This window comes from Peromyscus eremicus, chromosome 9 (assembly GCF_949786415.1).
Source record: "Peromyscus eremicus chromosome 9, PerEre_H2_v1, whole genome shotgun sequence".
Taxonomy (NCBI): domain Eukaryota; kingdom Metazoa; phylum Chordata; class Mammalia; order Rodentia; family Cricetidae; genus Peromyscus; species Peromyscus eremicus.
The window spans coordinates 102,576,975-102,649,063 of record NC_081425.1 but is presented as its reverse complement, the minus strand read 5'-3'; the positions used below and the strand labels follow the sequence as shown (position 1 = coordinate 102,649,063).

The window sequence follows — 72,089 nt, the reverse complement described above, 5'->3', positions numbered from 1 at the left end:
ACGACAGTTAGGGTGTTTGGTCATCCGATCACCAGAGTACAAATAGCCAAACTAGTAGAAACACATGAAATATGAACCAATAGCTGAGGAGCCCCAACTGGATCAGGCACTCTGGATAAGTGAGACAGTTGATTAACTTGAACTGTTTGGGAGGTGCCCAGGCAGTGGGACCAGGATGTGTCTTTAGTGCATGAGCTGGCTATTTGGAACCTGGGGCCTATGCAGGGACACTTTGCTCAGCCTGGGTGAAGGGAGAAAGGGACTAGACCTGCCTCGACTGAATCTACCAGGCTGAGCTGAATCCCCAGGGGAGTCCTTGCCCTGGAGGAGATGGGAATGGGGCGTGGGCTGGGGGAAGGGGAGGGGGGCGGGAGGAGGGAGGACAGGGGAATCCATGGCTGATATGTAAAATTAAATTAAACTATAAAATAAAAAAATAAAAAATTTTAAAAAAAAAATTTAAAAAAAGAAGAAAGAAAGGCTTCTCCCTCTTGTTAATCTCGTTCTGCATTCCCTGCTCAAATTAATGTTTTTGTTGTTTTTTTGCTGTCCCTGGGGGTGAAGCCCAGGGCCTCAGAAATGCTGCCCATGTACTCTCCCACCAAACTTCTCCCCAGGGTTCCTAGGGAATTTTGTGTATTAGACTTCCCCTGTTCAGATTGCTGTGTGCATTCTCTCTCTTGGTTAGACACAGACCAAGTCATGACTCAATCATATGTCTTAGCATATCATTATCTAAAACAATTCATTGGGGTCTGGCAAGTTGGATCAGTAGAAAGAGGCACTTATTTGTCCTGTAAGCCTGATGACATGAGTTCAATCACCAGAACCCATGTAAGGGTGGAAGGAGAGAACCAACTCTGAAATGTGGCCATTTGCTTCCATACACTTACCCTGATATGCTACCACACAAATACATCGTGCACACACATTGACTGTTCCTATTGGTGTTGGTTTACTTTTGTTTTTATCTGTTTTTGTCAACTCAATACAAACTATAATCTGGGAAGAGAAACCTCTGTTTCTATTATAGAGAAAAATGCCTCTGTAAGATTCTCTGTGAGCAAGTCTGTGAAGGCTTTTCTCGGTTGATGATCTATGGGAGAGGCCCCATCCCACTGTGGGTGGTGCAATCACTGGACAGGTGGTCCTGGGTTCTATAAGAAAGCAGGCTGAGCAAGCCATGAGGAGCAAGCCAGTAAGCAGCACCCCTTTATGGCCTCTGCTTCAGTTCCTGCCTCCAGGTTCCTGCCTTGAGTTCCTGTCCTGACTTTCCTTGGTGATAGGTTGTGACCTGAGAGCTGTAAAATGAAATAAACTCTTTCAGCCTCAAGTTTCTTTTGGTCATGATATTCTATTACAGCAATAGAAACTTCAAGACAGAAATTGATACCAAGTCATGGAGTATTGCTGTAACAGACCTGAACATGTGTTTTTGAGAGGATTGTGATAGCATTTGAACTTTGGTCTGGAAAAACCCTTGAGTGCTCAGAACTTAGTGGTCTGGTCTGTGGGAACTTGGAAGATAAGAACATTGAGAACAAGCTAGGCATGGTAGTGAACACCTTTGATCCCAGGACTTGGGAAGCAGAGGCAGGCAGATTTGAATGAGTTTGAGATCTACATGGCAAGTTCCAGACTACATATAGAATTCTGTCTCAAAAAGAAAACCTCAAAAAAAGATAGAAAAAAATGCTGAGAGTAATGTAAGCAATGTAGGCATGGATTGTGAAGTTTCAGAGGGAAGATTCTATCAAAGTCATTCATTTAATATTTTGAATTAAGAGCCTGTGGTGGTTGGCTGGAGCTTAAGAATCAACTGTGGGGCTGGAGAGATGGCTCAGCGGTTAAGAGCACTGGCTGTTCTTCCAGAGGTCCTGAGTTCAATTCCCAGCACCCACATGGTGGCTCACAACCATCTGTAATGAGATCTGGTGCCCTCTTCTGGCCTGCAGGGATATATGCAGACAGAACACTGTATACATAATAAATAAATCTTTAAAAAAAAAAAAAAAGAATCAACTGTGATTAAAGAGAGACCAGCATAGTGGAGGCCAAGTCTTCTGGGAAATATTTCCTCAAGGTCAACACATAGAAGCCATTCCAGAGGGGGCCAAGGCTATACCCCATGCTGGCAGCTGGACTTGCTGGTGTATAAGAGATTCCTAGGTAGTACTAAATTTAAAGGCATGAAGGGATCGTGGAGAGCAACTGAGGCTTGGCACCAGGAAAGACCAGGGGAGGCCCTTCGTAAAGGGGCAGTCTGAGTGGCAGCAGAAGCCCTGGGATTGAAGGGTTCATGGCGATAAGTTGAGGTCTGTAGCCATGTGGTAGGGTCAGTTTGAAGAGGGCCAGGAGAGACTGCTGGTGAAGGCGCAGCCCAGTTGCAGAAGAGACCCCAGTGTTTGTGGGGTGACACCCAAGGACTGCAGCAGCTGTGGAGTAGAGTCAGGCTAAGCCTACAAGATGCACTGTGTGACGTGGATGGTGGGGCCAGAGAGGTGGGGCTATTCAAGCCCTTTTAGAGCTCAGAAGATGGCTGATGAGTCCTAGGTGTCTGACCCTGAGCTTTACATTACTGGACCTTGGTTTTGCTTTGATTTGGTTGGGATTACGCCCCAGTTCTTCCCTCTTGGATCAAGAAAGTACTTGATTTTCTTTATGGGAACCACGGTGTCTTGGTTAGCTTTCTATTACTATGATAAAACACCATGACCAAAAAGCAATTTGAGGAGGAAAGAGTTTGTTTCCACTTACAACTCCACATCATAGTCCATCATCAAAGGAAATCAGAGAAGGAACTCAAGGCAGGAACTTGGAGGCAGGAGTTGATGCAGAGGCCATGGAGGGGTGCTACTTACTGGCTTGTTCCACATGGCTTACTCATGCTCCACATGGCTTACTCAAACTGCTTTCTTATAGCACTCAGGACCACCAGCCCAAGGATGGCACTTCCCACAGTAATGGTGGGTTCTTCCACATCAATCACTGTCTTATTTTTAGTTAAGTAACTTTTTAGTTACTATTCCATCACCATGACAAAACATCGTGACCAAGACAATTTATAAAAGAGAGCACTTGGGGAATCATGGTGGCACACACCTTTAATCTCAGCACTGGGAATGCAGGAGCTGGTAGGTGTCTGTGAGTTCAAGGCCATTCTGGTCTACATAGTGAGTTCCAGGACAGTCAGAGCTATATAATAGAGAGACCTTGTCTCAGAAAAAAAAAATAGAGAAAAGAAAAAGAAAAAATAAATTTACTTTGGAGTTCATGATTCCAGAGGTTAGTCCATGACCGTCATGGCAGGGAGCATGGCAGCAGGCAGGCAGTCATGGCACCGGAGCAGTAGCTGAGAGCTTACATCTGATCCACAAGTACCAGGCAAAGAAGAGAGAGGGGGGATAGGGAGAGAGAGAGGGGAGAGAGAGAGAGAGAGAGAGAGAGAGAGAGAGAGAGAGAGAGAGAGAGAGAACACTAAATGGATGTGGTGTGGGCTTTCAAAACCTCAAACCCTGCCCCCAGTGACACACTTCCTCCAACAAGGTCACACCTCTTAATCCTTCCCAAACAGTTCCACCAACTAGGAACCAAGCATTCAAACATTGAGCCTATGGGGACCATTCTTATTCAAACCACCACAATCACTGATTAAGTGATTAAACATTAATAATGCCCCACAGGCTTGTCTACAGACCAATCTGGTAAGAGCGTTTTCTCAATTGAGATTTCCTCTTCTCTAGCTTGTGTCAAGTTGACAAGACACTGTCCAACACACAATCATGAGACCTTGGGTAGTTTAGAGAGACTTTGAACTTTTAAAGAAACTTTTGCTATTTTTTATTTATTTATTTTTACTTTACGTGCACTGATGTTTTGCTTGCATATATGTCTGTGTGAGAGTGTCAGATGCCCTGGAATTGGAGTTATGGGTGGTTGTGAGTAGTCATGCAGGTGCTGGGAATTGAACCCAGGTCTTCTGAAAGAGCAGTCTGTGCTCTTAACCACTGAGCCATCCCTCCAGCCCCAGAAATTTTTGCTGTTTTAAAGAGACTGAACTTTTAAAATGTTGGGATTTCTGAAGGTGGGTATTTTTAAAAGTTGAAATGTTTTACATTGTGATATTAACATTAATATGAGATCTTGAGGATAAACAAGAAAGAAAAGGTTATAGTTTAATAGTAATGTATTGGTATGTCAATTGTCCTGGATGGGTTTTGTTGTTGTTTTTTGGTTTCGGTTTCAGTTTTTTCTATTTTGAGAGACCAAAGCAGGATGATTGTGAATTTGAGACCATCCTGGACTACATAATGAGTTCCTGTCTCAGAACTCAAGAAAGAAAAAAATCCACTCTTAAGCTAAAACATTGTGTTCTCTGCTCTCCCTCAGGTCAAGTGTCACCAAGGAATGACAGAGTGAGTGTGGTATTGGCTAGCTCTGGCCACTTCCTTCTCTCCCTCCTTTGTGCTAGGACGGTGTCCTAGTCAGGGTTATTGCTGTGAGGAAACATTGTGACTAAAAGCAAGCTTGCATATACTGAGTCACACTCCATTAAGGGAAGTCAAGGTAGGAACCTGGAGACAGGAGCTGATGCAGAGGCCTTGGAGGGGTGCTGCTTACTGGCTTGCTCTTCATCAATTGCTCAGCCTACTTTCTTACAGAACCCAAAACTACAGGCCCAGAGACAGCCCCACCCACAATGAACTACCCCACTCCCACCCCACCCCCATCCATCACTAATTAGGAATGTCCCCTGCAGGCTTGCCTACAGCCCAGTCTTCGGGAGGCATCTTCTCAGTTGCGGCTCCCTCCTCTCAGAGGACTCCAGTTGTGTCAAGCTGATGTGAACCAGCACAGGAAGGAAGAGGACAGAGAGCAGGATCTCTTAAAACTGACCCATCCTCTCTTGTGAGGCATATGGTACATCCCGTGGGGTCTGCGAGGATGTCTGTGCTGTGGATTTCTCCCATAGAAGAACTAGTTCCAGCTCAGCCTCTGTCCTTCGCCCTCTGGTTTCTGCCCTTGGCTGAGTCTGCTCAGCAGCTTCTGCACCAGCCCTTGACCTAGAAGGTGTTTTTTTTTTTTCCACTTTGATCCTAGCAAGCTATTTTAAACCTACACCACCTTCTCTCTCCCTCTAGCTCCCCTTTGCCCTCTCAGGTAGGCTCAGAACTCTCCAGAAAATCCGACAACTGGTTAGCACCTCTCCCTCCAAAGAATGAGATTCCAGGGTTTTGCACAAACCCCCAGGCCTGAGTCTTTCTCTACTGAGTTGCACCCTTCTCTCTAGAAAAGAGGTCAGCAGCCACTAGAAAGGGTGAGAGAAGCCACAGCTCTACCCACCAGGCTGACAACCTGCCCTTCCAAGCAGGAACTGTCTATCCTCCCCAGTCTATATCTGAAATATGAAAAGGTTCTTAGCAGCGGCATGTATGAGTTAGCTTCACCCAGTAAGCCCTGGCATACCTATGAGCTTAATTGTTGGCAGATCTCCTGGCATAAGGAGATTTAGAGAGAGCCTTAGCATCCCTTTCAGGCCCAGACTAATTGCTCTATATAGTTCCAGGCAGGAACTGCCTCTCAGCTTCTTGTCCCACTAGTAAATAACCTATTCAAACACAGCAAGGCTCCACTGGAGAGTTGACTCAACAGTTAAGAGGACCTGCTGTTCTTACAGAGGACCAGAGTTCAGTTCCCAACACTCACACTGGCAGCTCACAACTGTCTAACTCCAGCTCCAGGGGATCCAACACCATCTTCTGGCCTCTGAGGACACACACACACACATACACATACAAACATGGGCACAGCTGTAATTCCAGCTCCAAGGGAAGTAAAGATGAGATGATCACTGAGGCTTTCTGGCTTCCAACTAGACATGGAAACAAGAACCCCAAGTTCAGGGAGAGATGCTGCTTCAAAGGAATCAATTGAAGAGTGATAGATCTCTGTGAGTTCAAGGCCACACTGGGCTACATGAGATTGATCTAGTATGGAAGAGAAAATAGCCAGGCAGTGGAAGCGCGCGCACACACACACACACACATTTAATCCCAGGAAGTAATATTGCAGGGCAGAGAAAGGTATATAAGACATGAGGAAACAGGAACGCTTTCTCTTTAGGCTGAGGATTTCATAGAGGTAAGAACTAGCGGCTGGTTGCTCTGCTTCTCTGATCTTTCAGCTTTTACCCTGAAAAAAAAAGTGATAGAAAAGGACACCTGATACCCCCTTCTTGCCTCTGCTCCAACACAAGTGCACAGGCTTGCACACACACACACACACACACACACACACACACACACACACAGATAGATGGGGATAGATGAGAGAGAGGGGTAAAGATAGATAGATAGATAGATAGATAGATAGATAGATAGATAGATAGATAGATAGATAGATGGTAGATAGATGGCAGTTTTTAAATCTTAAGTATCTAATAGGCACTAAGGCACTAGTCACCATAAAATGCCCTATTATAATCTAAGCAAATCTGTATAATATATGTAGCAACAAAGGGGATTTTGAAACAACAGGAAAAAGATCAGTACTAACACTGAATAAAAGGATGGTGAGGGATGTGGAAAGATCTAAGAAAGGACACACAAATGGACCTAATTAAACATGTTTAAAATGTTTCGCCTCTAACAACAGAACAGCATGACACAGGCGCTCTTTCTCAGCAGACTGTACAGAGCCTCTTAGAACCTTGTAATAAGCCACATGCTCCAGATTTTCCTCTGACAAATTGCAACCAAACTAGGTGGGTGTGATTGCTCTTTCAAAACTAATTTTCAGGACCTACATTTATTTCTACTATATTAAAGCTTCAAAACGGCCTTAATCGGTCTGAGTTCTCTGAACTAAATCATCAAAGTTTCCTATCTGTTATGCCAGCTTTTAATTCTAGGTTGTCTTCATTCCCAATCATTTTTCTTAGTCGCTCATGTCAGGACAAGGATAGAAAACAGATGCCACAAAACCAAAGGTTGTCCCAGCACAATACATGCATGGAAGAGAGTGTCTATGCCCATGAGAGTGAAGGAAGCAAAAATGATGAGCACAGTAGAGTAGGATGGGCTGGAACAACTGACCAAACATTTGGTAACCGGTGCCAGCCACCAGACACTGCCCAGCCCAAGCAGTGTGAAGGGGAAGCACAGGCTGAGATGGGAGGGACTTGCAGCACATGGGCAGCTCGAAGGACCCAGAAGAAGCATGTATCCACAATTAGGTCCCTGGCTGGGCACCAGCATCCCACCATCATTAGCAGCAGTATGACAGAACCAAATAACAGTCTTCACAGATGGGCAGATAGGAAAGGTGAGCCATACAGCTGAGTTCAAAAGCAGTAATGCTCCGACATTCCCCGGAAGCTGTCAGGACAAGACAACAAAGAGAACTACTGCCCAAAGAGAAATGCTGATGCTCCAACAGAAAGTTTGGAAGAAGGATTGGAAAAGAATCGATTGGAGATGGGGGGGGGCATAAATGGAACAATGGATGCAGCTGGGGAACTATTAATAGAAGGAAAAGGTTTCCTTAGAATGCAACATAAGGGAATGAAGAGATTTAAAATATGGAGCAAAAGTCATGATGTCATCTCTACTGTATTCTGTCAGCAAGAAACGTGTGACAGACCCAACGGGGTTCAAAGGAAAGAGAAGACACAAGACTGCACAGGAAGCTTAATTCTCTATGTGACAGAGCACCACACACTGTGTCTCCATGCCCACTTCCCTCGCAGGCACCTCTTTATTATATTTCATGCAGTGTTACCATTTGCTGACCTTTCAGTCTCCCCCAGTAGACTGAGTCTCATGAGGTCAAGAGCTCACTTGGGCACAGCCCTCAATGGGACATCTCTACCACACTCTTTCTCCCACCCCAGGCTCAGAAGAGGAGGCAGGAAGATTGTACAAAGCCGAGGTTATGGCAGACTGCTGTGACGTGACACCTTCTGGCCACGGCAGGGCCACTTTGCTCGAGAACCACGGCAGCTGTGGTTGCCTGCACGAGACCAAGCTGGACAACACTGCAGCGTGGACAGGGGCGTGGCCCACAGGTCTCACCCCCAACTGAGGAGCTGTTGGCAGTTGGTGGCTGCTGGAGGGGGTGGTCACTTTTCTTTGATGGAGTGGCTGCTGCTAAGTTTGCCTGTGCTCTGGTGGATGGCCACATGTCCATGCACTCACATGCAGCACTTATTGGATTCAGTGGGTTATTTAAAAAAAAAAAAAAAAAAAGATAATGACATGAAGTTGGGAGAGGGATATGAGGAGGGGTGCTGTGAGGCGTGGCAGAAGGAGTGTGGGGTGGATATCGCTTATCAAAATGCGTTGTATAAGCGTAGGATATTTTCAGACTGTTTTGTTTTAAAGAACAGGCTCCCACACTCAGGTCTACAGAGACTGCCTCAAGCCCAGCATAAGCAGGTGCCCACGGAGGCCTCTGGGCCCCATCACCGCTACTGAGTCACTCAGAATACACACAAGCAGAGTGTCCAACTCCAAAGATAAGTCTGAATCATCTGGGAAATACTCCCAAAAACCATAATGACACGAATTCCTTTAGACAGAAAGGTAGTCACCATGACAACCGGAAGAGTCACCTACAAGGCATTAGGAGGGAGGGAAATGAAAGAAGCGAGTGATTCAGCAAAAGCCTCACATACCTCACCCCAAAGTCTACACACAATTAAGAATATATCTGTACTAAAGAAATAAAAACAGGGCCAGTGAGGTGGCTCGGTGGGTAGAGGCACTGCCCTGCAAGCCTGACAGTCCTCAGGACCACGGACGGAAGAGCAAACTCCTCCAACCTCCACGTACGTGCCATGGCACCGGTGCCCCTACACACACACACACACACACACACACACACACACACACACACACACCAACAACAACAACAATAATAACACATAATTTTAAACTAAAGAAAACAATTGACTTTGCTGCTGACTGCAACTCAAGCACGTGTCATATGTATAAAGGCTGGGTACTGTGACACAAAGACCTCAGATATTCCAAAAAGAAAAAAAAAGTAGGTCATACTGCAACACAATTTAAAACTCTCCGAACAATATTTTAAATTAATGTTTTGGGGTTATCAATATGGCTCAGTGGTTAAAAACATTTATAGAGGACCTGGGTTTGATTCCCAACATCCACATGGCAGCTCGCAATCGCCTGCAAGTTCAGTACCGGGGATCTGACGCCCTCTTCTGGCCCCCACATGCACTGCAAGAATGTGAATACTTGCCATCACTTAAGAGAATTGGTTAAAAATCATTATTGGTTAAGATAAGGGAAAAAAACTGTATCAAATTCCAAGTAGAGGATTGCTTGATAAATTAAATAGAAAAAAAGATGTTTCAGGATGTAATATTTTTATAAAAATATAAAGGCTTAAGAGATATAAGGATGAAAGTTTGAATAAATGATTTTTTGGTTTGAGGAAGCAATTTAAGATATAAAAATATGAAGGCCTGAATATGTCATGAGGGTTTAAATAAACATGGTTTTGGGTCTGAAGAAATAATTTGAGAAATAAAATATGGAGCTTTAAAGTTTAAATAAGTTATGAGGTTTGAATGTAAGTGAACTTTATAAGGGGTCTAAGATGTAAAGGCTTAAGGTATGGGGATATAAAAAGAAAGTTTTGGGAAGAAGGAAAGTAACTTAAGATATATGAAATGCAAGGTACTGGGGTGTGTAAAAGCAAGTTATGAAGGTCTGAGGATGAAAAGGCTTAAGTAATGATAAAAGGAAGTAATTTGAGGTGTATAAAAGAATGAAATATGTTTCAGATTTCTTGCTCTTGCTATTCTACTGTTACATTGAGACTCCAAAGGTTTATAGTTTTAAAAATGTCTGTCTACTCTGTAGGTATGGATGAAGACATGGCCACGTGTATGTTTGGTTTTGAGTGTCTGAGTTCGCATGTCCTCTGTGTTAAGGAATACAAGTTAATACTAGTCATCCAGCTATCCAGATACTATATAAGCATAAACCATTAACTCTTATTTAATTATAAGCTATTTAAAGAAGAAAAAACAGAACCTGAGAGGTCCATTTGACTAATACATCTACAGGATAACAAATTGGCCTGGTTATTGTTACCAAACTTAGAAACATTTTCAAGATTAGGCCTAGATTTGTTTGGCTCAGATGTATTTAATAGATAATGGTCCTCAAACCCATCAAAGATCTGATGAATATGGCATTTAAATTATTTAATAAAAAGCTTACTCTAGCAAACAGAGACTCAGCTCCTAGCAATGACTCCCAAGGTCTCCAAAGAAGATAATGAACAACAACATGATGACATCACCTGAATTGTTGACAACACTGACCACTGGGCAAGATGCCCTGACTCAACACCTGCTGCCAGGGATCCGGCCCAGAATGGACAATGTTATGGGCCCAGCAGCCAAGACTGGTGTCCTGACACTTGTCCTGCCAACTCTATGAAGACTACAGGAGCCTGGGATGATGATGGTCTGGGTAATGGATAGTCTATGTCATTTTTTAATAGATTTGGAAGTCTGCACTCAGATAAAATTTATCCTCAGATCTCTGATGGCATTGATGACTGGGCTAGCTATAGCTTTGTCAGCTTAGCAACATCAGACAACCAGAGTCTTCTACAAGGTTGCAGCCACCTTATTAATTCATTGATCAATGCATTAATTAATTAAAGCTACTAATTCTCTTTCAAAAGAGAGAGAGAGAGAGAGAGACAAACAGGTTCTGAATATAGACTTAGAGATGTTTTTCATCAGGCCAAAGACATTTCAGTCCAATCTATACCTGGCTCTCTAGATAGAAAAGAATGTACATGCTTTTTAACCCAAATCTGTAGCCTTTGTTAGGACTAAAAAATATGAGTCTACTCCTGCTGTTTTACATATACCTGTTACCTGCTTTTTCTACAGTATGGATTTCAATGCAAATTGATAAATCTCCTGAGAATGATATTTTTCTCTCTCCTGGACTTGGGACTCCTTCCCTTCCTCAATTACTGAAGTTCATAAATTTTAAGTCCTGTTCCTACTTTATCTGTCTCAACAGGTTTCCACTTGACTGACAGACACATCCAAGCATCATCTGCTGATGAGCCCTGAACTTGCTAAAAACTGATATGGACCAATCCAGCCGATATAAATGCCATGGCTTCAGCTGGTCAATAAACCAGATGCTTCTACATTCCCTCCTTGCCTTTGACTAGCATTCTGGCTTTCCAGGGCCCTGACAACAACGTTCCAATGTCAGCAGGAAGCAATTACACCCCCTTGTAATGTTAGATCAAAAGGGAATTTCTTGTCATAGGGAAACTGAGATAAAATAATAACTGGTCCCCATTCTCATTTCCAAGTTCCTTCAGGATAAGGAACTCTGTCAGCCATCACAGGGCTTTTGGACCTTCTGCTTCTGCTAATTGCTGTTGGCTGTTATGTCATTGATGCCTCAATTGAATGATAATTCTCATCTGGGTACCACTAAACTGATGATGCTAGAATCCCAATATCAGCCCCTGGACCAAACCCATGACACACTTGCAGATGGCAACAACCGAGTAAGGGGAGGCTCACTTTGCCATTGATAATGGGAAATGGTCTCTGTTTGAAACAACCTCTACATGGCTATCCCCACCTCTGTAATCTCACTCAGAATCCAATGGGAGCTGGCTTCCTAATCCCACTGGAGAATACCTAATGGACATATACTTCTGGCTTGACCCCCTATATTCAAGTTTTAGATTAAAAAAAAAAAAACTCTTATGTTCTGGTCCAATTAGTCTCCAAAGTAATCTACTACCCTGATGATAAAGTCTTTAACCAAATAGAAACATCTCTAAGATGATATATTACTCAAGGGGGAAATGAAAGGACCAAGAAGATGCCATAACAGGCTGCTCAGTCTTCTCTCAGAGACCAGGCATCAATTTCAGTTTCTTGAAAGTAAGCAGATTCTGGGAGAGTCATGAACAGAAAATATAGTCCTTGCAGTAGCTCCCTTTCTGCACATACTCTGACCACTCAAGGTTCAGCCAGTTGTTTACTGTCTGGGACTCCTCACCAACTTAGAGCTATATGCATGAGTCAAAGACAGAGCCTGGGCCACTGAGTCAGACCCCACAGTCAGTACGTGCTAGGACAGCCAGTCTCCATGGCAGCTTAAGGAAAAAGCTTGGGATTTGTCCAGGCCTGACCAAAAATGGTAACTGTAACCCCCAACTAACCCTAGCCAATTAAAAGTTACTAATATGATTGTCACTTGCATAAACCAATCCTGAGTCTGTTCCTATGTAGTCTGTAGACCCCAAGCTCCCTTGCTTTAAAAATCCTGCCCCATTGCTACTTAAGGTCTCTTCTGCTCTGTTGCTGCTTCAGACAGATGGAGAGTCCTGAGTTAACTCATAACAATATAAAGACTCTTTGCTTTTGCATAGGATTTGGTCTCTTGGTAGTCTTTGGGGGACTCTGGGCACAACACTAGTCAAAATCCATGGATGAAGCAGTCATAGACCCTGGAAGAACCTACTAAATATTTGTGTTTATATCCATACACTAGTTCTGATCTTAGCCTTGGTCAGCAATGCTTATGTTTGCAGTGAGTGATGGTTAATGAGAATATTCATAATTCATTGAAGTACAGAGAATAAGTAATAAGTGACTGTTAAAGATGCTCAGACCTAAACAGGACATCTATAATCATCCCCACAAAAGTTAAGAGGCCACTGTGGGAAAGATACGGAAAGAATTTAAGAGCTGGAAAACAGGAAGGAGGTAAAGTATGCTGTGAAATACCATAGTCTGGACATGGCACTGGCTTTGTACTTGTGAACCCACAGCAACTGTAGTTGCCTACATAAGACGTAAATAAAATCAAGCTACTCAAAATTTCAGCATGGATTGGGAAGGTCCTCGCCCTAAGAAGCTACTGACTGGTGGCTGCTGGGAGGAGTCAGTTTTCTTTGGCAGTGTGGCCACTAGTAGGTTGCCCATGTTCCAGTGGAAGGTGCAGCATTAACTGGATTCAGTGGGTAATAAAGAGGAGGGGGAGGAGGAGGTGATAAAGGGAGATAGGAGGCATATTGGGGGATTCCTGGGAAAGCTGAAAGATGGTCTGGGGTGGATGTGATTATAATCCATTGGATGCATGTATAAAATTCTCAATGCATAAATACAGCAGTAAGGATCTACAGCGATAGAGTAGCTAATCAGCCTGGCTTGATTGTCACGCATTGTATGCACATGTCTAATTATCACAGTGGTCCCTATAAGTATAGTTTTGTGTGTTCTTTGTCTTTTTCTTCTTCTCCTCCTCCTCTTCCTCCTCCTCCTCCTCCTCCTCCTCCTCCTCCTTTTTCTTCTTCTTCTCTTTTGCCTTTGTATGTGGGAATAGAGTCTTGCTCTGTAGCCTGGGATATCCTAGAACCTTTTATGTAGCTGGAGTTTTCTCCAGTCCTACCTGGCCCACAGTCAGGATAAATCTCTCTCACCCACCAGTCCCGCATCCACTTAGACCCAACTGAGTAAACACACAGAGACTTATATTGCTTACAAACTTTATGGCTGCAGCAGACTTCTTGTTTTCTAGTTCTTATATCTTAAATTAATCAATTCCTATTAATCTATAAATTGCCACATGTTTCGTGGTTTACCAGTATCTTAACATCTTCTCATGGCAGCGGCTGGCAGCGTCTCTGTGCCTCAGCCTTCCACTTCCCAGAATTCTCTTCTCTCCTTGTCCCGCCTATACTTCCTGCCTGGCTATTGGCCAATCAGTGTTTTATTTATTAACCAATCAGAGCAACACATTTAACATACAGAACATCCCACAGCAGACATGTCTCATTGTCCAGAAAGTCTAAATTTTTAAAACATTTTAAATGCCATATTCTGTAGGTCTTTGAAGTGTTTGAAGATTACCTACCTAATTATATCTATGTATACCTAGAAAACAACATGACTATAAGTTTGACTATCATAGAAGACTAATTATTAATCTGTATTTCTTAATTATCCACTACAATTTAAATGAGCTACATAAATATAATACCTCAAATGAGAATAGAAATATATATACAGTATAACAAAACTAAGTTTAAACTTGTATCAATAAACTAAAATCCATAGCAATGTTAAACATTTCTAAACAAATTGTTACTTTTTAAAAGTAGGTTCATTAATCTACCCTTTCATCCTATCATATCTATATCATATTCCCTTTTCTTCTTTAAAAAGAGATCATATTTATAATCAACCTGATCTAAATAAAAATATTGGTTTTTCTCTGTCCCACACCAGAGGGCTCTTCTGATATGGTACAAAAGAATCTCTTAACCTTTTTTTTTTTTTAGCAATATGCTTGGGTTTAGAGAAGGAGTGAGCCAATTCCATCTCCAAAGCCAGGTTGGTATATTTGGGAATTTGGGTGTAGTTTCTCTTACTACTTCCTGCTGGAGGGGGGTGCTGTATCTTATGGGGACACAAAGAAAATTTTAAGATTATAGAGTAGTCCATGAGGGTGTATCATCTGAGCCAGTTGCCTTGAAACTGTTCTGGATGTTGGATCATCTGGACCATGGTGTCATCGGAGAATTTTCAGGGGGTCTTGGCTGGTCAAACCTGATGTATCTTAATCTGGAACAAATCCATAGCCTCTGGCTTTCTGTGGAAACAAAAGCAGAGCCTCCTTTCCAAAGCAACATATCCTTACATCCAAATTTTGAAGTCAAGGTATCTTTAAAATATACATATTGGCATAACTCAACAGCTTTCACAATCAAATATTTTTCTGCAGTTAAAAGTCCCAAAGACAACACAATCCAGGTTCTCTGTGTGATATCCATCTTTATGTGGCTTATTTTTTATATTAATTTTACTCTCTCTTTAAAGACTTTATTTTTTTTAAAACTATGTATTTCTTTATATAACTGTATATATTCCTTTTTTTTTTTTTTTTTTTTTTTTTTTTTTTTTAGCAATTGGTTAGGTCTGAGCAGCTGCAGGGCTGGCAAGTGAAAGAGATTTGTCCTGACCATGGGCCAGGCAGAAAAACTCTAGCAACACTGTTATATATCCCAGGCTGGCCTCATGTGGCTCAGTCCACCTGTCTTTGTTTCCTGGATTCTGGGATTATGGGCATACACTATTGTACTCTGTTTCCCTGTAAATATATGCCAGTATATGTGTCAAATATTTTTTTTAAAAATAGACACAATCACAAGAGACATTGTCTCACCTATAAACTGAAGGCAAATAGCTATTTTCAACAAAGAAAAAGATGAGCTCTGCTGGATGTGGTGGAACACGCCTTTAATCATAGTATTCAGGAGGCAGAGGCAGGCAGAACTCTGTGAGTTCGAGGCCAGCCTGATCTACAAATGAGTTCCAGAACAGCTAGAGTTGTTACACAGAGAAACCCTGTCTCAAAAAAAAAAAAAAAAGGAAAGAAAGAAAGAAAGATGAGCTCTTTTTGTTGTTATTGTATTTGTTTGAGACAAGGTCAGTGTGTGTGTGTGTTTGTGTGTGTGTGTGTGTGTGTGTGTGTGTATTCCTGGCTGTCCTGCCTCTGCCTCCCAAGTGCTGGTATTGAAGGCATGCACCACCATACCCAGCTAACAAAGATGAGCTCTTAAGAACTAAAACTATGGTATCAAGATTCAAACCTCATTAAGAGATTAATAAAAGTAAATCAAAGCAAACATGGTCTCACATGCCCATAATCCCAGCACTCAGGAGTCAGAGGAAGAAGGATCATGAGAAATTGACAAGCCTGGGCTACATAACAACACCCAGTCTCTAAATAAAGTAAATCAAGGTGATATCCCTAGAGAGAAATAGAAGACAAAGACAATAATAAAGAGAGGTATTGTGGGAAAGTTGTACATTATGTGAGGATGTATTGCTGTGATTGGTTTAATAGAGCTGAATGGACAATACCTAAGCAGGAGGTATAGGTGGGAATTGCGGGCAAAGAGAAAGGAAGTAGGAAATGAATCTAGGCATGTGAGAAATGCCAAGAGACGTGGAAGAAGCAGGATGGGTGGTACATAACAACATAGATTAATAAAAAATATGGGTTAATTTAAGTTATAAGAGCTAGTGAGACAAGCCTAAGCTAAGGCTGAGCTTTCATAATTAATAATAAGTCTCTGTGTCATTATTCGTGAGCTGGAGGCCCAAAGGAAAGTCCAATTACATATGGCACCCAACTTCTGGACACATATTTTCACATAAGGCCTGAGAAATCTTAAAAAACAAAATCCAACACAGCTTTCTAGTAACCCAGTGCTTGCGGCTTGCAGAGGCATCACTGCTGTACAGCAAACACTTGGGCAGCAGGCACACTAAGTAGAAACAGTGCAAGCTCAGCAAATCCCCAGAGCTGGGGCAAATAAAAGCTGCTCCCAGGCTGTGCCGTGGGCATAAGGCTGGGCTCTCAGAGACCAGAGCAGGGTGGAGCCAGCCACCAGCATCAGTCCGAGAGGGTTGCAGGTATGCAGTAAAGCAGTCCAGACCGAGAAAACCTCTAAACAGATACAGTATGTTCAAAAATGTGCTTAGATGCTAAAGAAAGAAAAAAATGAGTATAGTCACAGAAAAATAAGTAAATAGCTTTAAAATAATAAAGTCTTTAAAGAGAGAGTAAAGTAATATAAAAAGAATAAGCCATGTAGAGATGGGAAATACACAGGGTGTCCAGATCCTATATGATGCTTTGTTGACTTTAAAATTTTTAAATGCTAATGAACAAAAAACAATAGCTGCTGAGAGACACTGGATTATGGAAACTGCTAAATTAAACCAACCCATATATTTTTTAAATGTCTTAGTTTCAAAATGAAAGTCAGAAAATGTGTTGATTTGGGGGAGAGGTTATGCCTTTGTTTCCATAGGAAACAAGAAGTTATGGTTATCTTCAAAATTAATAAAGATCAGATTTGATTGGGGGAGACTTCCTGAATATCTTGGCTACAGAAATGAAGAAAAAAACAAGAAAGACTACAGAACAGGTGACATATATGCTGATCCCTCTACTATGGGAACAACTCTGAGACTGGATGAAACATGATACATCTTGTTGGGTACAGAGTCCTCATGACTTATTATTACATGCCATCTTTTCATTTGGCATGAATAGAGGTTTGGCTATACAGTCTAAATGAACTTATAAAGTTGGCAGATGCCTTTTATCTGCTCAAACATAGAACAAAAAAAATCTTTAACTGATTTGAGCACACTGCACACTCTATACTTGTGTTAATACAGATATATATGTTACCTTTTAAAGTTTTTGTTTTTTCGGAACCAAAAGGACTAGATGCCAATGAAAACAAGTAGCCCAGATGATCCAGTCTCTTAGAATGCCTCTGTTGCAGTTTCCTCAAAATTCTGCATCTAGAACAACTTCAAAGCTGCTAGCTGAGATAGTCCAGCCTCACAGACTATCCAGCCAGAATTTCAGATAAGCCCTGTACTTTCCAACATGCTGAGACTGGACAACAGCTAGCTCTCCGAGAATTTGACCATAATCTCAATTTTCTCAGGGTCTCCTAAGATGACAGCACCCCCAGACAACAGGAAGCAGTCTAGATAACACAATGCCTGCATTCCCAAGAGGTGGAGTGGATGATTTTTGGTCATTCAATGATTACAGATTTTTATCATAATTTAGGGGGGGTTGGTTACAAGTTGTTATTGGTAATAGTCAGGAAAAAAGTAAACAAAGGAGATTAGATTCAGGGATCTCTTTCTGAAGGGAAAAGGGAGGGCTATAGTATAGAAATGATGGGATAAAAGTGTGGATTGTTGGGTCTGCTTTTGAACAACCACTAGTCTCAAATATTTTACATTGCTATGAATTTTTGTATATGGATACAAATTTAAGACTATACTGTATATATGTTTCTAGTCTTGTTTAAGGTATTATACCTATGCAGCTTATTTAAAAATGTAATATAAAGGTCTGGTCCTTAAAAGCAATTTAGAATAAAGAAATACAGGTTAGTAACTAGTCATCTATAATAATCAAACATGTAATCATGTTAGATATGTTTTCGGGGTCAAACAGGGATATATTTTAGATAGACAAATGGTCTTCAAACACTCTAGAGACCTACAGAATATGGCATTTAAACCGGGTGGTGATGGTGCACGCCTGTAATGCCAGCATTCGGGAAGCAGAGGCAGGCAGATCTCTGTGAGTTCGAGGCCAGCCTGGTCTATCAGAGCTAGTCCAGGACAGGCTCCAAAGCTACAGAGAAACCCTGTCTCAAAAAAAAAAAGAATATGGTATTTAAGATGTTTTAATAATCTAAGGCTCTTCATGACGATGAAACACATCTGCTCCTAGCAGCACCAATTTACTTCAAAAAAGGATGATGGGTACTGAAGAACCTCCATATGGAGTTTGCTTTCAATGTAGCAAAGTTAGTCACTGGGAAAAGAAACTGTGCTTACCTCAACTGCTGACAGAACACTGTCCAAACTGGACAAGCGGGACACAAAAGAAGGCAACTGTCAAACTTTTCCAAGACAAGGCTGGACAGTCCTTCAAAAGTCCTACTTCACAGAAAAGTCTGTCAGATATTCTAGTCCTATAGGCTGAAGATGGATGTCCCAATGTTGCAAAGGAACCTTGGGTGACTGTCTAGGCATCCAGCTGTCTCTCTCATTTTTATAGTTTTGGAAATTGTTTGCTCTGCACTTCCTGTTTACTCAGGTAATATTTTATCTTCTTGAGTCTCTGATGGGAATTAAAGACTAGATAGTTATACTGTTTCTTTGTTATCAAATTCAGAAAAGAAACTTTCAAATGAGATATAAAGTTTATAAGATTGAGAAACATAAAAGCTTAAGTTACCTATCTAAGGAAATGTTTTAAGGTCTAAAAAGATAGTTTTGGGTTGGTAATACAAGTTAGGTTAGAAAGTAAATTAGGTACAAAACTTTTGACTGACCAATATAGGATAGATATTAAAATATTTTCTCTGAATTTGCCAAATACAGATAGATTGGACATTGTAAATGTAAGTCTTACCTGATAATTGTTATTGTATATAGTGGTACTATATTAAAGTTAAAACTTTTCCTTTTTATTTAGACAAAAAGGGGGAAGTTGTGGGATATTTGTACACTGTGTGAAGATATATTGTTGTGATTGGCTTAATAAAGAGCTGAGTGGCCAATAGCTAGGCAGGAAGTATAGGCAGGACTTCTGGGCAGAGAGAGAGAGGAAATAGGCAATGAAGTTGCATCTTATTTCAGCCATTTCTTTGGACTTCACTTTCCTCTGAAGTTCCACATATATATGTGTGTGTGTGTGTGTGTGTGTGTGTGTGTGTGTGTGTGTGTATTCTTTTTCTTGCTTTCTTTTATTGATCTGATATGTTAATTTAGTTCTCAGGTTCAGCTAAAGACCATACATAAAAACTAAGAGGAACTTGGCCTGATGGCACAGATTCATAGTCCTAGAACTCAGAAGGTACAGGCAAAAGATTCAGAAGACCAAGGTTATCCTTGACTGCATAGTGATTTTGAGGCCACCCTATGCTACATGAGACTATCCTAAAATAATCACAATATTTAAGAGGCATAATCAGAATCATATAAAATAAATATTACTGTAACCAAAAACATTAATAGATGATACTTGAGAGACTCAGGTCATAGAAGAGAGGTCACTGGTCATTGGCCAGAACCAAAATCAGTAAGCCAATGAAAACTGCCTAAGGCATAATGACATAGGTTATACTGTAACCCTTGGGAAACAGAGATGGGAAGATGGTGAATTAGTGGTCACCTGGGAAATAGGAAGACTATCTCTAGAAAGCAGGGAAAAAAGGAAAAAGTGTGTCTCAAGAAACAAAGCTAGCGAGTATATTCTGAATATCAGAAACCCCACCTGGAAACCAAGAGCTTGTGTCACCAAGATTGGGGCAGGGGGCCTCTGTCTTAAGATGGAGTCCTATTTGACTTTTTCAGCTTCAGTAATGAAATAAATTTAGTTTTTGATATTAAATTAAAAGGAAGAGTTTTGCTGGGTTTGGTGGTACACACCTTTAATGCCAGCACTCAGGAGGCAGAGACAGATGGATTTCTGTGAGTTCAAGGTCAGTCTGGTCTACAGAGTGAGTTCCAAGACAACTAGGGCTATACAGAGAAAACCTGTTTCAGGAGAGAGAGAAAGAGAGATTGAAAGAGAGAGAGAACTTTTCATAGCACCCTGTCCACTCCACTGAAATCTGTCCAATTCAGTCTGAACTGGCCCTTTCCTAGACTGACTTGAAAACCAACACCTCCCCTTACAAAGTTAGCAGTCACATGGACAGCTTTGGCAATCACATGCATTCAAGTGGCTCCTTAAGGGTTATTCTCAAACCAGTTAATGACTCTTTCCTTTTATTAGGAGTGTGTGTGTGTGTGTGTGTGTGTGTGTGTGTGTGTGTGTGTGTGTGTTACCATCTATGGAGATCAAGAGACTGGTCAGAGCAAGTATGCACATGGAAAGTATGAGGGGCAAACAGAAACAAAGAACAATGATATTTTTGTATGAAAATGTGACTGAAACATTTTGTACACCAACTGTCTTAGCTAGGGTCACTATTGCTATGATAAACCATGACCAAAAGCAACTTGGAGACCAAAGTGTTTGTTAGCATCCAGGCATCTGCACTGGCCTGCCCTTAGGACCTGGCAGGATATGTCATCATCTATAGCCACTCCCTGTGTGCATGTGCTTGCTAGCATTCAGGCATTACACGGTTCTGTCCTCAGGGTCCTCAGCTGCAGCCACTAAGAGCTCCCGTGTGCACATGCACTTGTCAGTACTCAGGCAGTTACACTGGCCTGCTCAGGGTCCTGACAGAATATGTCATCAGTCACAGCTACTAAGTCACTACAAAGTCCCTGTGCGTATGTGCTATGTCCCCTCATAAAAGGTCAGCCCCTCCCGTCTTTCACCCCTTCTCTCCTCAGCTCTCGACCCCAGAGGCCGCCTCTGTGCCTCTTCTCTTCCCTTCCCTCCAATAAACTTCCTACATGTGGTGTGGCTTTCTGGGGCCCCTTGGCTCTAACCTGCCAGTGCCACCCTTCCGCCATTTTTAACTAAACTACATTGGTGCCTTGAGACTTGACAGGCTCTCCTGGTGGTTGCTCCACCCACCAGCAGTCTGAGGCACACTGAGACCCTGGAACCAGTCCACCTGCGACAGACTCACTTTTCCAACTAACCAGTCACTGGGCTTTTCATCCACCACCAGCAGAATTGGTGAGTTCTCCTTCTCCCAGTCAGTGTAAATGCTTCCCTGGACCTGTGGGAGTGACCATTGAGTATCCAGCACCCCTCTGGTGTCCTTGGAGGCTGGGGAACCCCCAACCAGAGCCTTCAAGGCTACAGTTGACACCCCCCCTTCACTGACAACCACCCCTGGCCACTTCCCACAAGTGAGCCTTTGTCTCTCAAGGGTGGTTTCTCACCTTTTAGCCCCACCGGCAAGCCCTGGTACCAGGCGACCACGTGTCTCTCTGGCTCAGAGGCACCGGCCCCGGTTCTTGCGTGATGAAGCACTGGGCAGCCTGTGCCCACTCAATCCGGTCCTCCCTGAATTCCTGGGATGCTGGAAATTCCAGACCTTTGGATCTTATTTTTCTGCCTCACTCATGGGAACTGCGCCTAGCACCATAAGTCCAAGCTCTCCCCTGGGATGTCTCTTGGAAAACCTCAGACCTCTACACTTAGCACCCGACTCAAAGTCTTCTAAACTTATCTGCCTTTGCAGTCAAATCTGGCCCTAATGCCCCTTAGATATCAATCCAAATGGTCACTTACTGGCACTCTATATTCCGATATTTTATGGGACCTTTGCAACTTCTGCCAGGGATCAAGTAGATGGAAGGGGGTACCCTACATCCAAGCTTTCTTGTATCTTCACTCCAAGCCCTCCCTCTGTTCTTTCTTCCTGTTTCTCTACTCAACTCCTGCTAGCTATGAAGCCTGTTACGGTGCATGTGTCCTTTTCATTAAGTGAGCTCTCTCAAGTAGAAAAAACTGGGGTCTTACAGTCCAACTCTGCCTATTTCATTAAAGAAGTCCAGTGTTAGTTTCTGTACCAGCAGCAGCCTGACTCTGCAGCCAAAGCAGTTACGTCATCGCCTGTTTCCAGATCCCTTTCCACCTCCAGCATGTGATGTGTGCACCCTTCGAAAGTGCATGCCAGGCAGAACTCTCTCTCTCTGCCTCTTCTGTTGCTTCTTACGCCTCTGTCTCCGATTTCCTCTCTTGCCTCTCCTCTCCTCTCTTACCTCTCTTTGTCTCGTCTGCCTGCCTCTCTCAAGTCTCCACTCTTTCACTCTTCTGCTCTCCCCCTCCCAATAAGCCTCTTGCACTAACTCTGTTGCATGTGGCGTGTTGGCTTAGTGGCATACCTTGGCAGGGCCCCCCAAAGGTACCCGCTTCACACAGGAGCTCTACCTGCCTGTTCCACCTGAAGCACCTCCACTCTCTTCTGCAACAAATCTGCTCTCTTGTTCACTGATGGCTCTACCTTCATTCCAATACCGTCAACTGGGTCTCTGGTGGGGCTTCTCACTCTGACCACGCCCCTGGATTGAGGTGGGGCTTCTCACTCTGACCACTCCCCTGGATGTGAGGTGGGGCTTCTCACTCTGACCACGCCCCGGATGTGAGGTGGGGCTTCTCACTCTGACCACGCCCCTGGATGTGAGGTGGGGCTTCTCACTCTGGCCACGCCCCTGGATGTGAGGTGGGGCTTCTCACTCTGGCCACGCCCCTGGATGTGAGACTTCATTTCTTGAGCACAATCCTCTGCTTGCCTTCTAGTTTTTCTCGAAATCAAATCTGGCCTTGGACCAGGCAGTCAGGGAACCAAGAGAGAATTCTCCAGTTTCTTTCTCTTTCATTGCTCCAAGACCTGCTCATGTCTGTCTGCTCTCCCTCTTGAAATGTCCTGTCTGTGTTTGGTGCAATGTGGGAGTCAGAGATGGAGAAGCCAGCTTCATCTTGCTCAGCACACACCGGTTCACCCTTTCGTTTTCTTTAACTCCTGTTTAAGATACGTGTGTGTGTGTGTGTGTGTGCGCGTGTGCGTGTGTGTGTGTGTGTACACGTATATGACTCAGATTTAACTCTATATGTGTGAATGTAAGCTGGATTTAACTCTGCGTGTATGTGTATGTAACTTGGATTCAACTCTGTGAGTGTATGTGCATGTAATTATTCTTTTTTTTTTTCTTTAGAAAAACATTTTAAACAGCAACCACATGGCTCTCCCCCATCTTGGCTGGTGACTTCATCACGGTGTAGGCAGCCATGTGGCTGGCAGCCATCTTTTACTAAGGATAAAGAGTACATATCACATGACACCTCTTAGTCCTAACGAACTCTCTGTTCATTGTATCTCCTTTTAGACTAAGAAAGCAAAAAGTCTCAAATGGTATGGACTTTTGTATGATGATAAAAATATATGGTTAGACTTGTTACAACATACTATATATATTATTCAACTCTGGTTTAGAATATACTCTATATGGTGATAAAAACTTAAGATTGTAAAGGCCTATTCAGATTAACAAAAGCTGACTTAGAGAGTTACACCCAAGTACTTGTGTCTTTGCCAAATGTTCAACCTAGGTTTCTAAGGAACTTAGATAAGTGGCTACATATGTTCGATAAATAAGGTATTTGATAAGTAAGGTATATATCCCATAACGGAATGCCTGGTTCCCCGAGAGTGTCCTTTTCCAGGGTTGGGCATTTGGGCAGAGGCTTGTCAAGGGCAGTGCTGGCCTTCAGATTCCCTCAGTCCCTGCCCATGGGCCACATGCCAACCCACAAACTCCTCTTCTCCTGTTCCCATTTCACCCTGGGGATCTTTCCCCTGTCCTTATTCCTTGCCTTCTCAGGAGATAGCCTTAGTTTGGTACAGACTTGTTCTGTTTTTACCCATAGAGTGGCTATTTTGGTTTCTTTACTGAACCCATTATCTATGATTAAAAGTTTTATTTTGATACTAGAAGAACTTCAATTCGAAATCATTATTTTTAAGGCTAAACCTGACAGGAAGGTAATATAAAGTCCTAGTCTTATGAAAGCTGCTAGCTTATTGTAGACTGTTAAGGAACACAAGTTAATAGTCAGTTATTTTATAAATGATCAAATTGTTTAATTATAGTCATGCTAAGTACTAATATAATTAATTACAGGGATAAGCCTTATTTAGTCCCCTGTACATGTTTTCAAAGTTAAGCTTAAAACAAGTAAGTAGAAATGAAGTTTATCTGTTCAGATATACCTAATAGACAGTCCTCAAATGCTTCAGAGATCTGAGAATATGACATTTTAAATGTTTAATTTAAAAAAGGCTTTTCACGATAGAGAAACAATGCCAGCTCCTGGCAGCATTCCTGTTTCCTCCAAAGAATATGGATGGGCACAGAAAAACTTCCACCCAGAGCTTGCTGTAAATATGGTAACATCAGCCATTGAGAAAAAAAAAAAAAAAAAACTGCCTTTCAGCTCAGCTGCTGCCAAGCTGTCTCCAGACTGTAGAAAACAGGACACTGGGAAATCAACTACTTCACTTTGCCTAGACAAAGGAGGCTTGTCCCCCCAAGTTCCTCCACAGGAAAATCTGTCAGATCTTCTGGGCCTGGTAGCCAAAGACTGATGCTGCCCTGAGACCACTGTCTCCAACAACCATGGAGGACGCTGGGGTGTTTGTCTAGGTAGCCAGCAAGTACGTCTCTGTCATTTTTAATCGCTAACTCAGGTAAAATTTCCTTCTCAGGACTCTGATGATATTTGACGACTAGGCTACTGGTGGCTTTGTCAGTTTAACAGCAGCAACCAAGGCTTCAGCTGCCTTCTCGGTTCTCTTTGTGTGTAAAATTCAGGCCACAGACCTCTCTCCTGGAACTAATACTAAGTCTAGACACAATTTACCTCGTTACCAGACTCAGAAAAGAGATAAATCCACAGAACAGATTTCAATGTAACTTTTTATTATTCCTTTATTTAAAATATACTCTTGCCGGGCGGTGGTGGCGCACGCCTTTAATCTCAGCACTCGGGAGGCAGAGCCAGGCGGATCTCTGTGGGTTTGAGGCCAGCCTGGTCTACAGAGTGAGATCCAGGACAGGCACAAAGCTACACAGAGAAACCCTGTCTCGAAAAACCAAAATAAATAAATAAATAAAATAAAGTAAAAAGTACTCTCTACAACCAACCACCTGTGTGTCCTGGTGAATGGGATAGAAAGAGGGCGTCAAGGTGATGCTGTGGTGATGGGAAAGGACCAGGTGCTTTAGGGTTTGTTTATGTGAAGACAGGAAAGCTTAAGTGCTGATAAGGAGAAAGTGATTTGAGATGTATAAAAGAATGAAGCATATTCCAGACTTCTCTCTCTCACTATGCTACTGTTACATTAAGATTCCAACAGTTTATAGTGTTAACATTAATCAGTGGAGTTCTGATAAGCTATTACTCTAGCTCTGGCAGAGTACAAAACTACCACTATACGATCACAGTCACAAGCTCAGGATTTTAAATTCTCTTCGGTTGCTGTCTAATGACTCAAAGGCATGAATATACTGCCATCTCCACAATGTAAATTTCAGTACAGATTATAAACAGTGGGAATGCTAGTGTGTCTAAAACTTATCTTTTTGCAAAGTCACAAAATCCTTGCAAGCTCCAGGGAGTCGACTTGGATCCACCTAGAACAACAGGTCAGATGCACTCCAGATAAGCACCGTCACTTTTCTCTGGTCTTTGGGGCTCTCCTCCCTCAATTAACGGGACCTAAGAAAAAATTTCCCCTAAACTTAACTTTGTTATCTTCTGCCCTGCCAGTATCTTGCCAGGTCCAAGAGGCGTCAGACGGTTCCACAGAGCCTGGACAGTGAAATGAAACAGCCCCCCAGGATGTGGCCAGCATCCCAGCTTTCTCAGGTCCCCCAAAGATGACCAATACCACCCAGGTCAGCAAGAAGGAATCTCGAGAACACGGTGCCCTCATCCCACCTCACCTGCTACCCCTTTCTAACTCGTCACCTTTTTATAATAAACAGAAGGGAGGAATGTCAGCATTCAGGCATCTACACCGGCCTGCCCTTAGGACCTGGCAGATATATCCTCAGCTATAGCCACTCCCTGTGTGCATGTGCTTGCTAGCATTCAGGCATTACACGGGCCTGCCCTCAGGGTCCTCAGCTGCAGCCACTAAGAGCTCCCGAGTGCACATGCACTTGTCAGTACTCAGGCAGTTACACTGGCCTGCTCAGGGTCCTGACAGAATATGTCATCAGCTACAGCCACTACATCACTACAAAGTCCCTGTGCGTATGTGCTATGTCCCCTCATAAAAGATCAGCCCCTCCCGTCTTTCACCCCTTTCTCTCCTCAGCTCTCGACCCCAGAGGCCGCCTCTGTGCCTCTTCTCTTTCCTTCCCTCCAATAAACCTCCCACATGTGGTGTGGCTTTCTGGGGCCCCTTGGCTCTAACCCACCAAGGTAGCCTTTCCTTTCTGCCACTGCTAAACTACAACAGGGTTTCCTTTGCTTACACTCCCACATCACTTACATCACTGAAGGAAGTCAGGGAAGGAACTCAAACATGTCAGGAGCCCGGAGGCAGGAGCTGATGCAGAGGCCATGGAGGGGTGCTGTTTACTGGCTTGCTCAGCCTGCTTTCTTGTAGAACCCAGAACCACCATCCCAGGAGTTGGCATCACCCACAATGGACTGGCTCCAATCAGTAATTAAGAAGATGCGCTATAGGCCTGCCTAGAGCCAGCTCTTAGGGAGGCATTTGCTCATTTTAGGGTCCCTCCACTTAGATGACTTTTAGCTTGTATCAAGTTGATATAAAACTGGCCAGGACACCAACTAATAAAATGAAAGAAGAAATTTAGTTCCACCCTGAAACCCATCCAGAGGGAAGTGGCTTGTCGCAGGCCTGTCTGACCACAAGCCCTTGGGCTAGAGTGGGCCTGTGAGCAGCCATGTCTTCTGCTCTTCACCTTCAGAGCAAATGTCACTCACAAACGGGAAGCATAATGTCAAAAACAGGAGGTAGATGCTAGGTGGGGTCAGTGACCAGAAACCTCTTCTCCCATACCAAAGTTGGATACCTTCCTCATCTCAGATCTTCCCAGGCTCACCTCAGAATGCTAGCAGCTCACCTCGAGAGCAACTCCACTCCCAGGGGTTTCATTGAGCTCTGACAGCAGGTGCACTATACAGAGAAGATGAAAGAAAACTGTTTAAGTGTTTTACACACATACACATGTGAGTTCCAGGCCAGCCAGGCCCACATAGTCAGACCCTGTCTCAAACAAACAACAATTAATTGCAACATAGTAACTCTAGTTAATAAAATAGGTTGCCTTTCTGAATATTGCTAGAAGAGTACATTTTTATAAGGTAATGAATAAGATAATTAGCATTATTTGGCCATTTCACAATTTAGTCATTTTTTAAAACAACATGTTGTATGCATATATTCAATGTGTATACATAGATATAATTTTGTAATTTAAATAAATGAATAAAATGCTTTAAATTGGATAAAATGGCAAAGTGAGCATATGTGCTACAGTCTGTCGCCCCCAAATGCCTTGGAAGTGACAGAAGAAATATTTTTAAATAATTAAATCTATAACAATGTTGGCAAAAACAAGAAGTACCCTTACCAGAATTTTCAATGAATTCCTGGAAATTAGGGAGGACTGTTATCAGGTTTGTGGTGGAGCGGAAAGAACAGGGACCCAACGTCCAAAACAGTGACGAGAAACAAGCTTGACGAGACGTCCACAGAGCGCTGGACACTTGACAACCTACAAGGTGAAAAACGCATAAGGAATACCTCAGAATCAAAAGAAGGCTGACCACATGCCTTTGACCGGCTCCCGGGAGGCAGAGGCAGGAGAATCCCAGGCCAGCCAGGGCTACACTTGGAGAATCTATCTGAGAAAAATAAAATCAGCAATGATTTTTATCCGTGTTTGCAAAAATTGTACTTTTAATTATGTGTGTGTGTTGGTATGGGGGTGTGTGTGTGTGTGTGTGTGTGTGTGTGTGTGTGTGTGTGTATGTGTGTGTGTGTTGGTGAGTGACCATGGATGCCAGAAGAGGGTGTCAGATTCCTTGGAGGTGGAATTGCTGGAGGTTGTGAGCTGTCCTATATGGGTGTAGGGAACTGAACACTGGTCCTCTGCCAGTTCAGTACTCAGTCTTAACCACTGAGTCATCTCTCCAGCCCTAAAATGAATACACACACACACACACACACACACACACACACACACACACATACTTGGCTTTTTTGAGACAGGGTTTCTCTGTGTATCACTGGCTGTCCTGGAACTCCCTCTGTAGACCAGGCTGGCCTCGAACTCACAGAGATTATACATGTCTCTGCCTCTCAAGGACTAGGATTAAATGAGTGTGCCACAGCCACCCAGCTCAATAAATATTTTTAGAGTACCAAAAAAAGAAAGAGGCAACAAACACACATAGATGTCTCTGAGAGAAAACACAAATGCCTAATACACATGCTAAAATGCACAACCTCAGTGGAGGCTGGAAAATCAACAATTAAAACTTCAATGCCAGTGCTTCCTGCTTCTCAGTTCAGCTCAGGGGTGGAGGCAAGGAGGTGAGTGTCAATGCTACCCTTCTTCACTTCAGAGCAAGTACGAGACCAGCCTGGGAAACAGGAGACTGTAGCTTGAGTTTTTCTGTGCCCTGCCTGGCCCACAGTCAGGACAAATCTCTCACCCATAGTCCCGCAGCCTTTTATAAAATAATCACACAGAGGCTTATAGTAATTATAACTGCCTGGCCATTAGCTCAGGCCTACTACTGACTAGCTCTTACACTCAAACTGACCCATTTCTGTTCATCTCTATGTCGCCACTTTGTTCCATGGCTTTACCTGTGTGCCATTACATGCTGCTCCCTGGACAGCAGGCTGGCATCTCCTGACTCAGCCTTCCTCTTCCCAGAATTCTCCTTGTCTGCTTATCCTGCCTATACTTGCTGCCTGGCTACTGGCCAATCAGCATTTTATTTATCAACCAATCAAAGCAACACATTCACAGCACACAGAGCAACATCACCCATCAGGAGACCTTGTCTCAAAAGACAAAAATGAAAATGTGGTATTTCCATAAATGAGTTAGACTGAGGAAGTGTGCCCCTGTCACACTGGACCACCCAGAACTCCACACTGCAGCAGGAGTAGTAATGGGTACAGCTTTCTAGGAAATGGCTGGAAATTCATTAATAAGATCAAAGACGTGTGTGCCCATAGCCTTTAAGTTCACCACAGTTATTGTGTGTAGTAATCACAACCACCTGTAACTCCAGCTCCAGGAGATCCAGCACCCTCTTCTGGCCTCCACAGGCATTGCACTCACATGCACTTCCCCACACACAGACACAGACCTGTAATTAAAGGTAAAGAGAGGGTGTTAGTAGCAGCAGTGTTGATGATAGTGTCTTAGTTCGTTTTCCACTGCTATAATGAAACATGAACAAAAGCAACTTTAGGGGGAAAGGGTTTATTTATCTTGCAGTTTACAGTCCATCGTGAAGGAGGCCAGGACAAGAGCTCGGGCAGGAACCCGGAGGTGGGCACAGAGACCACAGAGGAACACTGCTGACTGGCTTACTCTATTAGGCTCACTCAGCCTGCTTATTTAGATAACCCAGGACCCACAGTGGGCTGTGAGCATCCCACATCAATCATTAATTAAGAAAATGTCCTCCCAGGCTTACCTAAAAGACAATCTTAGGAAGTGTTTTCTTAATTGAGGTTCCTTTTCCCAAATGAACTGAACTTTTGTCAGACTTCAAAAATATCTAACTAACATATCTGCCTAAGAGAAGAGAGGTTAAAAAAAAAAAGGAAAGAAAGAAGAAAGAATGGAAGGAAAGAAGGAAGGAAGGAAGAGGGAGGGAGGAAAGGAGGGAGGGAGGGAGGGAGGGAGGGAGGGAGGGAGGGAGGGAGGGAGGGAGGGAGGAAGGGAGAGAAATCAAGAATCCAGAATATGGTCAGACTCAGTAGAACAGCCCTGATCCCAGCATTCTGGAGACTGCTAGGCCATTTCTCCAGGTGTCTGTCCAGAACTTGCCCATATTCTTCTATTTAGAGCAGAAATGGTTGGATTTGGGGAGTGCTATTTGTGTTGGCCTGTTGAGGGTTATGGTGATGTCCCCAAAGGCAGGTCAGTAGTGCAGATTGCTCTTTCCAAGGACCCAAGTTGGATTCCTAGCACTGACTTTGGGTGACTCACAAGAGCTTACAATTCCATCTCCAGGGGATCTGACCCCTTCTGGCCTCCCAGAGCACCTGCACTCAACTGTACATTCCCACACAGAGATACACATATGCACTTGTAATTAAAAATAAAATGAATCTTTTTTTTAGTAGATACATTCTGAAGAAAGGCTATTTAACAGCCAAGTGAAGCCTGCCTTTGGGGACATCACCATAACCCTCAACAGGCCAACACAAATAGCACTCCCCAAATCCAATCTTTTCTGCTCTAAATAATTTCGCTGTTTCGAACCCACCCCTTTAACTAAAATCCCAATTCATCAGTCTCAGTCTGCTAACTTGGCTTGCAGGCAATACCAGGGCTATTTCTATCCCTGCAGGCACTGAGGAGATGCAGGCCTGGAAAGACTGAGTTTCCAGGATCTCAAGTTCAGCCAGCCAGGAGTCAGACCTAGTGGCTTGCGCAGCCACACATGGGACAGGACAGGCAACCTGCATGCCCAGCAAGGTCAACCTCTTTCCGGATGCATTGCCCACGTCTCTCTCACTGCTCCGGGCTCCACCCAGGCCTGCGGACAGTCTCTGTGATCCTCCGTTTCCCTCATCTTCCCTCTGATTTCCAACGTTTTGTTTTTCTTCCTCCTCTCGAGTTTTGGTGGATTTTGTTTTGGGTGTTTTTTTAAATCATGTTTACAGGCGGCTCAGCATTTACTCGTGCAGGGACATTTTTTTCCTGTCCTTGAAGCGACAGCTTGTCTTTCCCCTCAAACGTCGTTGTCGCAATGCCTGATAAACTGTTTATTTTTTCTAACAGCTTTCCTTTTTAGCCTGAAAAACAAACATTAACCAAAACCGGCCTCAAGTCTCTGAATTGTAACTTGCGATTAAATCTCTGGTGCTGGAGCGCCGCCTGCTGGGAAACTGAAAATAAGCAGGTAACGCTGTCTTTGCCTTAGCGGCCCATAGGTGATACAGGTCCTCCTGATACTGTAGCCCAGGCCTTGAGCTGATCTCCTGCCTCAATATGCAGAGTTTAGCAAGTGTGTTGTGCTCAAGGATGGCCATGAACTCAAGCCTTTCCTCCTTGTTGCTAGGATTAGCAAGCATGAGTGGGGGCGAATATGTGTATAAATGCTCATGTCTGCATGCAAAGCCCGAGGTTGATATCAGGATTCTTCTTCAATCTCTCTCCTACTTTATTATTTGAGGCAGGGTCTCTCCAGAAAACCCAGAGCTCACCAGGTGTCTTGCTAGCAAGCTTTTCTGGAGAAATCCCGTCTTTGCCTTCTGAGTCTCAAGTTACAGGTGAGCCTCCATGCCTACCTGGCATTTGTGTGGGTTCTGGGGACCTGAACCCCGTCCTCAAACTTGCATGGCAAGCGCTGGGGTGAGACTCCTTTTTGATTGAACTTTTTAAGAATTGCTTTTGAGTGTTATGCCTGTATGTATACATGTGTGCTGTGTGTGTTCAGTGCCTGTACATTCCCACTAGAGTACAGGTGGTCCTGAGGAGCCCTGTGGATACTAAGTTCTGTTCTCTGCAAGAACAGCAAGTGCTCTTATCCACTGATCCATCCCTCCAACCCTGGTGTGTCAGTCTTGATGCCATATCTTTTGATGTCACATCTTCACATACCAATCGGAATTTGAATGTTTTCCTTTCTGTGACGGTGCCTCATGAATATATCTCTGCATCAGGCTGGCCTTTAATGGTTCTTACATAGTAATATGTATTGTTTGTACATTATGTGGTGTTCTCTGGCTGGTCTGGTCTGCATGTTACTGGAAAGATGCATTAAGAATACAGTTCTGGGGTTGGGGATTTAGCTCAGTGGTAGAGTGCTTGCTTAGCAAGCGCAAGGCCCTGGGTTTGGCCCTCAGCTCTACAAAAAAAAAAAAAAAAAAAAAAAAAAAAAAAAAAAAAAAAAAAAAAAAATCCATTTCTGGATTCCAACTACTACTTTCCCTGGGAATGCTTCAAAAGCAGGTTTTTATAGTGAATAACAAAAATCAACAGCACTGGACTGTCAACACAAGGTTTCCTGATACCTTGTGGATTAAGAAGACATCAGCTCTCTGCTTGTGATCACTGTGACCTGGAGTTATGGATTCCTCCTTTAGAAACAGTCATGCACAGGTGTCTGTACTGGGGAGAGACTGCCTCTCTCTCCTTGACTCGAGCCCGTACTGGTGAATTTTTTAAAGTTTGTCACAAACCATGAAGACTCTAAGGCTAAAAAGAACACTGTAGATCTCATTCCATTTCTCTGTCATTGGGCGATCCCCGTGTCTTTCTTGGGGTCCTGTTTTCCAGATAGCCTCCCTGGTGATGTGAGTAGCAGTCCAGTCATCCTTGTTCCACATCTAGTATCCTGCTATGAGTGAGTACATACCATGTTTGTCTTTCTGAGTCTGGGTTACCTCACTCAGGATGATTTTTTCTAGATCCATCCATTTGTCTGCAAACCTCATGATGTCATTGTTTTTCTCTGCTGAGTAGTATTCCATTGTGTATATGTACCACATTTTGTTTATCCATTCTTCAGTTGAAGGGCATCTAGAACATTCCATGTTCTGGCTATTACAAACAATGCTGATATGAACATAGCTGAACAAGTGCTCTTGTGGTGTGGTTGAGCATTCCTTGGGTATATGCCCAAGAGTGGTATAGCTGGATCTTGGGGGAGATGGATTCCCAATTTTCTAAGAAAGCGCCATATTGATTTCCAAAGTGGTTGTACAAGCTTGCATTCCCACCAGCAGTGGAGGAGAGTTCCCCTAGCTCTACATCCTCTCCAGCATAAGGTGTCTTCAGTGTTTTTGATCTTAGCCATTCTGACAGGCGTAAGGTGGTATCTCAGAGTTGTTTTGATTTGCATTTCCCTGATGATTAGGGATGTTGAGCAATTCCTTAAATGTCTTTCAGCCATTTGAGTTTCCTCTGTTGAGAATTCTCTGCTTAGTTCTATAGCCCATTTCTTAATTGGACTGTTGGGCATTTTGATGTCTAATTTCTTGAGTTCCTTATATATTCTGGATATCAGTCCTCTGTCAGAGGTCATGAGGTTTGCAGACAAATGGATGGATCTAGAAAAAATCATCCTGAATGAGGTAACCCAGACTCAGAAAGACAAACATGGTATGTACTCACTCATAGCAGGATACTAGATGTGGAACAAGGATGACTGGACTGCTACTCACATCACCAGGGAGGCTACCTGGAAAACAGGACCCCAAGAAAGACACGAGGATAGTCCAATGACAGAGAAATGGAATGAGATCTACATGAACAGCCTGGACATGAGTGGGGGTAGTGAAGGGCGAGGGTCGAGGGAAAGAGAGCTTGGGGGAGCGGGAGATCCCAGCTGGATCAACAACAGAGAGGGAGAACAAGGAATAGGAGACCATGGTAAATGAAGACCACATGAGAATAGGAAGAAGCAAAGTGCTAGAGAGGTCCACAGAAATCCACAAAGATACCCCCACAACAGACTGCTGGCAATGGTCGATAGACAACCCAAACTGACCTACTCTGGTGATGGGATGGCCAAACACCCTAATTGTCGTGCTAGAAACCTCATCCAACTACTGAGGGATCTGGATGCAGAGATCCATGACTAGGCCCCAGGTGGATCTCTGGGAGTCCAATTAGCGAGAATGAGGAGGGTTTATATGAGCGAGAATTGTTGAGACCAAGGTTGGATAAAGCACAGGGACAAATAGCCAAACGAACCGAAACACATGAAATATGAACCAATGGCTGAGGGGTCACCAACTGGATCAGGCCCTCTGAGTGGGTGAGACAGATGATTGGCCTGATCTGTTTGGGAGGCATCCAGGCAGTGGCACCGGGTCCTGTGCTCATTGCATGAGTCGGCTGTTTGAAACCTGGGGCCTATGCAGGGTCCCTTGGCTCGGCCTGGGAGGAGGGGACTAGACCTACCTGGACTGAGTCTACCAGGTTGATCTCAGTCTGCGGGGAAGGCTTTGCCCTGGAGGAGATGGGAATGGGGGGCGGGCTGGGGGGAAGGTGAGGGGGGTGGGAGGGGGGAGAACAAGGGAATCCGTGGCTGATATGTAGAACTGAATTGTATTGCAAAATAAAAATTTTTTAAAAAAAAGGAACACTGTAAATGCCACTGTTTAGACATCTTACAAACCTCTCATCTCCATTGCTTGTGGTGTGGGCACAGAAGACAGAATCCAAATTCAAGTCAGGTTGGCAGAGCTCTGGGTCGGTGCATTCTGGAACTTCCTCTTTCACTTTTCTTCACTGTAGTAAGGTTTGTATGGAGACCATCAGCACGAGATCAGAGGTATGCCTTCACGCCATCATTAGACAACTGTCATGATGAAGTTGAGGACTTCCGGTAATGTCTGAAAAGTTAACCGAAGGGATAAAATTAAGAACCTCAAAAGCAAGTTTCAACTGGAACAGCTCAACTTACTCCTGACCATTCTGATGAAGATTTGAAGTGGGTGGAAGAAAATATTCCCTCCTCATTCTCAGATGTAGCTCTTCCATGGTGAATGGACCCAGACAAGGACAATATGACCATATCCAAAGCAGGTGAAGGAAAAAAGTGTCCAGAAAAGATGTTATTGGAAATTTTAGAAATGAAGTCAAGTTGACAGGAAAAGACTCTCCCTTCTCACGACCGAGAGAGCTTTGCTAAGTTTTATTGTGTTGTCTTGGAAATCTGTGTATGAAAATAAGGAATTCAGGTAGTAGGAGGGTCTGCCACCCTTATAAAGCTGACTTTGAAGGTCAGTTAAATTGCAATTAAGTTGCCTGAATTTGGAAATAATTTGAGAAATGTTACAAAAATGGTGTGTTAATAAATCCCTGATCAGGGACAGTGGCAGGCATGTGGAGTTGGAGGTCTCTCTCTTCACTGAGGAAAAAAAATAAACAAATGCCTGCGTGAATACTAGTTTCCTCTCACCTTGGAGATAAATGTGACTTTTTTGTTGTTTTGTTTCTAGACAGGTTTCTCTGTGTAGCCCTGGCTGTCCTAGAACCTGGAACTTGCTCTGTAGACCAGGCTGACCTCGAATTCAGAGATCCGCCTGCCTCTGCCTCCCAAGTGCAGGAGCTAAAGGCATGCGACACCACCTCCCCACCAGATAAATGTGATTCTTTTCAAGATTAGCTTAGCAGTGTCCACCTTTTGCAATGATGGTAATTTCATCCTATGTTTATACTGACATGATTTAATGTTGAAACATGAGCATGTTTGTATGTTTAATTTTGTCATTTTTGATGTGCACAAAGCTCTTGTTTGTAAGTACAACCATGCAATGCCATTGGAGTTACTTCTGTGAGCTCAAGGGAACACATATGCACAGAGAAGTCTTGAGGGCACCTCCAAAGGCTCACTCTGCCACTGTCCTCTCCCTCAGGCCATAGGTGCACACGCTAATGATGATTCTGCTGTGACCCCTGGCCACATTGCTCATCTAGAGCACTTTCTACCCAACCAGCTGGGGCGCCCCCTTCCCTGTGAGCTTCATGGGGACTAGCACTGTATCATTTACACACTCAGCACTTTCTGTTTCATAATAAAAGCATATTTAACTATACCACACATCATACTCAACTTGTAATTAACCAGCCCTTGTTTTACATCTTTTGCTAAAATATGTTTGTAACATATAGTTTGGAAGCTTTTATTCTGTTTTTTAATATACAATGTTCTCAGTTTGAAAGGCACTTGAATGTGTGTGATGAAAATGTGAATGATTTGTTTGCTGCCTTCACAACCAAAGACACCAGTCCAGCAGGTATTCAGCACGGTGACGTGAGGCCGAGCTTGGATGGATCCTTTCTGAAGGACTTCCAGCCTTGTGGATTGAGAATAACTGGATAATTGTGATTGAGAAAACTTGAACATCTGACCAGGAGCGCACTTAACTATAACCTACGGTGATTTGCACTGTGATGCCACCTGCCTTCTTAATTCCCTGCGCTCTCATTTCAAAGGGCTTGGTAGAGATGTGTTTCTAACAGTCATGTCTCTTGAAAATGTTTTCACAGTGAACATTGGCACACCTGGTGGGAAAAGTCTGGCTTTCAAGACCCCACGGCTTTGGGCCCTTCCCAGGGGAGAGTGACTGATTCAGCCATCGTGAGGTCCTTTCCCTCCATCAGTTTCCACCACAGTGGTGGGCTCCTGTATGCTTCCCGGAAGGTTTGTCCATTTTGACTTTGGCATAGTCCACCTTCTGACCCAGTCGTTTTAGAACCTGAGGTACCTTTGGCAGGGCAGGGTGTCACTGTGTAACCCATGCTGGCCTTGAACATGTGATCCTCTTGCTGAGATCACAGGCATGGACCGCTGTGACTTTCTTCACATTTGTATGTAATACAAATACAAATGCCCTCATGGGAGGAGCAGTTGCCTTCAAAGCACAGCCTACAGCTGGATAGCCGAGGGCTTACAGCCAACAAGTAGTATGAATTAAGTGGACTGTCATGGGGAGTTGACGACCAGGAAAATACCTCTGACACCACGTCAGTATGTGTTTGTAAAATCAGGAAAGGGGCATGAAGACAGGGGAAGAAGATGCCAGTCTACAAGCCATGGAGAGAGACCTGGAATAGGACTCCATTCAGCACTGCACACACCTTGGCTCCAACAGCCAGCCTTCCAGCTACAAAAACATTAACTGGTTGTTGTAAGCCTCCTAGTCTAGGGTCTTAGTACAGAAGTCTCAACACACTAAGGAGTGTATTCTATCAGAACAACCTTTGCACTGGTCAGAACCACTTAAGACCCAGGCTGCTGGCCCCACCCACCCCAGCCTCCCTTGAGGAGTTTGCCTCATATACAGAGAGGACCTGGTGCAGATCTAGCAGGCCCGGTGTTTGCTGCTTCAGTCTCTGTGAGCCCACAGTAAAGCAATTACTTATATAGTTCTATTATTAAGTAAAACTCAGGAGTCAGATATTGGGGTAAAAACCTGGTTGATTAGAGAAGGGGCAGAGAAGCCACCAGTGACCTCCTCTCTCTCTTTCTTCCATCCAAAACAGCTGTGAATCATTCTAAGCCTCTTCCTACTACTTCCCGTGTCTCTCTGTGTGTCCTGGGTTCTCCAAAACTTCTATGGCTGATTCTGGTCAGCTAGTAGCTAATTCTGCCCTTTGACTCAAGGTAAACTTTATTGTCAGTCTCAGAGTGTGATCAAAATATCCCACAACTCAGAAGTGCCCTGCTTAGTTGATCCAGGGAGCCGTGTTCTCCTGCTGTCTTCCATCCCGAGACTCCTACGACCTTTCCACCTTCTCTTTCTTGGAGTTCCCTGAACTCCCAAAGGGAGGGACCTGATGGAGACTTCCAATTTACACTTCTTGCCTCATAATGTCTGTCTGTGGGTCTCTGTATCTGCCCCAATCTGCTGCCAGAGGAAGCCTCTCTGATGAGGACTGGACAAGGCACCCATCTATGAGTATAGCAGAATATCATTAAGAATCATTTCATTGATTTTTTTTTAGACCAGTTTTTTGGTTCTACCCTAGGTCTCTGGGTTATCCGGTCTCCAGTTTCTGGTCATCCAAGCAGGGCATGGGCTTCCTCTCACAGAGTAGGCCTCCAGTTAAATCAGACATTGGGTGGCCACTCCCACAAGTTCTGTGCCACCATTGCCCCAGCACATCTTGCAGGCAGGACAGATTGTATAGGTCAAAGGTTTTGTGGCTGCTTTGGTGTCCAGGTTTCTCTTTCTGTAGCCTGCAGAGTACCTTCCCACACCACAGAGACTAGAACGTGGGTGTGAAGGCTCTATGCAAGCACCAGATCGACCTCTCTATGTTCAATGAGCTGTGTGGATGTTGTCCTCAACAACGGTCCCCACTGTCAGTTTTCAGAGAGCAACCCCTCTATCCCACCATCAGCCTGGGTTGTTTAGGGATCTCCACAGGAATCTGCTTGGCCAACAATTGAACCAAATGTAACCCAGTCCCACCACTGGGAGCCTTGCCTAACTACAAAAGATAGCCAGTTCAAACTCCATATCCTCCATTACTAGGAGTCCTCACTAGGATCACCCTCAGATTCCAGAAAGTTTCCACTGCAGTAGATTTTCACAGCACCCTCTAAATGTCCCCCAATTCCAGCTGTCTCTACCTGCACTCTCACCTTCCATCCCATCTCCCATCCTACTTGATCCCTCCCACTCCCATCCCCATCTCCCACCCCAAGTCCACCTGTTGTTGGTTGTTTTTGCTCTTTTGGGGGGACTGCCACCCAGCTCCCAAATAAATCACACATGGAGGCTTATTTTTACTTATGAATGCCCAGCCTTAGCTTGGCTTGTTTCTTGACAGCTTTTCTTAAATTATCCCATCTACCTTTTGCCTCTGGGCTTTTTTCTTGTCTTACTTCTGTGTATTTTACTTTCACTCTTATTCTGTGGCTGGCTGTGTAGTTGGGTGGCTGGCCCCTAGCATCCTCCTCTCCTCGTTCTCTTGCTCTTTCTCCTTTTCTCCCAGATTTCTCCTATTTATTCTCTCTGCCTGCCAGCCCCACCTATGTTGTCTCCTGTGCCAATTCGTTCAGTGCTATTACCCCCACCTTCTCTTCTATCAGGTTCAGTGTATCAGGTTTTATGTTGAGGTCTTTGATCTACTTGGACTTGAGTTTTGTGCAGGATGATAAGTATGGATCTCTTTGTATTCTACAGGCTGACACCCAGTTTGACCAGCACCATTTGTTAAAGATGCTTTCTTTTATCCATTGTGTATTTTTGCCTTATCAAAAATCAGGTATCCATAGTTGTGTGGATTTATGTCTGGGTCTTCAATTTTATTGCTTTTATCAACATATCTGTTTTTATGCCAATACCATGCAGTTTTTATAGCTCTGTAGTACAACTTAATATTAGGGATGGTGATACCTATAGCAGTTTTTATTGCTCAGGATTGTTTTAGCTACACTAGGGTTTTTGTTTTTCCATATGAAGTTGAGAATTATCCTTTCAAGGTCTGTAAAGCAGTCTGATGGAATGTGGATGGGGACTGCATTGCATCTGTAGATTGCTTTTGATAGGAAGGCCATTTTTACTATGCTAATTCTACCAATCCATGAGTATGAGAGTCTTTCCATCTTCTGATATCTTTATCAATTTCTCTCTTCAAAGACTCGAAGTTTTTGTCATACATGTCTTTAACTTGTTTGGTTAGAGTTACTCCAAGATATTTTGTTATTTGTGGATATGTTATTAGTGAAAAATGTTCATTTTCCTAATTCCTTTCTCAGTCCATTTGTCATTTGTATACAGGAGGGTTACTGATTTTTTTTTTTTTTAGTTAATCTTGTATCCAGCCACATCACTGAAGGTGTTTATCAGCTGTAGGAATACCTTGGTGGAAATTTTAGGGTCACTTATATATACTATCATATCATTTGCAAATAGTGATGCTTTGACTTCTTCCTTTCCAGTTTGTATCCCCTTGATCTCCTTCAGTCTTATTGCTCAAGTTAAAACTTCAAGTACTGAATTGAATAGATGTGGAGAGTGGACAACCATGTCTTGTTCCTGATTTTCATGGAATTGCCTTGAGTTTCTCTCCATTTAATTTTATATTGGCTATAGGCATGCTATAAATTGCCTTTATTATGTTTAGGTATATCCCTTGTATCCTTAATCTCTCCAGGACTTTTATCATGAGAGAATGTTGTGTTTTGTCAAAGGCCTTTTCTGCATCTAATGATTGTGTGGCTTTCTTTCAGTTTGTTAATATGGTGGACTACATTTACTGATTTTCATGTTGAACCACCCCTGCATCTCTGGGGTGAAGCCTACATGATCAGGGTGGATGATCTTTTTTACATGTTCTTGAATTCAATTTCCAAGTATTTTATTGAGTATTCTTGCATCTATCCTCATGAGGGAAACTGATCTGTAATTATCTTTGTTGAGTCTTTATGTTTTGGGTATCAGGGTGACTGTGGCCTCAAAATTAATTGAGCAATGTTCCCTCTGTTTCTGTTCTCTAGAATAATTTGAGTAGTACTGGTACTAGCTTTTCTTTGAAAGTCTGGTAGACCTCTGCACTTTTAAAGACTGCTTCTGTTTCACTAGGGGTTATAGGTCTATTTAAAATTGTTTATCTGATCTTGATTTAACTTTGGTAAGTAGTACCTATGGAGAAAACTATCCATTTCTTTTAGATTTTCTAATTTGGTGAAGTAAAGCTTTTTAAAGTATGTCCTTATGATTTTCAGGATTTCCTCGGTGTCTGTTATGTCTCCTTTTCATTTCTGATTTTATTAATTTGGATGCTCTTTTAGTTTGAATGGGGTTTATTGTGTTGGTTTTCTCAAAGAACCACCTCTTTGTTTCATTTATTCTCTATATTGTTCATTTCTATTTTATTGATTTCAGCCTTGAGTTTGATTATTCTTGCCATCTGCTCCTCTTGAGTGTTTACTTCTTTTTGTTCTAGAGCATTCAAGTGTACTGTTACATTACTAGCATGAGATCTAATTTTTTTAATGTAAGCACTTAGTGCTATGAACTTTCCTCTTAGCACCAATTTCATTGTGCTTCATACCCTAAGTTTTGGTGTGCTATGTATTCATCTTCATTTAATTCTAGAAAGTTTTTAATTTATTTCTGTCTTGACCTATTTTTCATTCAGTAAGTTGTTCAGTTTCCATGAGTTTGTAAGCTTTCTGTTGTTTGTTGTTATCCATCCTTAATCTGTGGTGGTTTGACAGGATGCAGGGAATTACCTCAAATTTCTTATGTCTGTTGAGACTTGCTTTGTAACCAAGTATCTGGTCAATTTTGGACAAAGTTCCATGAGGTGCTGAGAAGGTATATTCTTTTGTGTTTGAATCAAATATCTCTTAGGTTCATTTGGGTTAGTCTGTCAGCTCCATTATTTCCGTTTTTGTCTGGAAGACCTGTCAGTTGGTGAGAGTGGGGTATTGAAGTCTTCCACTACCTGTGATTTTAGGTGTAGTAGTGTTTCTTTTATGAAAGTGGGTGCTCTTGTGTTTGGGGTATAGATGTTAAGAACTGAAATGTCATCCTGGTGGATTTTTTCTTTAATGAGTATGTAGTGTCCATCCCCAACTCTTGGTGTTGAGGTGTGTTTCTTGGATGCAACAGAATGGATCATTTTCACATCCATTCTGTTAGTATGAGTCCTGTTAATTAGGGAATTGAGACCATTGAGATATCAATGACCAATGATTGTTGATTCCTGTGATTACTTGGTGGTAGTGGTGGTGGTGGGTAGATGAGTGGGTGTCTGTGTATGCACTTCCCTTCTCTTGGTTTTGCTAGGGTGAGATTATTTCCTGTGTTTTCATGGGTGTAGCTAACCTCCTTTGGTTGGAGTTTTCCTTCTACCACCTCCTGTATTTGTTGATATTGTTTAAATTTGACTTTAACATGGAATATCTTATTTTATCCATCTATGGTGATTTAAAGTTTTACAGGGCATAGTAGTCTGGTCTGGCATCTGTGGTCTCTTAGAGTCTACAGGACATCTTGTACAGGCCCTTCTGGCTTTTAGAGTCTCCATTCAGACGTCAAGTTAATTCTAATAGGTCTGCCTTTATGTTACTTCGTCTTTTTCCCTTGCAGCTTTTTGTATTTCTTGCTTTGTTCTGTACATTTAGTGTATTGACTATTATATAGCCAGAAGACTTTCTTTTCTGGTCCAATCTATTCAGTGTTCTGTATGCTTCTTGTACCTTTATGGGCATCGCCTTTTTTAGATTTAAATTTTTCTTATATGATTTTGTTGAAAATATTTTCTGGGCTTTTGAGAAGGGATTCTTCACTTTCCTCTACTTCTAATATCTTTGGGTTTGGTCTTTTCTTGGTGTCCCAGATTTCCTGGACGTTTTGCATCAGGAAAGTTTCAAATTTAACATTTTCTTTAACCAAAGCATAAATTTTCTTCTATATTTTTCAATGCCTGAGATTCTCTCTTCTATCTCTTGTATTCAGTTGGTGAAGCTTGCCTCTATAGTTCCTGTTCAAATTCCTAAATTTTTCATTTCCAGAATTCCCTGTTTGTTTTCTTTGTTGCTTCTATTTCCACTTCCAAGTCTTGAACAGTTTTGTTTCTTTCAACTATTTGTTTTTCTTGCCTTTAAAAGATTTATTCATTTTGTCCAATTGTTTGTGTTTCCCTGGCTTTAAGGGATTTATTCATTTCCTCTGTAAAGACCTCTACCACCTTCATATAGGTGGTTTTATGGTCTTTGTCTTGTGCTTCAGCTATGTCAGAATATGCAGGGCCTGCTGTGGCAGGATAGCTAGGTTCTGGTGGAGACATTGTCCTTGCTGCTGTTGTATTTTTATGCTGGCTTCTAAGCATCTGGGTTTAGGGTGATTACAGGTGTACATTTTGAATTCTGGGAGTTCAGGATGGGATGTTCTGTGGGATCCATAGGAGGCATGGAAAAGGGAGGAACGGAAGCTGTGGCTGGGATGAGCCTGAGGGATTGGGTCTGCTGGAAGAACAGAAAGAGCAGAGAAAGTCTGCAAGCAGCCTACAGCCTGAGCTAGGGGCTGGGACACAATTGAGGGAAGGCAGGCTAGGAGCGGATGTTCTATAAAATCCACAGGAAGTGTGGATGGGGGAAGGGAGGCTGTAGCTGGTGTTCTGCTGCAGCATTAGAGGTGAGCCTGAGGGATTGGGTCTGCTGGGAGAACAGAGAGAGCAAAGCAATAAACTCTTCTTATACATTCAGCAAACTTTATATTGCAAAAAGAGAAAAAACAATTGAGACAGGTGTTTGCTCTCGTGCACAGGAATACATCTATCTGAACTCCTCTCACAGCTTTGCTTCGCAATGTTTACATAACACACATCAATTCTGACCCAATCACAATGGTAATTTTTTAGAATGTAGATGAAATATAATACTAATCTACTGAAATATTTTAATCTGCAATTAAACCATCACCATAACAAAGTTCATCCCAAAATGTCTCTCTATTCCCTCAGCTATTGCTCTCTGAAAGCTGGAATCCTCTCTTAGATCATGTAAAGACACACTAAAAGCACAGGAAAAAAAAAAATGGTTCATCTTGCTAACATAATGCCCATAAGTCTGGTGACATAATGCCCATATTTTAACATTGAACCATAAAGTCAGAGTTAAAGCATCACTTAATTCATACAGTACATTATTATCAACAGTGCCCCCCTTCCCACTGACTCAGAAGTTCCCTATCTGGCTGATGTCATTTATTAATTGTTTAACCATGACTCAATCAAAGAGTGTGCTTGTATTAGGCTGCTGGTTTAATTTAGAATTAGAATGCTCGTATTTGGGCAACTTTCAAATACAGAAATACTACATGTGGCATATGAACTATGGATTTTGTTTCCCATTACTATAGGAAGAATTTATTGAAATAAAATTTTACGAGACAAAATGCAAATCTACATGCTTATATTTAGGTGTGTACATGTATATACTAACCCTAACTAAAGCATTACAAGCAATACTAACAGTTCTAGTTACATATTCCCAAAGACTTAACTACTTTAAAGATACATGTTATAAAGACACTTATGTCAAAGGCAAAAATGAAGAATCAACATAATCTTTGAGGTTTTCAGTATTATTTCAAAAAGCTCTCTATTTCCCCATAGAAGAAAACTATGCATTTGTTTATTCTAGAAAAAAAATATAAAAGGATAATGCTATCATGTAAAGGATTCACAAAACCTAGTTGTATATCCCATGAAAGCCACACCCACTGAAGGTAAACAGCAGTTATGGTCCCTACTGTATGACAGACACACCATCAGCTTTCCTCTTTGACAACAAGGGTTTATCTTTTTCAAGCTCTCTTAACTGTGCCACAAAAATTCAGATCCTGTAGCAACAAGTTAGACTACAAAATAAGGCATTCTGCTTACATGTCACAAAAGTAACAGGCTTAAAATAGTCAAGCATATTCTTAACGTCTTTACAATTTCACATAATCCAAACATTACACAGAAAGTAATTTTACCCAAAGAGTATAATTAATTGCTATTTTCCAGGGGGAGGGGGGGATGTTCAGGAATCTTCAACTTTGGCTATCTCTCCTACCATGATCTTTAAGCCTGTAGGCAGGTCACCCACTAAAAGGTTTTTCAAATTATATTATATCTAATTTGACAAAATCCCTGTAGTGTTATTTAGGGAAAGAAAGAAAAGTGGACTTGGCACACACATGCCAACAGGGTAACGAAGTTTCCTTAAACAAAACTTCATCCTCCACATAGAATCCAAATCTTCCATCCACCTGCAGCAGGTAAGAGGCAGCAATACCACCTCTATTAGCACAAGGGAGAAAGCTGAAATGCTCTGAAACACCTAGTGTCTTTAACTTCGGATTTTACACCAAAGATGCACTCTAAAATACATGTTTTTTTCTGAAATCTGGATTTGACTGCCCATCACACTTTTACATTAAATGTTGCTTAAACAAAAATAGAGCATAATTTCAGTATTCTACCACCTAAAGGTCGTAAAGCAATGGTTATACATCAGCAGCAGCAGGTAAAATGCACCTAATTTGGGTCCTTGACACCTCTTGTTTAAGTTTATTGTACGATAAAGTTCTTCACAGTTTAAAATATTGTGAAGTAAGATTTTATATATAATTATATTCACATACATACTATGTACACATACTATCTGAGGTGTCCATAAACCTGGAATATGTGTTTATCAATAGGGTCCCCCACTTGGAGCAGGAACCCTGAACAGATTGGTGTGGACTGTCAAACAGTTTCCAAGAAATGCTTAGAAATAAGACAAGAATATTATTATGAGCAATTATAATAAAAACTTCACCTTATTTACATAGTGCCTATCTCCCAAGAGGTAAATATGCTTCATGGATATCAATTATCATTTTCCACAACCCAGGGACTACCAGGACCATGCACTTTGACATTTGTAGAGCAAAATCCAAACATGTAAAGACCTCTTGGCTCTCAGTCTCCCTTACCACATTTCAGTCTCGTGGCACAGCAAGATTCTCAGCACAAAGGGTTAATGTCTACGTCCTCCGGTATCTGCAGTGTGTGTTAGATTTATACCACAGGGAGATCAAATGGTATTTTGGCTTTGGCAGATGAAAAAAGTCTAACATTCAGTGTGATTATAACTCAGTGTAACTTCTCCAGTCTAAGTACAACACAGCTGATTGGTCTACAGGGGAGGGAGGGCCAATGTCTAACATGGCAATGAGTTCTCATCCAAACAGCTACTGGTAACTGACTACAGAGACAGCCCAGAGCCTGGCACTGTCTAAGGTCTTTTCTACTTCCACATATAGTATACACATATAAATAAGATTCTTAGCATAAAATGTACAGTTAGCATCAGTTCATGTTTCAAGGCCTTACGGGTGAACTTTAAAGGCCAAGAGCTCCTCAGAGTGCATGTTGTTTAAAGATCGAAGATCTGGCAACTTTAGAAGTAATTTTGTAAAAATGGAGGCCTCATTTGGATGGTTTTTCATTATTAAGGTCCTTAGTGCACGGATGAGCGTTTCTTGCAAAGCTTCCACTGAGTTGACATTTTCAATTCCAGATCGATCTAATGGGGAGGAAGGAAGAAAGAAATATGAAGGGGACGGACATATTAGCAATAACTATTCCTACTTACTGATCACTACCAAATCAAAATAGGGTTTTACACACTGTAACAAACACAAGTTTAAAAATGTAAAAATTCTCAGCCAGGCATGGTGGCACACACTTCCAGCACTTGAGGCAGAGGCAGGCAGATCTCTGAGCTCAAGGCTAGCCTGGTTTACTAAGTAAGTTCCAGGACAGCCAGAGCTACAGAGAAACCCTATCTCAAATTTAAAAAAAAAAAAAGGAAAAGTTCTCAATGGGAAGTTTTATAGCTGCTTATTCTGCATATATCTCACATTTGGTAAATCAAGAATTCTTTAGTAGTTGGAATTTTGTTCATATAAAGTTTAGAGGTTCTGATTTTTCTTTTTTTCTAATGTATATGGGTTTTTTGCTTGCAAGTATGTCTTTACACCATGTGCATGCCTGATGCTGAAGAGTCCAGAAGACCCATTGGATCCCCTAGAACTCGAGTTACAGACAGTTGTGAGCCACTACATGAGTACTAGGAAGCAAACCCTAGTCCTCTGGAAGAACAGCCATTGCTCTTAACTGCTGAACCGCCTTTCCTAACCAGAGTTTTTTCGTATTTAAATTTGATGCTAACTTCAACTGCTTCTAATTTAATAATGTAGTGCAGAAATATACCCTTACCATATATGGACTACATTCCCACTTCCATGCACAGTAGATCCCTAGCATAGTATCACACCTTGTGTTGTCCCTTCCTCGTGAGAGGGTGTTGGGGGATATTCGGTCACACTGTGAACCCCTAGTTTGTATTTGTGTTAATTAAATAAAATTAACCTTGGGTCAGGAGGCTAAGTTAGCAACTAGACAGATAGAGCATCAGAGGGCATCTGGAAGAGATAGAGATGCACCGGAAGTAGTAGGGAGGGATCTGGAGTGGTGCCGCTTTTTTTTTCTTTGGTGGAGCAGAAAGATGCTCTCTTTCAGAGGTGCCAGCAAGGAGAGAAGGTTAGCTAAGTGCTACTCAACCTCTCTGAGCTAGCAGGTTTTCACCCCAGGCTTTGAATCTTGAATCTTATTTATAAACAGAATGATAAGAGATATAGTTAAAGCTACCTTCAGTGGCAGCAGCAGAGCTAATGCCTGTAGGGACAGAATTCCTACCAGGCTGCAACCTGAGAGGCTAGGTTGCTACCAGAGAAGTGGGCCAGTAACTGCAGTCACAATTGCTGGCTGAAATAGCAGTAGATTAAGGCACAGTCACTGTGCAGAAGTTAAACAATAAGAAGGCTAGACTTACTGGTTCCCATATAATGAGTAAAATGCGGCCACTGAGAGGAGCAACCTGCACCTTAAGGGCTACTGTCTGAATGAAATATGAGAGAAAGTTGTTACAACCTAAATGCAAGGTGCCAGGGAAACTGGAAACATCACTGTGAGTCATGAGGAAACACCGTAAGGACTCAGACACCCTGGTCACTCATTCAAACAGAAAGTAACCCCATACTAGGTTCATATGAGACAACCCTTTTCTCTAACAGGATGTGCAATCTGAGGCACAGAAGGATGAAATTCTCAGTCACTAATTAAGGCATAACCAGATTTTGAGCCAGCCTGCTCACCTGCAGATACCAGAACAACTGCTGTGAACAAGCTCATCTCCTCATCACTGAGCTGGAGGGCATTCAGCTTCTCGCTGAACTCAAACATAGAACTGAGCAGATCTCCTGCTCCCATTGAATGCAGGTCATCCACACTGTACTTCTTCCCACTTAGAAATGTGACAGTCCGCTCCTTTGCATCAAACAATGAAGCAAATCGTACCATTAGAACCTGGAAGGCAGAAAATTCAAATGTATTTGGAGAAGTTCATTCATAAAACTCAATGTAACTAGTCAAGTCAGTTAAGAAACATCTACATATAAAAGAAATTTTATAAAAGGGAAGCTGAATTTATATCTAGAACCATTTTATTTTAATTTTTTTTTTAGTTTTTCGACACAGGGTTTCTCTGTGTAACCACCATGGCTGTCCTGGAACTCACTTTGTAGACCAAGCTGGCCTTGAACTCACAGAGATCCGCCTGCCTCTGTCTCCCAAAAGCTGGGATTAAAGGCATGCGCCACCACTGTCCGGTTAGAACCACTTTAAAGGCAAATTCTCCACAAAACCAATAAATATCCCAACATCAGAAAAAAGTCCAGATAGCAATGGCAAGATTCTAAAGACTCTTTAGCCCTCTAAGCAAAGATTCAGAAATGCAAATATAAAATTAAAGTGAGCAATGATGTCACTGAGTTAATAACTGGAGTCTGATCAAAGGTATTCAAGAAACTCTTCAGGGTCCCAAGCATGTTTCAGGTGTCTATGCTCCGAGAGAAGTCCAATTTCAACAGAGCATCACTGGGAACCCTCAAAAAACTAAAGGCAGTCAAGGGAAACGCAGCACACAAGCCCTACTTAGACCTCTACAAGACCCAGAGTCTACCTAAAGATAGCCATCACAGCAACTGACCACTACTCCAGCCAGTCAAGACTGTCTCAGGACTACAGCATTCCCTCCATCCCACTGTCTACATGCCTCTTTTACAACTGAAGGTGCACTGCGCTTTCCTTCTACAATTCCCCAAGCAAAGGTGGATTGCCCAGACAACCCAAAAGGGAGTGAATCTCCTGTGATAATGGTGCCAATCACTTTGGAGCAGTCAGAAAGCAGAAAGAACATAAATCTTGAGGAAGTCCAGGACCCGTGTCTAAAGCCCAGTCACTCCAAGAGTCTCTTCACCTCTCTGGGCCAGAAGTACCCCTCCCAAAACAAGTGGACTGAGTCAATCACTGACTTCCTTCTCACTTGACAACTTAAGTCTCACTGTATTCCTTTAAACTAAAAGGCCCCATCTGTGCTGCTGCTTGCTTATTCTATGGATGGTTTATTATCAAAACGGTCCATCTATGTTCTGGTCCAGGTGGTCCAGGAAGCAGAGCCTGACACAAAAGCTTCTGTGGCCCATGTGAAACTGGGGTAAAGAAGGAGGAGACGAGACCCAGCAGAGGGAGCAAACCTAGAAGTCACTCCACCCAGGCACTCGCATCCACGTAGGCCAGCACTTAACCCTGGAATGCCTGATGGTTTAACTCGGAGGACTCACCGGGGGAAAGAGTCACTATATGTTCAGTCCCATTCTCACACTGCTCAGAGTTCAAAGGTCTGGCCCACTAGATGTTCACTTTTTACCGCCCCCTCAAATGTCAGAGCTATCACTGGGAGGCCACTAGTTGGAGAGCCCATCTACACAACAAGCAGCCATGGCAGTCCACATGCAGGCACAAAGCCTCTGTGCAGAAGCTGGACGGGAAAGAGTGAGGCAGGCAGTGACAGGCAGCCATCATGGCATACTCTATCAACTAGGGACAGAGACAGGAGATTGGGAATCTGAGGCATTGTCTCAAAGACAATGATGAGAACAAGTACCCAAGAACCACGAGAAAGGCAGCACAGGGATGTCTACGGAGTTCCTAAATAGTCTGCAATCTCTTGAAAGGAAAGCCACATTCCAGTCTCCTTTCTTGGGGGGCAGGGGGGGGAATTGTTTGTTTTAGAGACACGGGGTCTCACTACGTAGCCTGGCTTGCCTGGAACCCAAGAGATCCGCCTGGTTCTGCCTCCTGAAAGCTGTAACTAAAGGCATGCACCACCAACCCAGCCTATTCTTCTTTTGTTTTCTGTACTGAACATATTAAACACCCACTAAGCAAAACCCAGTAAGTCTACACCTAAAACCACCACAAGAACTTGGAACTCACATGCTGGGTACAGAGCTCAACACTTCCAGTCCCAAGTAGCTCAACGTACCTGTCCCTTCTCGAAGCCCTGGGATAGTTATTGTTTTGTTAGTTTGAGACTCTGAACTATAAACATTTATTTAAAAAAGAAAAAAATTTACGTACATGGACTTTGTGTCAACAGTCAGGATAAATAAAACCTACCTCAAAAGTGCCAGCTTTTAGAAGGTTGACCTGATCATGTTGAGACAGATCTCGGAACCCAGGAATACGCTTTGCAAATTCCACTACTTCTTTTACTGCTGGTGTAAAACTCATTGAAAATTCTTCCCAGATTTCATGCCCAGACTTCTGAGGATCCACATATGGAGACTTGCTCATAGGACAAACCTAATTTACAAAAAATAGAAAAACTCTTAAATTGTGAGGGGTGACAAAGAATTCAAAAGTGTCATCTCAATCGTGAGAAACCTCAACATGAAACAACTAACTCAAGCAAGGTCTTCCAATAACCCTTCTTCTGTGTGCACCTCACCTCAACACAGGAAGTCTTCAGCAGTAAAGACAGTTGCACATGTCAGCATACATAAGAAAATGTGTGAATCCTAAACAACGTAAGGTGGGTAAACACTTTCAAATGAAGGCGTTACAAATCACATATTCAGGCTGGAGAGATGGCTTAGCAGTAAAGAGTAAATACTGCTCTTCCAAAGACCCAAGTTCAGTTCCCAGCACACGTCTGAGGTTCATTACTGCCTGTTAGCTGCAGCTTCAGAGGATCTAACACCTCTGGCCTCCTCCGGCACTTTCACACACGTGCACATATCCATACACACACATACACTTAATTAAAAATAAAAATAGCCAGATGTGGTGGCATATTAAGCTTAAACCCAGCCCAAAGATTTCTGAGTTCGAGGCCAACTGGTACACACAATGAGTTTAAGATCAACCTTAAGTATATACAGTGAGACCCTATCTCAAAACAAAAAACAATAATATATTTTTTAAAATAAAATAGAAATCACATATCCTTTTATTTAAAAAGCCTTGTGCAAGGCAGTGGTGGCACACGCCTTTAATCCCAGCACTCAAGAGGCACAGAAATGCAGAGCTCTGTGAGTTTAAGGCCAGCCTGGTCTACAAAGCGAGTTCCAGGACACCCAGAGCTGTTACACAGAGAAACCCTTTCTTGAAAACAAACAAACAAATAAATAAATAGCCTTGTAAAGCTAGGAGTGGTGGTTCACACCTTTAATCTCAGTAATAGGGAGGCAAAGGCAGGTGAATCTCTTTGAGTTTAGCCTGGTCTACACAGTCCCAGGCCAGTCAAGGCTCTACCACAAGACCTTGAATGAATGAATGAATGAATGAATGAATGAATGAATGAATGGGCAAGCCAGCCAGCCCTGTAAACCAAGTGTGGTGGCCCACATCTTTAATTTCAGCACGAGGGAGGCAGAGGCAGGCAGATCTCTATGAGTTCCAGCTCAGCCAGGACCACAGGAACCCCATCTCAAGGCTTAAGGCAACCTAATTTAAACAGCTATGGATGTTTAAGAAGTAGCCTAGGAAAAACAGTCTAAAACTAGCTATTTCAAAACCCTCTTGCACAGGCCTAAGTGTACCTTGTAACACTGCTGCCACCTCACCCAGGCTTGAGGTGCTTTAAGTTCTAAGGACAAATCTTCCCATCTGTTTCTCACCCTGGTTACTACGGCCAATTGTAATGACCCAGAGTCTGTATCTTTAAAGCTGCATCTCAGTTCATAATTCTTTCCTGAGTACAAGAACCTCTGGGAGGCTCAGTGCCTTATCCGAACACAAGTGAGGTCATAAACTCTACTTACTTCCTATTTCAGAACTCATTTGTTCCTCAGTGAACAAACACACTGCACATTCTAAAAGGAAGGCAGCATAAGGTGCCTCATTTAAGAGGATCACTGGTCCTCTATCTCAGTAACAATGGTGACCAGGGACCTCCACCAGCTTAGCTAAGAAACGGACAGGATACCAGGTACACCTTCCAAACAGGAACTGAGGGAAGCCAAAGAAGTTGTAGCAACACTAAAGAGACATGAAGCATGTACCATACAGTCTATTACTAAAACTAGCCTTTATTTAAATTTCCATTAAACCCATAGGAATCCAGGAATAAGATGATTCTTAAACCTGGAGACTGATATGAAACCAGAACCTGAGGTCTCCAAGTGCCTGGAGGAAGAATCAAGATACAAGGGAACCAAGTGTAAGGGCACCTTCCAGACCTGCACTCAGACACTGGCAAGAGACAAAGAAAACTGAACTCAAAGACTGGGGTAGAATCAACTATTTTTAAGATGGAAAAAAAAGATAACTTTAATTACCTGGAAGTTGAACAACACAAGCACTATCAAAGGACCTCACGGTTTAAACAGGAAATGGCATAGTACTGCTGTTTTGATGAAATTCTGGCTGAACATGAACACCGTATTTTGGGGCAGAATGTTGAATTTGATGTAACAAATTTGAATGATATAAATAATATTAACTTATCTCAGGATAAAATCTTAGAAATTAGGCAAGTAAATTATTCCTTAATTCTGAAACCATAAAATACCTATCTCCAAAGCTCTTTCTAACATCATAACTGAAGAGGCTAAAAAACCTCTCTGCTAGGGAGTGATGTACTCTGAAGTCCCAATGATCCACACGTCACTTGAACCCAAGAGCTCAAAGCCAGCCTGGGCAACATAGCAAGACTGTCCCCACAAAGGGCAACAAAACCCCTCTCCATAGAAATCAAAAAAGCTTAAAAAGATTAACCCTTTTGAGAAAGATCCCAAAGCTAATGAAGTACTAACTTCATTAACATAACACCTAAATTTCCAAAGAGATTTCCAAGAATTATAGGAGCAATTCTGTGTGAATCGTATTTTATACAAATCTTAACCCTACGGTAGTAATGAAAGCACAAGCTTGTACCTATTGCTATGTGAAATTAAGTTACTCCACAAGCACTGCTCATTAACATTATTTCACTAAAAATACTACACAGAGTCTTCTAGAATCTCTTTTGAGCTTTCTGACCCACCTCCCAAGTCAGCCTACCACTCCCCCCCACCCCCGCCCAAAAGAAAACCTTCCAAGCTTTCCTTGATAAAGGCGAGCAAAGAATCATTTCACTATACCAGATGCATCCTCCCTCCAGTGTTGCACAGGTAACTATTCTTGTTCTCATTCTGAGAACATCCATCTATTGGAACTCTATCACAGACTCTTTGAGTGTACGCACTGGAGAAGTTCACACAGTGTCCATTTGCAATACAAATGCCATGCCCATTTGGATAATGCATCATGTTCCTCCCTTTGTACTGTCCACTGAGATGCTGCTGGCTCTCACTACAGGGAAAGTAGCTGTGAAGCCCGCTGCCACAGTGGTCATGATTTAAATTATATTGCTCCACGTTCCTGGAGATACGTTCTCCTCTCTGGGGTGGCATGCTCTCAGCCGAGTTTTCTCGATGCTCTTGATTATACAGAAAGGTATCCTTGTGGGCTCTGGTCACCATGCCAATCACTTCCTCCTTCGCAAAATCAGAAGAGGGAGGAGGCGAGCTTTTGAGGTTTTCTTGCTCCAGCTGGGGCTTGGGCCGCAGCTGTTCCTGAGCTGGTAGGGCTGACTGTTCATGCCGCTCCGCTAAGGTGTCATTTTGCAGATGGCCACTGAACTGGGTGTTCATCATGGTCTTCATTGCACTTTGCATTTCAATTAGCATTCTCTGTTTTTCCCGCTTGGGAATCCGGCCAAATCGAACAGCTATTGAAGAGAAAGATAGTTAGCATCTATATTCTAATAAGCTCAACTTATACAAAATAATGACACAAAATTACCTCTGGAAGCCATGGCCTCTTGTCCTACAAGTCAAGAATGTCTACATGTCCTTGAAATAAGTTTTCTAAATTTGGTCTTGATACAGCAAAGGAAGTGAGAAAGGAGAAAACGTCCCGTTGTTTACTTTCCCAAAACAAGGCTAAGAACTACATGTAGTTCTTGGGTGTTTTCTAAGCAAAAATCTAAGAAACATGGAAATAACTAATGAGAACCACAATGTAGAGCACACCAAGACCTTATTAAAGACAGACACACCACACAGCACTCTGGACAATCTCTGTGGGTTCCATGACAACCAGGGCTACACAGTGAGACCCCACCGCAAAAACAATTTTTAAAAAGACTAAGACAGCTGAGAAGATGGCTCAGTAGATAAAAGAACCTGCACCCAAGCTGATGACCCACACAGAAAGAACCAACTCCCAAAAGCTGTCTTCTGACCTTCACATGTATGCCAGGGTACACACATGCCCACATACAAACACAAAATAAATACGATGTAAAAATAAGTAAATAAGGGGCTGGAAGGATGGCTCAGCAATTAAGAGCACTCATTGTTCTTGCAAAGGACCTGGGTTGAATTCTCACCATTCACAAGGTGGCTCACAATCATCTGTAACTCCAGTTCCAGGGAATCTGACACCATCTTCTGGCCTCAGCAAGCACTAGTTACTCACATGGTACTTGTAGGTACACGAGGGGGAAAAAAAATCATATACTGAAGTAAGTTAATCTAAGTAAATAAGAAATGGGCTCCTTAGTAATACCAAGGGACCAAGAAGACAAAGTCAAAAAAATATATCTTAAAAAAAAAAAATTAAGGGCAGACATGATGGTGCCTGCCTAAAGTCCCAGCACTCAGGGAAACAAGGACAGGTGGAGCTCTATAAGTTTGAAGCCAGCCTGGTCTACATAGAGAGTTCCAGATCAACTAGGGCTATGCAGTATAATACATAATACATAGTATCATATAGTACATAACACACACACACACACACACACACACACATATATATTATTTTATGTGTATGAATGTTTTGCCTGCATGTATATAAGAATACCGTGTACCACAGTGCTGCAAGCCACAGGAAAATGTAATGGAATTCAGCTACTATCACAAAAGCTATTACTTGGAAAAGTCAAGGACTTTTCCAAAGGTCAAGCCATGGCTTAAGAAGTCTTGGTGATATTTTAGCTTTTGTATGTATATTAGCTGGTTCCTACAGTGATTTTCTTGTAATGCTATACATTCTTCCTAGAACTCCTAATAGTGTATTTATCTAAAATACCTATCAAGCATCCAAGGCCAAATCAAAAAACACCGGTCTCCCAGGTCAGGCTGATAGCTTTATTTCTTGTGCTACTTAGGGTGAGACCCTACTCTCTTATATAACCTTACCTACAGATCCCTAACTTCTTTTTTTTTTTATTTTATAATTTGATTTAATTTTACATATCAGCCACGGATTCCCCTGTCCTCCCCCCTCCGCCCTCCCCCATCCCTAACTTCTTACCTAACCACTTCTAACCGATCATTAGCACTCAACTGACCTCCTCTTTTACCACTCCCATTTGGGGTTGTCAAAGAAGCCTGATGGTCACTGCCTGAGGAAAATTCTGACCTACTTTATAACCCCGTAAGAATTCAAGCCTGGTGACCTTGCTATGGCAGAGGATCACTATTGCTTGGGTTTATAAGTGAACACCTCAGAGACTTGAGAGGACCTAGAGGTATAAGGAGACGAAGAGGAAGAGTGGAGAACTTGAGGACAGAGAACTGAGAGAGATAAGGAGGGTTTTGACCAGAGAGAACATGTGGACGAGATGGAAGATAAGGAAGAGCAAGATGAGAAGGACCTAGATGAGGCAGAATTAAGACGAGAGAATTAAGATAGAACTTAGAGGGAACAGTAGATAAAGATAGAGAGAAATCAGGCAAGAAAGGAACTAGGCACAAGAACAGAACTGAAGCTGTATAGATAGGATTTTATCTCAGAGGAATGAAATAGACAGACAAAGAGCTTGTTGTACTTAGATTCATTTCCTGAAAATAATTCTCGCCGTTTGTAGTTTTCTCTCCTGAGCCCCTGGGAAGTGTAATATTAAGGCTGGTCCTTTTAATGTTATACAAGACCACAGACGACAGAAGAGTGCATCAAGTCCCCTGGAGTGACAAGCAGTTGTGAGCCATCATGTGAATGCTGGAAATTGAACCTAAGTTCTCTACATGAGTAGTGAGTGCTTTGATTTGGTACCACCATTCTACACCAAATAAATCCTCCTCCCCTGCCCCCGAGCCCGAGAGAAACTTAAAATCACTTAGAAAAAAATGGAGGTCGATTCACAAGAAGTAACTAGAAAGGAGCCATGCCAACAGCTGCCGCTGAGATGACAGCCCTTACCCACCATAACGAATTGCAATCCACAAGTCACCGTGTGCTTCCTGAAATACCAACGTCAGAGGCCCTGGCACCTGCTGACAGCCCAATGACCAGCTTTACACTTTACAAAAACTCTCACTGGGAACATACCATCTCTTGACATTCCCACTGACAGACACTTCTTGAAGCGACACTGCTGGCATCGGTTCCTGTTCATCCTCATGATCGAACAGTTCTCATTCTTCAGGCACTTCTTGTATTGGATGTTTTGCTGAATGCTCCTCCGAAAGAAACCCTAAAATAAAAGAAGATTTATCCATCCCTGTAAAAATAGCTGCATAAAGTTCTCACAAGAACTATTCCCCCATCTACCTAGTGTCTGTGGAGCTGGGCCCAGGTCAAAGAAAGGAAATCCTGACACAGAATTTAACTGGATACTTACTGGTATCAATCAGCAGATACAACACATACCAGCCAACCAAAACTCCTCTTCTTGCTGAAGAGTACCTTTTTATAAAGCATTCCTGCTACTAGAACTCAGCTGTATCCACACGCTCTACCTTGGAAGCAAGTTCTCAACTTTATTTTTGGAGATGGGTCTCATGTAGCCCAGGGTGGCCTTGAACCCACTATATGGCTTGGAATGGCCTTGAACTCTTGATCCTCATACCTCCACCCCTCAGGTGCTCGGATAACAAGCCTGTACCACCATATCTAGCTTTAAAAGCTTTTGAAATATAAATATTGAGTTTCAGAAAGCTGAGAGTTTGATAGTTGAACAGAACCTTATGTGACATTAGCAGAATTTCGTCATTTCTGGATCATTACCTGTTGACACCAATAAAGCCTACACACACGGTAGATGTCCCTAGCCATATGTCAGCAGCCATGTTACAGCACATGCCCATAGCCAACTGATCATCCAAATAAAGAGTTCCCAAGCAGATGACTTTAAATAGCTATCTTGACTACACAAACTATTAAGCACACGCTCTATGGCAGGTCTTCATCAACCCCCTCGCTCAATGTTCCCAGAAAGAACAGAAAACTTGAGTAAAACTACAAAATCATTTCAAACTGTATTTCCTCCAATATTATAACTAACTACACATGATCTATCTTTGTTAAATACTGACCATATACAACACTTTTGCTTCTTACTGCTGTGATACTATATACTTGGTTTAAACAACAGAAGAGCTAAGAACAATGTATTTTTAAGAAGGCACTGAGGGCTAGGAAGTAGCTTAGTGGTATAGTGCCTGCCTAGCCTGTATGAGACCTTGGGTTTCTTTCCCATCACTGCCCCAAAAGCATTTATTTAGCAGGATATGGTGGCACTCTTCTGTAATCCCCATAACTTGGGAGACTGAGGTGGATTTTAAGTTCTAAGCCAGCCTGGGGTACATCATAAGACCCTGTCTCAAACAGATAACACCAAGACACTAATCAATTATTTGTATTTCCAATATGGTGCTGGAGAGCTGCCTCAGTAGTTAAGAGCACCAGCTGCTCTTCCAGAGGGTCAGCATCCACATGGAAGCTCACAACCATTTGTAATGCTTGTTCCAGAGGATCTAACACCCTCCTCTAGCCTCCATGGGCACCAGGCACACAAGAGGTGCATAAATATACACGTAGGCAAAACAGGAATGTACATAAAATAGTAAGATACTTTTTAAAAAGAATATATAATGCATTTCATTCAGATCATGGTTTTACTTTCTAGCTGTAAAGTGAAAATGAACTCAGCTTAAAAAAATACTTCAAATTTTCTTTAAAATATATAGTATTAACACAGTTCTTAAAAACCGTAGAAAACAGCTACAGCTACAGAACACACTAGTCATTCAAAAGTTCCCAGATCCAACTCATTTAGAACTGTCCCAGAAGAGACTTGCTCTTTCATTACGAATGTTCCTCCTTATCATATCTGCCCTGCCACATCCCGCCAAACTGTATTCCTACCCTAGCCACAGTGGGAAAACAGCAAGAACACATGTTGACCTTGTTCACTTTAGTAACAGAAAAAAGGGCTGTGTCAGTTTAAAGAGACATTCCTAGACATAGGTAAGGAAGCAGAGCCATTTTAAGGAGGCTACCCTAAGGCTCTGGTTGCAATCACTAGAAGTAATCAACTTAAAAATTACCTTTTTCCTGAGTTTTCCATTTGAATTCAAGATGATCTGACTCTACTTGTATTGTATTGTTTGTTGCTGTTATTTATTTTTGCTTGTTTTGTGTTTGAGATAAGGTCTTGCTAAGTAGCTCAGGCTGGTTTAGCATCAACGATCCTCCTGTCTCAAGCATTATTTCTGAGCACACTACATTCTGGCAAATACTTAGCAGTTATTGCCAGCCCACAGTACTGAACAGGATAAGATCTGATATGGTTTGACTATGTTCCCCAAAGACCATGTTCTAGAAACTTAACACTCAATGCCATGGTATTGAGAGGTAGGGCTTTATGAATGTACCACATGTATCCTGCTTTCTTCAACTGGCTAATGTTAATATGAAAATGAATTTGTTAGAAAAAGTAAGTTGGGACCCAGGCATGGTGGTACACACCTTTAATCCCAGAAGCAGCAGGTGGATCTCTGTGAGTTTGAAGCCAGCCTGGTCTACATAGCCAGCTCCAAGGCTACACATAGAGACCCTGCCTCAAACAAAACAAAACAATAACAGCAAAAGTTAGCTGGGCTTATTCCTATACATCAAGCTCACATTCTTATGCATGAGCACTCTGTCTGCCCTATTCAATGTCTTCCATCCTCCAACAGAAAGGCCCTCCCAAGATGCAGGACCCAGTCTCCACAATTCTGAGGCAAATTAACTTTACAAATTACCCCACCTGTGGTATTCTGCTTCAGCAAACAGAACAGACTAAGACCTAACTCAAACTTTAATTTACAGGCATGGTGCCCATGCTTGTAATATCATCCCTTGAAGCAGGATCGCAAGTACTAGGTCATCCTCCACTGCCCTACACTCAAAGTACTAGGTCATCCTCCACTCAAAGTACTAAGTCATCCTCCACTGCCCTACACTCAAAGTACTAGGTCATCGTCCACTCAAAGTACTAGGTTATCCTCCACTGCCTTACACTCAAAGTACTAGGTCATCCTCCACTGCCCTACACTCAAAGTACTAGGTCATCCTCCACTGTCCTACACTCAAAGTACTAGGTCATCCTCCACTGCCCTACACTCAAAGTACTAGGTCATCCTCCACTCAAAGTTCTAGGTTATCCTCTACTGCCCTACACTCAAAGTACTAGGTCATCCTCTACTGCCCTACACTCAAAGTACTAGGTCATCCTCCACTGCCCTACACTCAAAGTACTAGGTCATCCTCCACTGCCCTACACTCAAAGTACTAGGTCATCCTCCACTCAAAGTACTAGGTTATCCTCCACTACCCTGCACTGAAAGTACTAGGTCATCCTCCACTACCACATACAGCAAGTTCCAGGCCAGCCCTAGACTACCTGAGACCCTATCTCAAAACACACAAAAAGAGTGAAACCCAAGGCGGCACAGCTCCACAGCCCCAACTGTCAGGTTCATACCTATTTCCTGACCATGAAGGCCTGTGCCTGACTGGACAGTGAGTGAGCCAGAACTTGCCACTGCTCCACACCGAGTCACCGGAACTGAGATAGCAAATTTATTTTGATCAGAATCTTTTTTTTTTTTTATCAGAATCTTAAAGCTGAAGAGGAATAGCTGATTCCTCCTCCCTTCTAAATAAACTGTGGACATTCACAAACTTAACCCACTTTCTTTAATCTCAGAATTAGATTGGTAGTAGGAAATAAAAGCTTGCATTACCTTACAGCCTTCACAAGCATGAACTCCATAGTGGAATCCTGACGCCACATCCCCACAGACTTTACACAGGAGAACCATGCCACTAAATTCTAGGGCACAAACAGACAAGAAATAAAAAGCTGGAAGAATCACTCAAGTGCTTTTCCCAATTGAATATCGTACCTCATTCAATTTGCAAGTGCTTTAAAACAATACACTTATATCTTTGTAGCATAGCAAAGAAATCTCTATACCAAACTAACAAAGGAAACCAGTCTTCCTTCCTCTCCCCTCCCCCAGCACTGGGGAGTGAGCCAGAGGCCCTTGCCCACACTAGGCAGGTGCACCAAGATGCACCCCCAGCGACAGCTGGCTTCTTCCTTTTTGATGACTTTAGGTATCCATGGAAATTTTGTAAATCTGTAGTTACCTTATACCATGCATGCAACAAGAACTAAGAAAACAAATCTCCTAGATAAAAAGAATTCAGAGAGATTAATCAACAGAAAAATGTGAGGGGACGCTGAGAGATGGCTCAATGATTAAGAACACTTGCATAGGACTAGGGTTTAATTCTCAGCACCCACATGGCAGCTACCAATAGCAAGTTAACTCAGTCCCACCCCGTCAGGTGGGGTGCCCTCTTTCTGCTCTCCAAGGAGACACACAGACACGCAGACACACACACAGACACACACACAGACACACACACACACACACACACACACACAGAGTGTATATATATTCTCCCAGGCTCACACACATACACATAAATCTAAAAAGCAAATAAGCAAGTAAGCCTTCTCAAAAAAGAAGATGTAAAGAAGGCTGAAGGCATAGTTCAGTGAAGAGTGCTTACAGAGTGAACATGAGACCTGAGCTCACACCCCAGCTTCACAGAGAAAGAACAAAATGTTAAAGGTGCAGAGGTTTTGAGTTGCGCTGCTTCAATTCAACAGCAAGAGCTGGGCAAGCGCCACGCCTTCTCTACCAGCCCTGCTAGCCCTTTCCACCCACACTCACTCAATGAGGTAAGCTGCCTCATTGGTCAGTACAAGCCTGCTTCGTTTCCTAATCCCAAATGTTCCCAACTCCGGCTTCATGGAAGTAAACCCTTCCCAAAACCAGAAACAATGCTCAGTACCAGGAGTCCAGCAGAAAGGTCCCTACAAGTGTGTGGTAAAAGAAGAGACATAATTGGGCCATCGAACCCTATGACAGCCAGACCTTGGCTGAAACTTCTAAAACTATCACTTGATGTTTTGCCTAATCACTGACCATGGTTACCAGAGGGAGAGTAAAGTATAGTAGTACCCAAATGAAAGCCTGGGATACAAAACCCCTCTGCACTAGTGGCCACAATATAAAACACTGACAGACTTACTTGTCATACCACTGTGACTCTTGGTCATGCCAGGAGCACCAGGTTTGCCTGCTTTCACAGGACAATCTGTGCGATCACTCTTCAAGACACCTTCGATGCTAGAGATGTCACTGTTCTTGGGATTGCCGTTGGCATCAGAGTTAGAGCTAGTTGGAGAAGATGGAACGGACGAGGACGAGGACTGGAAACTGTTCTCAGAACCCTCACTGTGACAAGAGGCAGGGCTAGAGGCAGAGCTGGAGGAACTGATGTAGGCAATCACACCTCCTAGAAAGAGTACAAGTAGACAGTCAGATGCAAGACGATGCACGTGTTTGATTTTCACTCATGTAAATACTTTACTAAATTGTTAAAAATGCCACTAATTTCAGAAATAAAAATGACTGACACTACTCTTGTTTACACCAAAAGACTTTTTCTTGTTTCATGTTACTCCTTCCACGAAGTTCAAAGCTGTTAAGTCTCTTTGACGTAACCATGAGAAAGCCTTCAACAGCTTGTCACAAGCACACAACAGACCCAAACCTAGCCTCTGAGAGCCCTCACGGCAAATGACTGTGGACAACCCTACACTGGTCCTCATCCTCCCTGGCACTCCAGTGCCTGCTTCCCCAGCACTTAGCTGAGACACAGACTAATGGGGCAGGGGTTCCATTTGGAATAGCAGACAAGGTCATTATCTTAATGCAGGGAACCTTCCCCAGCTGCTGCTCCCAAATCTTGCTGCTCTGACACTCCCTGAAGACATGACTCCCTACCGAGCCCAGGGCCCACCTCCTTCCTGGACCCACCCACCACTGCGCTTGCACACTCATCTCTGTGCAGTTCTTAAGGATCCAGACACACTGTGTGTTCTTCTAACGTGTTACAGGCCACATTAGAGAGACTGGCAGAAGATACACTATGCAAGAACAACAGTAAGGCAGAAGCTAATCTTATTCACCAGACATCCTCTCAGTCTGCCCAAACAGGACAGTTAGGTTCATGGAAGTAACCTCCACAACCCCTCAGCAAACTGGCCTGGGCCTCTGCAAAGCTATAATCTGTTCAGGATGAGACAGTATTTAAAAGTGTTCTTAGGGTATAATTTTAAACTTCTTCCCTCAAAGAGATAAAATACTGCAAGAGTAACCCCCAAGGCCAAATATATTATTTTCCCAAATCCCAGACCAAACAAGTAATTCTCTTGTCCACTGTGGTTTCTCCTGCTTCCATCATCAAATATTCCCTGGCTCCTCAATGTACAACAGAATCAACAGTCACCTTTCCCCAGCACTGTACTGAAGTCCCACTGCACCTCCTGACTGCCTGCTTTCACCTATTTTTTGCTAGCCATAAGCATCTACACAGTACTATAATCCTCAGTACACTTCACAGGGATGAACCCTGCCACACACACTTTTAACATCATCTCTGCCTTTGTGAAATCCACACTGACCAGCAGATTCCAAGCAATGATAGATACAAGAGGGAAGTGAGGCTCCTGACAACTGTCTAGATGATATATGCACATAAGAAGGTGGAGAATTTCAAGGACAATGGAGGCGTTAACTTGAAAATAAAAATGTAAGCTATGGCTCAGAGGTAGTGTGCTTGCCTAGCATGGATGAGGCCCTGGATTCAATCCTTAGTACTGAGAAAAGGGGGAGGAAAAAGGTTCCTAAAGAAAATAGCTCTTTGGTCTATCTTTGACCCAATTTTGGTAAAGATGGGAATCTGTGTTCATCAGGAAGGCTCCACAGGCCAAGCGCTTGTGACACACGTGATGACCAAGGTTCAAATCCCCAGCACCCAGGTAAAAAGACAGGAAAGCCTACAGAGACATTTAGCCATTATGAGCACCTTTCCCCGCTCTTGCTGAGGACCTGAGTTCAGTTCCCAGCACCCACATCAGGCTGCTCACCATCACCTGTAACTCCAGTCCCAGGAAATCCAACACCCTCTTCCCGGCTCCACAGGGACCCCCTGAGTACATGTGTGCATACACATACATACATAAACATAAATTTTAAAAACAAATTGCAGGTGGGCATGGTGGCCCACTTGTAATCAATGTGCATGGGAGGAGAGAGTGAATTCCTGGAGTCAGACTAGCCCAACAGTTCAGCAAGAGAACCAGCTTTTACTAATGTAAGGTAGAGAGCAATCAAGGGACACACACACCCAACGCCAACCTCCAGCCTCCACATACATGCATACCTGTGCACATGCCAAGATATACGTATAGACATGCACACATACATACACAATAATGATATAAATAAACCACACAACAAAAAGTTGAGCTCAAACAACCCTCCCAAATTCAGATACTTTAATTTACAGACAGGAGGAAAAAAAAAAAAAAAAACAGGCAGAGGAATTTAAACTACTTTCAGTCTATTGTGTTGAAATCAGCTTTTGGATGTGGAGTCTAGCACCAATCACCCACATCCAGATAGGAAACCTCTGAGGAGTAAAGCACAACCACAGCTCTCAGGGATATATAACCCTATAACCCAAAAGAGGGAGGAGACAAGTGTCTCCTTTGCCAGGGAACTTGTCGGTATGTGAAAAATCAACTGCACACAATTCACAAGATGTTTTCTTCATTTATGTGCCTATGTTTGTGTTCATGAATATATGTCAAGTGTGTGTGGGCCCCCAAAGTCAGAAGAGGGTATCAGATCCCCGGGAGCTGGAGTTACTGGCAGTTGTGAAAAGCCCAATGTGGGTGCTGGGAACCAAATGTGGTCCTTTAAGTAGAGCATGAAGTGGGCCTAACCACTGAACCATCTCTCCAGCCCCTACACTCCACTTTTTTTTGAGACAGGGTTTCTCTGTGTAGCTTTGGTGCCTGTCCTGGAACTCACTCTGCAGCCCAGGCTGGCCTCGAACTCACAGAGATCCTCCTGCCTCTGCCTCCCGAGTGCTGGGATTAAAGGCGTGCGCTGCCGCCGCCGCCGCCGCCGCCGCCGCCGCCGCCGCCGCCGCCGCCGCCGCCGCCGCCACCCAGCTTATACTTCACTTTTAAAGACAAAATAATAATTCACTAAAGCCAGGCATGATGACACGTGCCTGTAACCCCAGCACTCAAGAAGCACGGCAGGAGGTTCCTGAGTTACACATAACAAGTCCTTGCCTCAAAACCAAAGCAAGGCAAGCAGGAAAAACAAAACAGAACCATAAATTGGTCAGTTATAAAGGTTAGTATCTACTTAACGTAACTGCCCAATTATCTGAGATGCCCTGTGAACTCAATGAGAACCTGCAAGCCTATTCTGTCTGGAGAACATTATGTGTGGAGAAAATCTCTAAGTACATCTGTCTTTAAAAAGCTTAAGAGATCTGAAGCGCACATCATAAATTCCAGCGTCAGCAAACTGCAGAACATGATACCAAGAAAAACCTCTTATCAGTGGAGTATCTCACAGCTCTGTCTGTAAGAAATATTAACTTTAGGCACTCAGTGCACACCTACTACTTGAAGAGGATAAAAACTAGGCTCTTCCTTGAGACAACCTTCCCAGGACCAACACTGGAAGTCATTTATGTTCACAAGGCCTTCTGAGCACCTCTGCTTAGAAACAAACATTTAACCTATAATGCCAAAAGTCAGGAAGCTGAGGCAAGAAGATTCAAAAGTTCAAGGCCAGCCTAGGCTATAAAGTGAGATCTTGTCTCACAACAGTCTAAAAGTACTTAATGTGGGTGGGGGCCGGGCAGGCTAAGGAGGTACCTCAGTGGCCAAGAGATCTTGCTGGGCCAGCACGAGGACCTGCGATCAGATCTCAAGCACTCACAAAGAAAGTCAGACATGGTTTTGTACTACTGTGACCCCAGGGCTGGGAGGAAGGGTTCAAGACAGGAGGATCACTGAGGGCTGTTAGCCAGCCAGCCAGGCTAAGGAGGATGGGGGTGAGAGCGCCTGTGTGAGGGACAAGGGCTCTCGGGCTCTGGGTTCAGTGAAAGGCTGTGTCTCACGGGAATTAGGGAGACAGCAATGCAGCAAAGCCAGCACCCTCCTGACCTCCGCACATGTGCACACACCACACTAAATAAACAAACTTTTAGAAATCTGCACAACTGCACACACCACACACACTAAGTAAACTTTTTGAAATCTGAGCTAATCCAGATTGCTTAAAACTAGCCAAAAGCACTGCTTGGGCCATGATGGTATTAAACTTTCTTTGTAAACACTCCAAAATAAAACATAAGGAAAACCCCTGGCCTGTTATCAATCCAGCTCACATCTAACTCCAGTCTTTAGGGGATTCAAGTGTTTGTACTCAGCACCTTGAAATCACTGGGACCCATCAAGAAGTAGCATCTTTCTTCCAGTCAGACCTCCAATACTGACTTTCCTGTCCTCATCTCCTCTACACAGCAATCTACCAAGCTCATGGTTAGCAATTCAGAGGTTAAATGTAACTTCCTAGAAGGTAAGGCTTACAGGAGCAGCTCCTCGTGTGAAGAAAGGAAAATCAAACTCTCAAGTTCACACACAGTAATGAAGTCAACCATGAAATGAACATAATCTCCTGGTCACATTTCAGCCTTCCAACTTCCATTAACCCATATGCAAATAAGGAAGTCGGAGCTGAGAAAGATTGACTAAGGCAGCTAGTAAGCAGCAGAACCAGATTCAAAAGTCACTGAACTACCCAATGAGTGAGTACACAAGATCACTGAGAAGACCTAAGCAAGCAAGTTTCTTTCTCACCAACCCTGAGTCATCACATAAGACAGAAATATCTGCCAGTAACTGCAGGACTAAAATGAAAGTGTTCATAAAAGGCATTATTATATATACATATTTTTTGTGCACACAGTCTCTGATGATAAAGCAAGAAATGTAAAATCCCTGATCCAGCAAATCCCAACACTTCCAGAAACAAGCAGAATGCACTTCTTAGAGCCTTGAGCTAAAATTAAGTCAGGCAGCAAGCAGTCCTCTCTATTTTTAGCTGAAGGGGAGTGGAGCTGGGCCAGGTTCCCAGTCAGGGCTTACCCAGGAGTCAACGCCCTCCTGCAGGCTGAGGTCCGCATTCTCCTTTCCTGGGCTTACCCCTCCTGGAAAGGAGGCTTGCTGCCAAGTCACAGCAATACTTGCCTGTTTTGTGCCTTAGAACTGAACATTTTACCACCAAGGATGCTTACTTTCTTATCACTGAGTGATTTATTAGTGATCCCTCATCATAGGAAAGTCGGGTAGATCTAAGGGAAGCACTCAGTTTCCACCTGTGCCTGGGGTCTGGGGCTCCAGAGCACACATGATCATGTCCCCAAAAAGCTTTAAAGATGAAGTGGAGAACTGTGAGCAGTGGTGCACAAAAACAGTGGAATGCTGAGGACCACATGAGCAGCAAACAGAGCAGAGATCAAGGGCAAAGTGGATCTTAAAGAATGCATCCCCTGATAAATGATGTATGTGGCTGTGAGAGATATTTTTAAATAAGATTACAAAAAATGAGATCTTAACATGGAAAACTAACAGTATTTTGGTTTCTGTGTACCACACTAGAAGGAAGCCAAGGTTTAATGCGGTGTCTGGAAAGTAAGCCAGTGTCACTAGCAACAGGGGTAGAGAGAGGTGGGGAGGCCGCTCGGGTGTGCAGAATGCTGACATCAGGACTCAGACACAGGCACCTGACCCTTCTCTCAGCCACAACCCTATTACTCTACAAACTGAGTGGATCCATACCTTATCTCCTTCAAGATTCCCCATGTCAGTAGATCTCAACCTTTCTAATGCTGCCACCCTTTGATTGTGGGGACAGTAAACTGCAAATTTCTACATTTCAGATCAGGCGATTTCTGAACAATGGATAAAATCTAACTTCAAAATACTTCCCATAGGGGAAAAAAAAAAAAAAAACACCTTCCCATGAAAAGGTCCTAGCTGACCCCAAGGTTACTGTGAGTCAGCAAACCAATATGCCAAAGAGAAATAGGTGTAGGGGTGTGTGTGTGTGTGTGTGTGTGTGTGTGTGTGTGTGTGTGTGTGTGTGTAAGGGGCTGCAAACTGCAAATAATTCATTTGCAGCAGGGTCCAAAGAGAAGAGTCTAACTTGGAACTTGGGAAATGCCCAAACACTTCCACGGCAGTCTATTCACTTCTAGGAGCTACATCCCAGAGGGCACCATGGATTTAAACACGATTAAAACAGTGGACCAAGTAAGAACTGTAATTGGGGGGAGGAGGGAGCTGTCAACAGCCACCTGGGAAATGCTCACAATTTGTAGCACCAAAAGACTAACATAAATAATTATGTCCTCCAAAGGCCCAAATCAGAGAAGCTTCTAAGCCATGACCTAAAAACGTCATGAAGTTAGAACTTGAAGAATTCACGTGGAGGGCGGGGTTAGAAGAGGCTAACTCTACCAACCTCTAAATTGCTAGTGAAAAAAATGTTCACCCCATGAAAGATAATTGAGTATTTTCACGCGGCAATGGCTAAGAACAGTAAGTAATCAAAACTATTTTTACCGTTGGTCTAAAAATTCATAAAACATTTGTTACAATAGCCATGATTTTTAAAAGGTGCAGAGAACTCAAAATTTTCAAAACGAAAACTTCATTTGCTTCAGGTGTAAGGACCATCAATGGGGACAGATTAAAAGGGAGCAGGGAATGTGCTATTAGTCTGTGACCATGTTGCAAGAAACGAAGTATGGTTTTTGGGTTCAGGCAAAGTCGGTCCTGAAAAAAAAAGGGTGGGGGTTGTTTGTTCTCTTAGCATTTGAGTTAAGATCTCACACCGTAGCCCATGACTGCCACTTCCTGCGGTCTCCCGCCTCAGCGCTGCTCTTGTGCGAGGATAAAATGTTTTTAATATAAATAAAAGCTTTGCAAGGTTCTGAAATTCTAGGGTCACCACAGCCCTAGATCACGAGGAGCCGCATGCAGAAATCCAAGCTCGAGGGGACTTCTAGACTGTGTCCTCCAGGAGGCGGAACGCTGAGTACACGCGGTCCGTCCCGAGGGTGCTCGAGAATGACCCACGCACTCCCTGCCCAGCAAGGTCAACCCTGCCGGGGTCACCTCGGGACGCGCGGGCTGCGGCGCGCACTGCGGCGGGACCGACAGCCGGCCTCGCGGGCAGGTGCGCATGCGCGGCGGACTCCGCAGTGGGCAGCCGCGGGAGCCCCGGGACCGCGGCCACGTCACGGCGGAGGCCCCGGAGGCGGAGCCTCACGCAGGCTGTGGGCTCCCCGGCGGCGCCGCCCCCACGTGTCCCTGCAGCCCCGGGGAATGTGGGTCACCGCGCGGCCTCACGTGTCCCCGCCCGCCGCCGCCCAGCGCGCATTATGTAATGCCGCGTCACGCGCCCGCGCAGCCAACCGGCGCCCGCGCTGCCGAACGTAAACACACCGTGCACGTGGCCCGCGCGGCAAGGCCATGTGAGGGGGGCGGCCGGCGTGCAGGGAGCCCGGGCTCGGGATCCCGGCGTCCCCACGTGAGGGACGGCCGCACGGACACGCGACCCTGCCACCCGCGCCTCCCTCCCGCTCTTACCCGCGTTCAGTTCCATGGCGCTCGGCGGGGTGCGGCCCTCACCGCGCCGCCCGGGGCTGCAGGCGGCGGGGCTCGCGGGCCCGCCTCATGAGCACCGGGCGCGGGCGGCTCCTGCGGGCCACCCGGCAGAAGCGCAGGGCAGCGGCTTCCTGTGGCAGCGTTCGGCGGCGGGCACGGCAGCTGACGGGGAGGGCGCCCCGACCATGTGACCCGCGCACACCCCCTCCTCCGCCGCCGCCGCCGGCGGTGCGGCCGCTCCGCCCGCTCCTCCTCCTCTAGCCGCCCGCTCCTTTTCCCGACTCCTCCCGCTCCTGCCCCCTGCTCCGCCCGCTCCTCCTCCCTGGACTCTCCCGGGCTACTCTTGGCCCCGCCCCGCTTCCTCGCTGCAGGCCCCGCCCCCTATGCTCGGTCCACACCCGCCGGCTCCTCCTCCCGGGACTCTCCCGGGCTACTCTTGGCCCCGCCCCGCTTCCTCGCTGAAGGCCCCGCCCCCTATGCTCGGTCCACACCCGCCGGCTCCTCCTCCCTGGACTCTCCCGGGCTACTCTTGGCCCCGCCCGCTTTCTCGCTGCAGGCTCCGCCCCCTATGCTCGGTCGTACCCGCCCGCTCCTCCTCAGGCCCGCCCTCTCCTTTTACTCTAGACTCGCCCTTCTCCAGGCTCCGCCCCCTCCACTTGGTCACGCCCCCTCCCTCTCCTAGACTTGACCCTGTGGGCCCCGCCCTCTCCCGCCGCTACTCTCCAGGTACCGCTAACTCTCCAGGCATCAGCCAGGCCCTGGCCGCGCCTTCCTCCGGCCTCTGGCACCGCCCACTCCACCTCTTCCCTCCCTCTCCAGCTCCTCTCGCAGCCCTCCCCCCCATCTCCGGTCCCCAACCCCGCCAACTGATCTTGGACTGCTAAAGGTGATCTTCTCCCCTCCCCCTCTATGTTCTCCCCCAGCGCTAACCAATCTTGTCACCTCCGTGGTCCACATGGTTCACAGCCGCCAAGCTTTCCAGGACTCTGAGTTTGGCTAGCTTGTCCTGCCGACCGCCCCCAACGCCGAGGACACCGGGGACACTGACCCTTTCGAAAACTGCTATCCTCTTAGGTGTTTCCATCCAAGCTCATCGCTTAAATAGACGTATGTTGTGGTGATCCTCGCATTTACATTTCCAGTGAAGACTAGATTCTCAGATCCAGCAGCGGGCTTGGTTACGACCCTTGACCTCTCAGTTTAGGATGTGGACAGGTACATGCATTCTCACAACTCAGCAAACGTATAACTAAAGATTGGTGCAATTCACCTTGCATGTAAATTTTTTATCAGCTGACAATAGAAACAAATTGGATGCGTGCTGAGGTGAATCCAAGAAGGTGTGCTTTGAGGATATTTAAATACAATACAGAAATAAGATGAGATGACGTCAGCGCGGGTAGATGGGACAGTAAGACGTAAAGTTTAAGTGGTGGGTATGACCATTGTAAAGTGCATTCCTGTTTGCGCTGAAATTATTCGATATAGAATGTTGGAGTGCATCCTAGAATAGACACGTTTACATGTGAACATTCCCACCTCCCCCACACAGATTCCTCCGCTATAGCAATTTTGCTCTGTTGGTTCATCAGCCTGAAGTCATCAGTTTAAGTTTCTAACATGCTTTCTCGTTGGTTTTTACACTCTATTTCATCCTTAACAAGTCTGAGCTAGTCTACATTCAGGGGGGCAGGTCATGGCAGAGAGTCTAGATCCTGTCTAACCTGGGCTGTTGCAACAGCTCCTTAACTGGAGTGAGCGCCTTGGGGCACCAACAGCTTCTTCTCCCCAGCAGTGTGTTATTCTAAAATAGTAACTAGTCCCTGTTACCCTGCCTCAACAATGAAAAAACTCCACAGTCCTCCCTAAATCTGCACAGCCCTGTAAGGACTCTGCCTTTGGTCTCAACAAGGTCTCCGACCTAGACGTCCTCTACTTCCTTGCCTCAGGGCTGCATCATCCCCATGTGATGTCAGTGTAAATTTCCCAGCTTCTATTGCAGCTTCCTTTGCATTGAGGTATCAACTACCATCTACCTCACAAGCAAAATGAGGTTAATGCAAACAGTCTAGAAAGGCAGAAAAATCACGAGTGGATTCTGCTCTTAAAAGGCTGTCTAGTGTGTGATAACAACTACATGACATTCTGAATGGCAAAACGACAAGCAGGTGACAGAAAAAGATCACTGGTTGCTAGGCATTAAAGGAGAAGAGATTAATACACTGAGCACCGAGGACTTAGAGGTCAGGGAAGCTTCTGTAAGATACTGTTAGGCTGAATACGTGTGAGTATGTGTCTGTCAAAAACCTATAAATGTCTAATGTCAGAAGTTAACTAGGGCCTTGTTGGTAATGATGTGTTCATGTGCCACTGTGGAGCAGGATGTTGACTGTGGGGGAAGTTGTGTCTTGGTGGGGACAGAAGGTATATAGGGACTCTTGGTACTTTCCATCCATTTTAGCTGTGAACTGAAAACAGTGTGTGTGTGTGTGTGTGTGTGTGTGTGTGTGTGTGTGTGTGTGTGTGTTAAGTCTCAAGCCTGAGACAAATGGCAAACCAAGGTGTTTATTTAGCATATCAAAGTGGACCTGGCTGCCAGGTTCTCCCAGCATCCCTCAGTCCCTACCTGATACAGAGTATGGCTGGCACACCCTACCCCTACCCTAAACTTCTCTAGCTCAGGGGCTGGGCTACCCTTCCTCCCAACTGTTCTTCCTTATATAATCCAGACATTTTGGTTACCCAGCCCTTTTGTCAACCCTTAGCAACCCTGATAGTAAATGAAGAACTTTGGAGGAAAGAGGCAGGCTTGCTTGTTTGTTTGTTTGTTTGTTTATTAGTGTATGGGTGTTGCCCGCTGGTGCGTGTGCACCACAACCATGGAGTGCACGCAGAGACCAGAAGAGGGTGTTAGATCTCTTAGAACCGAAGTCACAGATGGTTGTGAGCCACCCTGTAGGCACAGAGAATCAAACCCAGGTCCTCTGGAAGAGCAGCCAATGCTCTTAAATGCTGTCATCTCTCCAGCCCTGGAAGGTGGCAGTCTTCAAAACTCAGAGGCTTAGCAAAGGTTTTATTTTTACCTACATTATATTGAAGAGATGAGCTCATATGCTTTTAAATATTTCTCATTCTTATTATTTTAAAATTTAAATGTGGCTTCATGTATTTTTAAACACGTGTGTGTGTGTGTGTGTGTGTGTGTGTGTGTTTATTGTAGTTGTTACTGTGAGAGACAAAGAACTCCAAGCAGGCCCATCACCACACACTACTGGCCACTGGAATCTCACTGGGCTCCTCAATACCACAGAAAATAATAAGCACATCCACACTAGGTTGTTCCCAGAGTACCACGCTGCAGTGGGAATCATCTTTGCCCCTGTGCTGTCTCTGCACAGAGCTTCGGCCGTGAACTCTGCGGTGTCTGTGGCTCAA

At 43.7% G+C, this 72,089-nt stretch overlaps 1 protein-coding gene across 1 annotated transcript; it reads right to left on the bottom strand.

Annotated features, from left to right (window-relative positions):
- Positions 1-43,019: 43,019 nt before the first annotated feature.
- On the bottom strand, positions 43,020-68,758 carry Nr1d2 (nuclear receptor subfamily 1 group D member 2). The gene is made up of 8 exons (XM_059274177.1): positions 68,637-68,758; positions 61,136-61,402; positions 59,773-59,861; positions 56,090-56,234; positions 52,855-53,483; positions 49,889-50,074; positions 47,524-47,734; positions 43,020-45,890 (listed from the first exon to the last, which is right to left on the bottom strand). Exons 1-8 carry the CDS (start codon positions 68,650-68,652, stop codon positions 45,694-45,696), a joined length of 1,740 nt encoding a protein of 579 aa, XP_059130160.1. The 5' UTR covers positions 68,653-68,758; the 3' UTR covers positions 43,020-45,693.
- Between the last annotated feature and the right edge of the window lie 3,331 nt (positions 68,759-72,089).

Bases quoted from the DNA above. Each gene is read 5' to 3' on its own strand.
- Nr1d2 (XM_059274177.1), bottom strand. The intron at 59,862-61,135 runs GTAAGTCTGTCA...TTTGTGCCCTAG, and splicing joins GAGTCACAGTGGTATGACAA to AATTTAGTGGCATGGTTCTC. The intron at 50,075-52,854 runs GTATAGTGAAAT...TTTGTAAATTAG, and splicing joins CTGGAGGGAGGATGCATCTG to GTTTGTCCTATGAGCAAGTC.